This window comes from Mobula birostris, chromosome 4 (genome assembly GCF_030028105.1).
Source record: "Mobula birostris isolate sMobBir1 chromosome 4, sMobBir1.hap1, whole genome shotgun sequence".
Classification (NCBI taxonomy): domain Eukaryota; kingdom Metazoa; phylum Chordata; class Chondrichthyes; order Myliobatiformes; family Myliobatidae; genus Mobula; species Mobula birostris.
The window spans coordinates 140,698,912-140,771,000 of NC_092373.1; positions in this window are offsets into that span (position 1 = coordinate 140,698,912).

The following is a 72,089-nucleotide window of genomic DNA, read 5'->3' on the forward strand; positions in this document are numbered from 1 at the left end:
ATAAACCTCTTTGAGGTATGCAGGGCCTTGGCACCAGTCCACCTCTGATCTTAGCAGGATGTGAGTGGCAGTGTTTCTGTATAGTGCTGGAGTATCACAAGTATGGGGTACCAGCAAGATTCCTATTTCTGCCATTTACTTCAACCTAAATTTTTAGAACACTTCAGTTTCAATAGCTGAACATCAGCAGTTGCAACTAAAGCTGCCAACAAGACCCAGCATGGTCAAGCCATGACTCCCTTAACTATGTCTTTAACAATCACTCCAGCATGCAACAGCAAAATATGATGATTCAAGTCAAATGATAGCGGTACTCACCAGTTTTTGCCATGTTTATTTTAAGAAGCAAGGGAACCTGCATTTGCATAGCATCTTTAAAAAATCACAAGAAACATCCATATGAAGTACAGATTAAAGAATGCATGTATCTCAATATGTCCAGGATAAGCTTCCATAAACAGCAATACTATATTTCAGTAATATTGTTTGATAAATGTTCAGCACCATGCGAGAGATCTCTGCTCCTCTCTGAGAAATACCAGGGAAGTTTTTACCATTATTAACGAGGAAAGACAACTTAAGATCCTGTGTGAAAACCAAAACCCCTAACTTGTGGCCTTGCTTCAGTAAAGAGTCAAAACATCAGCCTAATTTGTGTGTTCAAGTCCCTAGGGTAGCACAATGAACCTGTGACCTTTTGACTCAGAGGAAAGAGTGTTACAACTGAGCCAAAGCTGACACCGTCATTATATTTCAAACTTACATTTATACCATGATGTGCAAACAAGCTCTTTCACTCTGTAGTGTTAGGTGAAGTAAATAGTGTAAAAATTATTTGTGTACAAGTTTTAGTAGTTACCTCAGGCAGATTATCACTAACTGGAACAGATTAAAATAACCAGACTCAAGCAGCTGTTGGGGTTTCTGTGTTCCTATTTTTCTGTGTCAGAATGTGTGTAAAGTTATATAATCTCTCTGCAGCACCTAAAGAATAGCATAGAATCTAAGTGCAATCTTTTGATGTGGTCCCTATAATTCATAATAATTTGTTTCAGCCAGTGCCTAGTCTGCCAACTGTTGGAGCTGGGTCAACTCTCCAGTCTTAACAAGCACTCCATTGTTCCCTATGTTGAAATCAAGAAGGTCTTGCTGTTTTCATTTGTTTTTAAAACTGTTAAAACAACAAACAATTTTTGATTAGTCAAGTATCAGTAGCCTCAGTATTTGAATGGAAAAGTCACGGATGAAAACACGTGAGAAACTTGACTGATGTTGCCAGTTAAATAGACAGACACAGGGAAGATTCAATGCAATGAGGCCATGAATTTGTCCAAAGTGGCTTGGCTTGGCTTGGCTCTGCTACATTCTAATTGGTATATTTGAGATGTTAGCACAGGTTAAGGCAATTTCTTTATTTGGACAGATTGCCATAACATTGAGAAGTACTGCAGAGTTAAAAACACCCATTGTCTTGCACTGTAGGTACCCCATGTATAAAAGGTGCTCACTTTTCATCACTGCAGTCCATCTAAACAGGGAGAAAGTGAATGACACTTCAAAACTGAAAGACATTTTAGGTAACACAGTGGACTCTGGTTTAATTGTATCATTTCTTAATGCATGTATACATTTCTAAATGACAATAAAAGAGGACTGAGTGTTCTCATAGTCTAAATGAGCCATCAGTTATTCAGGACAGCTGCTTATTCGGGACAACTCTTGAAGAACAAAAACCAATCAAGAAAATAGCTGGGATTCCCTTAATTGATTTGGGAGGCTATGCTGCTTAATTGTGGCAGGGGACTGTTGTCAAACAGTTTCTAACTGACGTTAGTCAGGTGTACTTGTGAAGCTGCTAGATACAGCACCATGCTTTGAGCAAAGAGTTTTTAAAAGTGTCAGTTGTGCATGTTTGTGTTTAAAAAAGCAGTGATTTTTGTTGCAACATTCAGACCTATCCCATTCATTCACCATTGATGCAGACACACTGGATGTTGGCATTGAAGCTGTACTCTCCCAGCACTCCGCAGCAGATAATTTACTTGTATCTGTTCTCTTCTTTCCCATCAAGGTGTAACTATGATGTTGGGAATTGAGACCTTCTGGCTGTCAAGGAGGCCCTAGAGGCATAACAAAAATGGCTGGAGGGAGCAGAACAGGCAGTATGCCTGATATTGTAGTGCATGAAGGAAGAGAAGTGGCTGCAGTTACTATTACAAGAGAGAAGATGCTCAAAAAGCTAAAAGACCTAAAGGTATACAAGTCACCTGGACCAGATCAACTGCATCCTAGGGTTCTGAAAGAGGTCACGTTAGAGATTTTGGTAGCATTAGAAATGATCTTTCAAAAATTATTGGACTCTGGTGTGGTACCAGAGGAGTGCAAAATTGCAAATGTCACTCCACTCTAAGAAAGGAGGAAGGCAACAGAAAGGAAATCATAGACCTGCTAGTGGTTGGAAAGATGTTGGGAGTCAATAGTTAAGGATGAGGTGATGGAGTACTTGGTGACACAGGACAAGATAATACAAAGTCAGCATGGCTTCCTTCAGGGAAAATCCTGCCTAATGAACTTGTTGGAATTCTTTGAAGAGATTACAAGTAGGATAGATAAAGGGGATGTAGTGGATGTGTCAGAGCGGTGGCTGAGAACGGACCCAAGTGCAAGACACACTGAAGTACTAGGGACAGGACTAGGATATAGGCTGAGGGCAAGGACACAGACACAAAAACCAGCAACCCGGAAGAGGACTGGACAAGAGAGCGAGGAGCCCGGACTTGGACTCTGAGCCAAAGACTGGACAAGGACCCGGTACCTGGGTCTTACCTCTGGCTCAGACCCCAGAACTAGGCAAGGATGAGGCTTGGCAGGCAGGCAGGACAAGGCTGGAGTCTTCAGGCTTGAGACTAGAGGCTAGAGACTTGAGGCAAGGCTTGGCAGGCTCCTCCTGAGCAGGGCACGGTACGCCTGGGCAGGGCGCAGATCACTACCCAACGGAGGCATGGGACAGGAAGGGACAGAACCAACCGCAGGTAACGGCAAGACTGCCTGGCTTACCCGACAGAGGCAAGGGACAGGAAGGGACAGAACCAACCGCAGGTAACGGCAAGATTGCCTAACTTACCTGGGCGGAGGCAAGGGACAGGAAGGGAGCTAGGTACAGGGTGGCTCCAGGACAAGATTGCAGGTGAGACGAGGCGAGAGTTACCAGCAAGACAAGGCAAGGCTTCAGGCAATGCAAGGTGGGACAAGAACTTCAGGCAAGTCGAGAGTTACCGACAAGGCAAGGTTTCAGATGAGGAAACAGAAAGCTGAGGAAGGGATACAAGGAGTAAGGACAAGAACAATGCAGCAGCCACACCCTGGACTCTGAAGGTATTTATGCAGCCAGCCCCAACGAGAATCAGCTGCCTCAATTAGAGCTCAATAAGAACAGAAACAGGGTAGACAGGAAAACCTGGAGCAAGGGTCGATGGACCAAACCATGAACCGGAATATGGACTTCGCGGACCGGACCATGACAGGATGCTGTATATTTGGACTTTCAGAAGGCCTTTTACAAGGTGCCACACATGAGGCTGCTTACAAGTTAAGAGCCCATGGTATTACAGGAAAGTCACTAAAATAGTTAGAGCATTGGCTGATTGGTAGGAAGCAGTGAATGGGTCGGGGAAAAATTCTGGCTTGTGTCCAAGTGATCTTTCATTGAGAATAGAGAGCTGCAGTTTGGCTCTACTCTACATGGGACCATTCATGGTGAACAAAGCTATCAACAGAGCCTTCCACACACTCTGTTTACATCATCCATGGAGATTCAACCAGTGTTTCAAGTTTCCTTGCTCAAGCCGGTGGACTCCCACGCACCCCCCACGACCCATCGCCACCTTTCTCCAGTCACCTCACTCCTTGTCCTCCCCATGGTGCATGGGTCCCTGATGAGTTCTGTACAGCATCTTCTGGCATCTAGCTGGGTTCAAAACAGTGTCCAGTACCTCATTGTTTGGAAGAGGTATGGTCTAGAGAAACGTTTTTGGGTTCCGGCTCGACAAATCCTGTGCAAGTTTCTCATCCGGGACTTCTAGCAGTCACAGGCCTCTAGTGCTTGAGGAGATATGCCCAGCAAAGGGAGCCCTGTCACAGCTTAGGCCACTGCAGTGGAGTCTGGGTGCTCTTCCAGATGGGCAGCTGAAAGAAGATGACAATCACACTCGTGAGAATGCACACATTCCAGCCAATTTGGGTTTCTTTGTAATTGTATTTAACTCTCTGCCTTTTGTTTCAGTCCTGTCAAATCTTGATTGAAGCACAGCGAAAACAATGCTCCCTGCTTACCTTTAGCCATGTTCTGAGAAGGAAGATTGGTGATTTAGATAGATATCGTTAAAGGAGCGGTATTAACTTAGTCAACACACATCAAAGTTGCTGGTGAACGCAGCAGGCCAGGCAGCATCTCTAGGAAGATGTACAGTCGACGTGTTGGGCTGGGACCCTTCGTCAGGACTAACTGAAAGAAAAGCTAGTAAGAGATTTGACGAAGGGTCTCGGCCCAAAACGTCGACTGTAAGTCCTGACGAAGGGTCTCGGCCTGAAACACCGACTATACCTCTTCCTAGAGATGCTGCCTGGCCTGCTGCGTTCACCAGCAACTTTGATGTGTGTTGCTTGAACTTCCAGCATCTGCAGAATTCCTCGTGTTTGTGATATTAATTTAGGTCAAGGTTACTGCTTTTAAGCCACAGTGACAACAGTAGCTTTTAGTTAATTTGAAAGTTTTTAGTTAACGCCCCTGTTTGTTTAGCATTCATTATTTTCCTTTATTTGGTACAGTCCTTATCAAAACTCGATGAACTGTTCATTCCGTTTCTGTGTTTCTCCCGCTGCGTTTTGGCTATTACTGAACTTCTATCATAAATAATAACTTGGTTTCTCATATTCTCAGTTCTGATTAAGGGTCTTCAACTTGAAACATTAACACTGTTTCTCTTTTCACAGGTGCTGGGTTTCCAGAATTTTATTTCAGATTTTTAGTGTCTCCAGTTTGTGATTAAAGAACTGCTCATGTTTACAGAGAACATATTTATAGTTCTCCAATTGCACAGTAAAGATAGTGGAAATGTAAGCATAAAGTTCTTTCAAAGCAGTGTAGAATCCTTTAATCAAGTGGTCAGAGCACAGAAATCATCCGATGCCGACTGATCAATCAGAACTGTATTTAAATAGAGCATCTCTATTTCAATTATCAATCAATTATCACTCCCCTCGATCCTCGAGTCATTTCCAGAAATTCAATGGTATATACAAGGATTGTAAACCTATTATTGGGCTGAGCAAATTTGAATATTTTGACTAACCCCTCCCATTATAAGTTATGGTAATATCTGAGGCTCGAGTTATTATGCACTACCGAATGCAGTTGACAAATTTCCAACATTAAGCAGTGGGAAATAGCAGGTAAGCCAAGGAGTTATGGAATTAAGGAATTCTGTGAACAGGCATCTGAAGGAGTGCGGTAGGAAATTATCTTTGGACGTTTTAAGAAAGTAATCCCTGTGCTGAAAGAAAAGAATATCAAGCATGCAAGTTTTCCAAGAACTGTTGGAGCATCCACCAACCCCTGGCCTCATTCCCCTAGCAATTCAATGGACTGTGTGTTGGTAAAGGGCTGAAAACTGGGGAGCTTTGAAAAGATGAAAGAGAAGGAAAAGGTTAAGCCTTGCTTGGTGATGGTATCATAATGGTAGTAGGAAAAAAATGATGGAACTTGCACTGTTGTATGTGGAGCCTTATCCGGTAGAAGATGAGACCAAGAGGAACATTATCCTTGCGCTGGCTAGGGGAAGAATGAATGATGGCAGAAGCGTTGGAAATGCATGTCTGAAAGAAATGCATGATGACTAGAAATGTATCCACACTGGGAAAACTGTAGTAGGTGTTCAGAATTTGTTCAGCCAGCAACTTTTTGGTTTAATTGACATCTACAAAAAAGTTTGACACCCTAAGACCATGGCCATACAAACTAGTTTGACCATATGGCAAGAAGAATATTCCATGATGAAAATCATCCATTTCCACAGAGCCTACGGTGATACGTGGGGATTATTTCATTAATCTCAACACAGATTGGTTATATCCCTCAGGCTTCAGCAAAAGAAGGATGAGGGATCATTTGAGAGAGGTCCCTAAAATTATGAAAGATCTTAATGGATTCAAGGGTGGTTCCACTGTGGGAGGAACAGAACAGCTGTCCATCAACAAAATCCATTAGAGAGTAAATGAAGTAAATATTGTAGATACGTTTACAAGGCCCAGTGTATGATAGAAAAGAGGGTTATATTGATGACCCTAGAAGAGGAAATAAGAGTGTATAAGATGATGAGAGGCATTGATCGTGTGGATAGTCAGAGGCTTTTTCCCAGGGCTGAAATGGCTAGCACGAGAGGGCACAGTTTTAAGGTGCTTGGAGGTAGGTAGAGAGGAGAAGTCAGGGGTGAGTTTTTTTACGCAGAGGGTGGTGAGTGCGTGGAATGGGCTGCCGGTAATGGTGGTGGAGGCGGATACGATAGGGTCTTTTAAGAGGCTTTTGGACAGGTACATGGAACTTAGGAAAATAGAGGGCTATAGGTAATCCTAGGTAATTTCTAAGGTAAGGACATGTTTAGCACAGCTTTGTGGGCTGAAGGGCCTGTATTGTGCTGTAGGTTTTCTATGTTTCTATGTTTCTAAGAGAGGAACTTCAGTGGAGTATAAATGCCACCGTTGGCAGATTGGCTGACTCTACTATTTCGGAACTCTTTATTATTTGAAGTTCTACGTATATAGGTAGACAGATACTTCATTGATTCCAAAGGAAATTACAGAGTCACTGTAACATTACAAGTGCACAGATATACAAATATTAGACGAGAAGTAAGAAAGATTAAAAGCTAAGTTACCTCAAAGAGTCTAACAGGAGGGGGTCATCACTTCCCTGGGTATAGTTTGACTCATTATAGGGTCTAATAGCCAAGGGTAAGAATGACTTCATATAGAGCTCTTTGGAGCAGCACGGTTGTCTTAGTCTATTACTAAAAGTGTTCCTCCGTTCAGCCAGGGTGGCATGCAGAGGGTGAAAAACATTGTTCAGAATTGCCATTATTTTCCATATGGTCCTTTGTTCCACCACAGCCTCCAGTGTGCCCAGTTTGACTCCTTTAACAGAGCCAGTCTTTCTCATCAGCTTATTGAGCCTGCTGGCCTCACCTGTGTTGATGCCATTGCCCTAGCATATCACCCCATAGAAGATTTTACTGGCAATAACAGACTGGTAGAACATGTGAAGGAGGGGCCTGCATACTCGAAAGGACTTCGGCCTCCTCAGGAAGTAGAGGCGACTCTGACCTTCTTGTATACAGCCTCTGTGTTGGTGCTCCCTCAAGTCTGTCATCCAGGTGCAGCCCCAGGTGTTACACTTTCTATTCTATGGATTTGCTAATTATGCCTGCAGGGAAATGAATCTCAGGGTTGTATATGGTGACATATATGTACCTTGATAATAAAATTTACTTTAAGCTTTGAACTTTGATCTTTAAAGAGACATTCTACTGTTGCTTTTGGAATTTTGTTATGATTTTTATGATTTGATTCTGTAAAGAATGATTAATGTTTTGGTAGTGGATTGATGGAGATAACAGATTTCAAGAAATAAATTATGCTAATTGCTTGATAATATTTGTTATAGCATTTTCCCATGGAAGAATAGGAATAGCAAGAAGTTTGGTGTTGGTCATTAGATCTTTTTCTTGGAAATGCAAAGCAATGCAAAGCCTTCTTTTTATTAATTTTCAGATATTGTTTACATCTAACCATCGAGTTTATATTCTGAGATTTTGAATTGCAGCTATTTAACTGACTGCAACATTCATAAGTCTGTCCTTAGTTTGAAGTGGAATAAATTGAAGAATCATGGAAAGATTGCAAGGAACTTTGGTTTGGCAGCAGACTTGGTGCTGGTCTACCAGGCTGAATATTATTCATGCACTGGAATTATGTGCTTATATGCAGAATATATGACAACTGATACATTAACATTGCTGTGAAGCAGTGGTCTCCTTCGTTGTTGGACCAACACAGCAGCATCAAATCTCATTCCATCTGGAGGAAATAACAACTTGGAGAAAAATTTAGTCCATTTATGTATGTAGTATGCCAACAGTCAGTGTCTTTTTTTAAAGTTTGGAGTTGGAAGGAACCTTGCTACATTAAAGGTGGAAAAAAATTTCAATTAGAACTTATTGGAGGCAATGCAATCATATGCAACAGATTCTCCTGTCTGCTCTGTGCAGTCACTACAGTGCAACTAGGCACAGAGACGGGAATATTGGTCTCTATATTCACATGAGAAAGAAAGAGAAGAAACAACAGCCAAGACATTGCAATGTGGCATCAATACATTTTGATTTGATTTTAAATTTATGACAGGAAATCCAGCAGGCTGGAAGATGAAAGCCAGAAATTATCCCTCATTCCTAAAAGAAAGGCAAACTCTATTGTTCCAATATGAATCCAGTGCACATCGTCTCTTTATGCATCACTCATATCAGTGCAAGATGCAATAGATACTGCATTTTGCTCCCATATTCGAAAATCCATTCATAGAATATATTGAAATATTAGAAGAAAAATCTGGAAGTCTCCAGCAGCTTGGCAACATCTATGGAGAGAGAAATATTGATAATGCCTCAGGTCAATGACCTATCATCAGAATTGGTATCAGTTAGAAAACAAACATGTTTAAGATGTAATGAAGGGGCAGACATGAAGAGAGGAAAAAAGGAGTGCCTCTGTAGTGTGGAAACCAAAACAGGCTAAAAGAGAAGCTTGTGGCAACCTCAGGTTAGAATGAGCATTGAGAGCTTGTTAATCATAGCAGAACAGTTTGACGAAATATGAAAAAACTGAGATTAATGCAGCAATAAAAACATCTATGCTGCAACTGTGCAATACTGAACACAGCAACTACTTGAAACCTGAAATATCCAGGAAGCCCTCCTGCATGTATTGTGCATTTATAAAAGAGGTACTGTCAATCTGAAATCTTCCCATCATCTCACTTGGCCTGGTTACATTCCATACTAACATGTCCCTTTAAATCTATCGTTCGATCACTTTACTTGATATTATATGATATATATACAACAAGATCACTACCTGTAAATGTGTGTAAGGCTTGCTGGTGGGGAGCTCAAGCACCACTTCCAGGTAATTTAATTGTTAGTAAGGACGTAGCATACCTTGTTCAATCAAAGAGCTCCAGTCAGGTGCGTGGGTTTACTGTGGACTGGAAATGGTTGAGGACTGAGGAGTGGGTCAGCCTAGGGATTGGAAAAGGCTGCTGAAGCTATCAAAAAGTAGAGGGATAAGAATGATGATTGGCAGCCAAGGTATACAAAATTTTGGTGAAAGGGTAAATAACTAGTTGCAAGAGGGAAGTAGTTGGATTTCAAGTGTGGCTGGCAGGAGAGAGGCACGGTTGATACTCAACAAGATGTGATTAGTAATTGTACTAACTACTTTATTAAAGGAAGGCATTCAGCTCATCGGCTCCATGCAAGCTCCAGGGAGTAATCCAATCAATCCTATTGGCCCAATTACCCCTCTGCTGAGTTCCCTTTGACTTTACTACTACTTGCTTTCAGGTGTTCTTGAACTCCCCTTTGATCTTCCTGCCATTTACCAATATTAGGAGTAACTTACAGTGGCCAGTCAGCTGACTGGCATATCTTTAGGGTTTGACCTGTTATAGACATGTTAGCTTGACATCGGTGGTTGGGAAGTTGTTGGAGTCGATTGTCAAGGATGAGGTTACGGAGAACCTGGAGGCATATGACAAGATAGGCAGAACTCAGCATGATTTTCTTAAAGGAAAATGGTGCCTGACAAACCTATTTCAATTTTTTGAGGAAAATGCAAGTAGGCTAGACAAGGGAGATGCAGTGGATGTTGTGTATTTGGATTTTCAGAAGGCCTTTGACAAGGTGCCGCACATGAGGCTGCTAAACAAGATAAGAGCCCATGGAACTACGGGGAAGTTACATCCGTGGATAGAGCGTTGGCTGATTGGCAGGAAACAGAGAGTGGGAATAAAGCGATCCCATTCTGGTTGGCTGCTGGTTACTAGTGGTATTCCACAGGGGTCCGTGTTGGGGCCGCTTCTTTTTACGTTGTACATCAACGATTTGGATTATGGAATAGATGGCTTTGTGGCTAAGTTTGCTGATGATACGAAGCTAGGTGGAGAGGCTGGTAGTGCTGAGGAAACAGAGAGTCTGCAGAGAGACTTGGCTAGATTGGGAGAATGGGCAAAGAAGTGGCAAATGAAATACAATGTTGGAAAGTGTATGGTTATGCACTTTGGCAGAAGAAATAAACGGACAGACTTTTAAATGGGGAGAGAATTCAAAGTTCTGAGATGCAACGGGACTTGGGAGTCCTCGTGCAGGATACCCTGAAGGTTAACCTCCAGGTTGAGTCGGTGGTGAAGAAGGCAAATGCAATGTTGGCATTCATTTGTAGAGGAATAGAGTATAGGAGCAGGGATATGATGTTGAGGCTCTATAAAGCACTGGTAAGACCTCACTTGGAGTATTGTGTGCAGTTTTGGTCTCCTTACTTAAGAAAGGATGTGCTGACGTTGGAGAGGGTACAGAGAAGATTCACTAGAATGATTCCGGGAATGAGAGGGTTAACATATGAGGAACGTTTGTCCGCTCTTGGACTGTACTCCTTGGAAACATTTCGAATGTTGAGAGGCATGAACAGAGTGGATGTGGCAAAGTTGTTTCCCATGATGGGGGAGTCTAGTACGAGAGGGCATGACTTAAGGATTGAAGGGCACCAGCTCAGAACAGAGATGTGAAGAAATTATTTTAGCCAGAGGGTGGTGAATCTGTGGAGTTTGTTTCCACAGGCGGCGGTGCAAGTCAAGTCATTGGGTGTATTTAAGGCAGAGATTGATAGGTATCTGAGTAGCCAGGGCATCAAAGGTTATGGTGAGAAGGAAGGGGAGTGGGACTAAATGGGAGAATGAATCAGCTCATGATAAAATGGCGGAGCAGACTCGAGGGGCCAAATGGCCGACTTCTGCTCCTTTATCTTATGGTCTTATGCAATGAAACCAAAGCTCCCAGCAAAAAAAGTCACAAGGCCAAAAGAGAACATACATATTCCATAAAGGCAGGATCAAGATCAGGCCTCCCGGAGCTCTGAGACAGCAATGTTGACTGCTGTGCCACTGTTTACTGGTGGAAGATGAAACAGTGCTCTGGAGTGCTATAATATTTTGGGAGAAGCTGGGTAAGTGGGCTAAGGAATTTTAAATGGATTTTAATTCAGGTAAGTGTGATTTGTTGCATTTTGCAAAGTCAAAACAAGGTAGGGCATTCACAGTGCCTTGAAGAGTGTTGTAGAACAGAGAGACACTAGGATTCAAGTACATAATTCCCTAAAGATAGGAACACAGTTAGACAGGGTGGTGAAGAAGGCTTTTAGAATGCTGGCTTTCATCAGTCAGGGTACTGAGTATAAAAGTTGTGAGGGTTAGTGTGTTTGTATAGAAACAGGTAAGGTTTAGATTGGACTATTATGTTGATTTTTGGCCATGCTGCATTAAAAAAGATGTTATTAACCTGGAAAGAGTGCATAAAAGATTTACAAATATGTTGCCAGGACTTGAGAGACTGAATTATAGGGAGAGATTGGGTAGGTTAGGACTTCATGCTTCGAACATTGGAGACTGAGAGGTGATCTTATAGACATATTTAAAATCATGAAGGAAATAGATAGGGTGAATGCATTCAATCTGTTTTTTTCAGCACTGGAGAATCAAAAACTAGAGGGCATAGGTTTAAGGCTAGAAGGGATGGATTTAACTGAGACTTGGAAAGCTACTTTTTTGACACAAAGGGTGGTATGTATGTGGAATTAGCTCTGAGTAAGTGGCTAAGGGAAGTATGGTTACAACAGACAGGTACAAGGATAGGAGAGGTTTATAAGGTTATGGGTCAAATGCTGGCAAGTGGGACTAAGTTAGATGAGTGTCTTAGATGAGCTGTACGTCTCTATAATCTGTGACTCTGCTCCTCCCCTGCACAGAGATGGAATCCCTCTATAAGTCTAAAGATTCCTAAGATGAGCAATGGAGACCTAAGTCTTGTGTAGAGCTCAGAAGTCCTGATTTTGCAAGTCCCCCCGGAACCAGCCTCTAAGACTTAAGTTCATTCAAGGCTTTCAACTCACCTGGGACATCAGCTCCACCCGAAATTGACAATATTGTGATTCTCATCGACTATTCAAAGACCTGTAATTCTTCCTGATCCTTGATTGCCCTTCAGATTTCAACTTCCTTTCTATCTGGAGCATAAATTCCTGGGCCATTACACTTGAACTCTATAAACAACGTCATAACTTTTCCCCCAATTGTTACCACTACAGGAATGAGGTCCTAAGCTGAGAGTCTGAATCCTGCCCCTGCACCCCCCACCACCAACCTCCCACCAAATCTGAAGATTTTAAACACAAGGGAAAATTTCCAAATTATCTGTTACTTAGTTTCTTTCAAAGTAGTTATCATGAATATCAGCACAGGGTGGTAATCTCCCAGACAAATCTGAAATCATTGTCATTGCAAATGGCGCTGATCTGCATTCAATTAAAAAAAGAACAAACCCTCTCTTTGCACATAAGAATATGGTGAGTGAGAATTGAATGTATGTTCTGTTGGCTGCCATATGGAAACACAGAAATGCTTATTGCATTTTTTGCTAACCAGTACTCAACAAACAACAGAACTACATATGGAACAAGATGGTCTGCCATTCTGATGCTTATTCTACAGATGTGAAATAACTGATTAATAATAACTTGGGATATATTAACAGAAATATTTTTAGCATAAGGAGCAACCCTTGATCTACAAGTTTCATGGTCACGTGGTGCTGACACCTGGAAGAGTGACTGAAAAGAAAGCAGTCTTCAATGTTTGCCTTATTTTGTGTTGTTAGGCTCAGCTGGTCTCCACTGTATTTAAAATTCAACTGTGGTTTAGTGAATATGTTTGTGGCCCCAGACTCCCTGGTGGTCTGTGGGAGGAATAACCAACGAAGGCATTCATTTCCTTACTGAGGCTATGCATCCGCATCTAACATCTCTTAACTGATTTAAGGAGCTTCTACGCCGTGTAATGTGAATTATACATCTTTTTGTCTTTGCAGTCTGGGAACTGACTTGTGTTAAAATGGCTGGATAAATGAAATCATAGCATTGGCCTTTCAGAAAAAAATCTGGTTTCCATAGACACACATATCTAAAAATGTTCCTGTGGTTTAGCTGCATTGTAGGCAATCTCCAATCTTTTCAGTAAGTGGAACATTACGGCTTACGATTATGCAAACTTGGCACTGGGACAATAGTTTTGGATGCTGATTTGGAATGTTTTAGGTGGGCTGTGAATTCAAATGAATCTACATACTAATCCTTAGTTATATACACCACCATCAATATATTGTGAAGTTAGGCAATAAGGAATACCTTGATCACAAAGATTAAAGAGCCTGATTCATGTATGTTTAACTTAAAAGCATTGACCTGTACATTTTGCCTCAAAACTCTACAATCTAGACATCCACCAAATTCTTTAGCCCAATTATGGGTGAAGGCAATGCACTCAGATACAGTACTTAGTTTCATATTTCATTTCTCAAACACCAATAGTCATTTCTCCTACCAACAAACCTGAGGGGAGTATTCTTTTGCACTTTTCTAAGTCTTGACTTCATCCTTATATCTCAAAATCCCTGCGTCTAAGCAGGTGGGTAGGTCCAATACAATATGCTACTGATATAAGATGTTTATATGAGACTAACAAATATGTGATCACGTGCTGGGCATCTCCAGGTAGCCTGAAAATGATCATTAGGTAGCCTGAGTGTTTAAACTTATGTTTTTGCATTGAAATCAATCATTCCTCATCAGGCTATTAGCGCAGATTAAAAAGATGAATTTGGAATGGGATGGCAACTGTAAAAGAGAGAAAATTGCAAGAGGAAAAGAATAGATGTTGCAACTGGACAGATGAATGAGATGTAGATTAAGATAACAAACAAAAGTGGACAATTAATGTCCTGCAACAGACCACAGCTTTACCACAGAGTTAAGAGACTTCACGGTTAATGACATTTCTCGCAGTGGTCATTGGCTAAGGGCCCACAGTTTCTCTGAGATGTTCTTCAGTGGATTGTGAGTTGACATTCAAGAAGCCTTTATTGTTCACTGGGACAACCAATCAGCTGCCAATCTTTAAATTCTTTAGCAATTATGATGGCAGAATGATTGTGAGTTTGGAAAGCTGCTATAGTTGAGCAAAATGTGCACACATCTTTAAAGACACTGGCTTAGTCTCAAATGAGTATTATATTCAAAATTGATTATAACACTGTGGCTGTATAAGTCTAGAAAGTCTTGAGAGGTTTACTAAACGAATTTGGGAGATAGAGAATGTTGGCAGTATTTAATCAAAAAGTGTGAGTTTTTATCCTTGGAGCAAAGAACTTTGAGAGATTTGATGAGCTATATAAGATCAATATGAGTAGAAGCTGTTCCCATTAGTAGATATTTCAAATACCAGGAAAAACATATTACTGTAGGCAAAGGATGCAGCAGGATTATGAGCAGAAACACTTTTGCATGGAAGGTTTTTGAAATTCAGAATTTCTGCATGTAGAAGTGATGGTAACCAGCCTAGTTAGGCCTTTCAAAAGGGAACTTTAAAAATACATGATTGAAAATAATTTGCCAAATTAAAATGAAAGGCAGGAGGAACAGAGTTGACTGATGTGGTCTAAAAGGAGCTGGCATGGAATCAAAGCATCCAATGGCTTCTTTTGCACCAAAACTATTCTAAGATTCTGCAAAGAAAAAGGATGTGGAACAGCAATAAAAGCTTCATTTTTTAAAATATTGAACCAAAAGATTAGACTTATTGTGAATGACTGCAAAGGCTGGGGCTGCCTGCATAAATGGATATTGAATGGTGAACTAATAGTGGTCATGATGTTAAGAAAGAATAATTTCACTGAAGGGTGTTATTTAGTTCTATCATTTCTATTAAGTCAATATAACCTGTGTAAACAGGTACTTTGATAAAATTGAAGAGGACAATGTTTTTCCTAAACTTTGCATTACTGCACATTGTACCATTGTTTACTCATCAGAGACTTTACCTCTAGTTGGATCCTAAAGGTTAATATGAGCAAAACCAGATAAAGCAGCAGAATTCATCACCAGAACTAGAATAACTCCTGTCCCTTCAGTTACTGCTATAAATCATATTCTATCTTCAGGAATTTTACATTAGAAATCTATTTCCAAACTGAAGACAGCACAAAAAATATTACAAGTATATTCTAAATGGGGATGTTTTCTGTGGCATTCCAGACCCAAAAGTTAAACCATTGTAGGGACTCGTCAAGTGATGACGCAGCATGAGAAGATGTAATTTGCACATTGTGTTGGAATGTGGCAAAACTATCCAATTAATCCCACATCACTGCTTCCTTTCCATCTGTCTTTTTCTTTTAAACATTTATCTGGTTTATTTTTGACCACTACTATTGAATCTAATTCCAGGCAGTCCAGTCCAGACCACAGGAACTTGTCATGTAAGAACATCTTTTTCCTCAGGTACACACAAGAGGTTCTGCAATCACTGGAAATCTTGAGCATTACATGCACGAAGTGCTAAAGGAACTCAACAAATCAGGCAACATCTATGGAGAGGAATAAACAGTCAACATTTCAGACCAAAACCCTTCATTAGGACATGCTCAAAATGCTGACTGTTTATTCCCCTTTCGCAATGTGTATGTGTTTTCCCTCAAGTGTTCAATTAGTCTTTTTCCAAATGTCTCTTCTAGTTTCTCACCCTTCTGCCAATGGATATGATTTCTCATGACTTACATTATCAAAAACATTCATATTTCTAATTGTCACTATGAAAGCCCCTTTTAATTTTCTTGGTTCTAGGAAGAACAAGCATAGGTCTGTCAATGATGTTTATAGTTGGGATCATTTTAGTAAATCTCTCTTCTATCCTTTCTAAGACCTTGACATTTTTAAAAGATGGTATCCAGAATACAACTAAGATATTACCAATAAAGATTAAGACATAACTCTTTGTTTTTATTCTTTACTAACATAACCAAGGGTTAATCTTCTCAAATTGTCCCCCCAGATTCAGAGATTTCTTTGTATATGTAATTGCACTCACTTTAAAATGTACCACATGAGTCATGAAAATAAAAACAAAATGCAGATGCCAAGATTCTGAAATAAAAACAAAATGCTGAAACACACAGCGGGTCAATCAGCAAATGTTTAAATGAAAACACAATTAACTTTAAGGATAAAGATATATCGGAATTGGATAAATGAGAAAACAAATTAGATTAAGTCATATTATTCCTCACCAGCCATCTTGACAAAAGCTAATTATGTGTGCCCCTCAGTTCTAAACTAAATCCATCATATCCATGCCCACTTTAATGGTTTAAACAAGATCTCCTCAAATATACTATACCTTCATCATTATTTCTTAAATTGAAAGTTTCAAATTTTCAGAAAACTTAGAAATTTCATCCATCCTAATAGCAGTGGCCCTATAGAAACACCAGTTTCTATCAGTTAGAAAAGCAGCTGTTCCCTTCCCCTTGTGCATTGCCTAATCTATGTTACCAGTATGCCTTTACTCTGAAGACCCATCATTTCATTAGGAATATAATATTTGGAGTCAAATCAAGAGCTCTGTTCTCTGTAATGTGATTTTTTTTTCTTTTCATTTTAAAACTTTGTTAGATTTTATAACAAGGTTTGAGTAGTAAGGAAGAAACTGAGCTGCAAACATGTGTCATTTTGATAAAGGGTAGCAATTAAGATTTCTGCCAGGACTAATGAATGAATGTTACAGGGAGTGCTATGACGTGCCTCATTCCCTCACTATCAGCCAGATAAAGAACAGTAATTACTGCATGTCTTCATTTTAAGACTGAACGTCAATTCCTGAACTTATCCAAATCTCTTAATCAGATGGATAAGCATAGCGTTGCCATTTTACTCATGATAGAGATGATCCCAGTCATTTACACTCAATCTGATCATGATTGTGCCTACGGCATTTCCACACAATGATAATTTAGGCCAAGTGAAACAAAATATTTAAACCACACCATCTGTAACACGGAAAAAAATAATTGTGGTTTCTTACAAATCTTATCTCAACTAAATAATAAAAAAACATTTTCCATAGCTTTCTTCTACATTGAATTATTTAATGGAATAAATAAATAGGAGTTTCATGATGTGCTGTTTATGGAATTTATTATTTATATCAGTCATTATCACTGCATTGTTTGGAATGAACATATTGAATGTATTTGCAAAATGTACTTCTGAAGATGTAAATTGCCGTAACATTACGCTTTACAGAAGTGGTGTGTGATCCTGACCACATGTATATTTAATACACAAATTACGGGAGAAGCCATAGTGTTTTTTTATTGAAATAACAAAACAGCAACATAGCATTTTATGATAACTGTTCTTTCAGCCTGTTACGCTTTTCAATATCTACAAAAATGAGGTAATAAGAGCTTGAAAATTAAATGTTGAGAGGAAAACATCCTGTCAGAAATGTCTCTGCTTCATAGAGGATTCATTGAGAAATAGGTTTAAGCATCATGGGAATTCAATGTAGAAGCCCTTTTCTTTCTTGAAGCACACCTTCCAGGTTAAGCAGGAATTAGTTGCCTGTACTGTGAACAATTATGCTCCTCTTGCTTAAGCAAAGGTACAGTTTCATTGAATGCAGTTCAGAAAAGGTTCACAAGGATGACTCTAGAAATGGAGGAACTGAATTCAAGTTCAAGTTTATTGTCTTCTGACTGTACATACAACCAAAGAAAATAAAATCCCCCTGGACCACAATATACCCACAAAACATGTATCAGACACAGTACACAAAACTATATATTACCACAATAAAGTATAACTCAAAGTGAATGTGGTGCACAGCACAGGTAAACAGCTCGCTTTCCTTGTGACGAGACCTCAGTGGGGGCAGAGTCTTCGTTAGACCACAGCCTGAGGGAAGAAGCTCTTCCCCAGTCTAGCACACATAGAACTGATGCTCCTGAACCTCCATCCCAATGGTAGTGGGTCGAAGAGATTGTGGGATCCTCAACAATGTTTTGAGTCCTTTGTGTACGATGGTCTCAGTAAATGCCAGTAATAGGGGGGAGGGAGACCCCGATGATCCTCTCAGTAGTTTTTATTAGAAACATAGAAACACAGAAAACGTACAGAACAATGCAGGCCCTTTGACCCACAATGCTGTGCCGAACATGTATTTACTTTAGAAATTACCTAGGGTTACCCATAGCCCTGTATTTTTCTAAGCTCCATGTATCTATCCAGGAGTCTCTTAAAAGACCCTATCATATCCGCCTCCACCACCATTGCCGGCAGTCCATTCCACGGACTCACCACTTTCTGCGTAAAAAGCGTACCCCTGACATTTCCTCTGTGCCCACGTCCAAGCACCTTAAACTGTGCCCTCTCGTGTGAGCCATTTCAGTCCTGGGGAAAAGCCTTTGACTATCCACATGATCAATGCCTCTAATCATCTTATGCACCTCTCTCAGGTTACCTCTCAACCTCGCCCGTTCTAAGGAGAAAAGGGAGAGTTCACTCAACCTATTTTTGTAAGGCATGCTCCCCAATCCAGGCAACATCCTTGTAAATCTCCTCTGCGCCCCTTCTATAGTTTCCACGTGTTTCCTGTAGTGAGGTGACCAGAACTGAGCACAGTACTCCAAGTGGGGTCTGACCAGGATCCTATATAGCTGTAATATTACCCCTCAGCTCTTAAACTCAATCCCACAGTTGATGAAGGGCAATGCATCGTATGCCTTCTTAACCACACAGTCGACCTGTGCAGCAGCTTTGAGTATCCAATGGAGTCGGACCCCAAGATCCCTCTGATCCTCCACACTGCCAAGAGCCTTACCATTAATACTATATTCTGCCATCATATTTGACCTTCTCAGCCCAGTTTTGCATCCTAGCAATGTCCTGCTGTAACCTCTGACAGCCCTCCACACTATCCACAACACCCCAACCCTTGTGTTATCAGCAAATTTACTAACCCATCCCTCCACTTCCTCATCCAGGTCATTTATAAAAATCACGTAGAGGAAGGGTCCTAGAACAGATCCCTGAGGCACAGCACTGGTCACCGAACCCCATGCAGAATATGACCCACCTATAACCACTCTTTGCCTTCTGTGGGCAAGCCAATTCTGTATCCACAAAGCAAGGTCCCCATGGATCCCATGCTTCCTTACTTTCTCAATAAGCCTTGCATGGGATACCTTATCAAATGCTTTGCTGAAATCCATATACACTACATCTACTGATCTACCTTCATCAATATGTTTAGTCACACCCTCAAAAAATTCAATTGTAAGGCACGACCTGCCTTAGAGAAAGCCATGTTGACTATTCCTAATCATATTACGCTTCTCCAAATTTTCATAAATCCTGCCTCTCAAAATCTTTTCCATTAACTTTCCAACCACAGAAGTAAGACTCATTGGCCTATAATTTCCTGGGCTATCTCTACTTCCTTTCTTGAATAATGCAACAACACTGCAACCTTTCAATCATCCGGAACCTTTTCTCCCCATTGATGATGCAAAGATCATTGCCAGAGGCTCAGCAAACTTCTCCCTCGCCTCCCACAGCATCCTGGGGTACATCTCATCTGGTCCCAGAGACTTATCCAACTTGATACTTTTCAAAAGCTCTAGCACATCTTCTTTCTTAATGTCTATATGTTCAAGCTTTTCAATCCGCTGTAAGTCATCCCTACAGTTGCCAATATCCTTTTCCATAGTGAATACTGAAGCAAAATATTCATTAAGTACCTCTGCTGTCTCCTCCGGTTCCATACACACTTTTCCACTGTCACAATTGATTGGTCCTATTCTATCATGTCTTATCCTTTTGCTCTTCACATCCCTGCAGAATGCCTTGGGGTTTTCGCTAAACCTGCTCTCCAAGGCCTTCTCATGGCCCCTTCTGGCTCTCCTAATTTTATTCTTAAGCTCCTTCCTGCTAGCTTTATAATCTTCTAGGTCTCTATCATTACCTAGCTTTTTGAACCTTTCGTAAGCTCCTCTTTTCTTCTTGACTAGATTTTCAACAGCCTTTGTACACCATGGTTCCTGTACCCTACCATCCTTTCTCTGTCTTATTGGAATATACCTGTGCAGAACCCCACGCAAATATCCCCTGAACATTTGCCACATTTCTGCCATACATTTCCCTAGGAATATCTGTTCCCAATTTACGCTTCCAAGTTTCTGCTTGATAGTTTCATATTTCTCCTTACTCCAATTAAACACCTTCCTAACTTCTCTGATCCTATCCCACTCCAATACTATGGTAAAGGAGATAGAATCATGATCACTATCTCCAAAATGCTCTCCCACTGAGAGATCTGACACCTGACCAGGTTCATTTCCCAATACCAGATCAAGTACAGCCTCTCCTCTTGTAGGCTTATCTATATATTGTGTCAGGAAACCTTCCTGAACACACCTAACAGACTCTACCCCATCTAAACCCCTTGCTCAAGGGAGATGCCAATCAATATTTGGGAAATTAAAATCTTCCAACAGGACAACCCTGTTATTATTATACCTTTCCAGAATCTGTCTCCTTCAATGTCCCTGTTACTATTTGGAGGTCTATAAAAAACACCCAGTAGAGTTAGCGATCCCTTCCTGTTTCTAACTTCCATCCACAGAAACTCAGTAGACAATCCCTCCATGACTTCCTCCTTTTCTGCAGCCGTGACACTATCTCTGATCAGCCGTGCCATGCGCCCAGCTCTTTTGCCTCCCTCCCTGTCCTTGCTGGCACTCGATGTAATCATTCCTGCCCCTGAGCCATCCAAGTCTCTGTAATGGCCACAACATCATAGCTCCAAGTACTGATGCACACTCTAAGCTCATCCGCTTTGTTCATAATACTCCTCGCATTAAAATAGACACATCTCAAACCATTGGTCTGAGCATATCCCTCCTCTATCACCTGCCCATCCTCCCCCTCGCACTGTCTTTAAGCTTCCTCTATTTGTAAGCAACCGCCCCCTCCTCCGTCTCTTCAGTTCAGTTCCCGACCCCAGCAATTCTAGTTTAAACTCTCCCCTCTGTAGGGACTTACGTTTCGACCCCTTGCAGATTCAGTACCACACAATGATGCAGCCAGACAGGACATGCTTGTTGGTGCTCCTGTAGAAAGATCTTATGAGGAAAAGTTAGAGTCATTAGAGTATAGAAGAATTGGGGTTACCCTGTTGAATGTACAAGAGCGTATGACGGTATGACAGTTTTAAATAGGTAAGAAGTTTCCCTTCCTGGAATGTGTTACGTACCCCGTAACTGGGTTGCCAAACCAGCAGAAATGGACCACTTAGTTGGAGTCTGGTTTAACAGAAACTAATAAAGTTTTATTAAAGAAATAAGTAACACAGTACTCTAATCATAAGGATATAAATGCAACAGGTTAGCAATGATAAAACACACACGTAAACAGAACTAAGGTAATAGGAATCAATCAAGCTCTATCGCAGTCTAGGGGTAAAATGATCAGTCTCAAGTGACACAGAGTTCAGTTCAGCTTAGTACAGTTCGCAGTAATCGCTGTTGTGCTGTTGGAGAGAGAGAGAGAATGCAAATTTTGATTCAAACAGACCTTTGATGTTCTTCACAGTTAGCATTCGGGCGGACCCTTTTTAATATCTTCTGTGGTCATCGACTGTGACCCCTCCATTCTGGATACGTCCATTCTTCCACGGTGAACCAGGCACCCAGGCAAGGGTGGACACACACACCAGGTTCCCACCGATCGTACCCTTTCACCCTGTGCGTCTATGGTCGGTTCCCGCGATCAAACTCCTACCAACTTGTGGGGGCACACCACTCTTCCAGGGTCTCGTTATTTCGTGATCTCGTGGTGTGTCATGCCTTAGCGAACCTGTTCTTTTTATCCCCCTGCTGGGGTATCGCCTGTCCATCAAACGTCAAACAGCTCAGGTTCAAAGCAACCGGTCTGTCAATATTCTGAAATGTGTTTCTTTCTCGTTAATCTCTCTCTTCTCCCTTATTAGCATTTTGAGTGTTTCTCCATTGTCTCCCTTATCTCTCTCATCAGCATCAATCTTCTGATAACTTGGTTTGTCATCACATCCCTATCCTTCAAAGGATTTTTACCGGGGTAGGAATTATGAGCATGAATACATTATTAGATACTCATTAATATACAGGGTCATCAGCTATTGGGTTAATACAGAGAACTTTAAGTTTTCAACACCTTGACAGACAGTCAGCAATCACATTTTCCATTCCTTTTATATGTGTTATTTTAATATCCTCTAAGACCAGGCTCCAACTTAGCAACCTTTTGTTTTTATCCTTCATAGCGGCAAAAAACACTAATGGGTTGTGATCAGTGTAATTTCTCAGTGGTTTCTGTCCTGGACAAATATAACAAAGGTCGTCCCACACAAACTTAGCATTCTTTGGCAAGAGCTTAGTAAGAGGGAGGGTAATATCGGCAAAGTTTTTGCAAAACTTCCTATCGTACCCCACCATCCCCAAGAACCTTCTCAGGGTTCTCTTGTCTGTCGGGGTGGGGACTTCTGAGATAGCCTGCACCTCAGCCTGCATCGGAGCCAGCTGCCCCTGTCCTACCACAAATCCCAGATAAGTGACCTTCGTGTGGCCGAGCTCACTTTTTGAGAGGTTCACTGTCAGGTTGGCTTCAGACAGCCGTTTAAATAGTTCCTCTACTGCCACAATGTGCTCCTCCCACGTGTCACTCCAGACCACTAAATTGTCATACGCTTCTGTGTTCCTTAATCCTTTTATCATTGAATTAATCATCCTCTGGAAGATCCCTGGGGCATTTTTCATGCCAAAAGGTAAAACATTATACTCATATAACCCGGAGGGAGTGACAAATGCTGAGATTTCTCTAGCCCGGTTGGTTAAAGGAACACACCAGTACCCTTTCCACAAATCGATCTTTTTGATGTACTTAGCTCTCCCCACTTTATCGATGCAATCGTCTACCCTTGGGATGGGGTAAGCATCAGTTTTTGTGATGGCGTTCACTTTTCTGTAATCTGTACAGAATCGGATGCTCCCATCAACTTTCGAGACAACCACACAGGGGGACGTCCATTCCGATTTGGATGGCCTAATAATATCTGTGGCTAGCATGTGCTCAATTTCTTTCTCCACTAGCTTGCCCTTCTCCAAGTTCATCCTATAGGGGTGTTGTTTAATAGGCTGGTCTGAGGTGACAACAACATCATGTACCGTCCCTTTGCATTGCCTCGGGATGTCGGGACATACATCTGCGTGCTGGTTAACTAGCTTTATCAGTGGCTCGCTCTGTTCGGGGATTAGGTGAGAGATCTTATCAGCAAAATTAGCCAAAACAATAGAGTTCTCCAATCGGGTTGGCACCATATTTATCTTTTCAAGATGGGTTTTCCCCGTATCATTTGACACCCCAGTCTCATTAATTTTCGTGATAACACCAACTAGATCTGCTTTCTGATTGTGGTAAGCTTTTAGCATGTTAATGTGTACCAACTGTGTGGGTTTACACCTGTCTGGCGTTTCGATAACATAATTCAAAGGGTCTATCTTTTTAATTACCTTGTACGGACCGTGGAATCTCGCCTGGAGGGGGTTGGTTACCACTGGGAACAGAACTAAGACCCGATCGCCCACTTGGAACACTTGTTCATGAGCACGCCTATCATACCATTGTTTCATGTTAGTTTGGGAGTGTCGCAGATTTTCTTTAGCAAGGTCACAGATCCTTTTAAGCCTCTCACGAAATTTTAAAACGTAATCAATCACATTAACTTGGACTGCCCGACTGGACCATTGCTCTTTCAGTAAGGTTAGGGGTCCTCTGGGCCAATGACCGAAGACGAGCTTGAATGGGCTGAACCCCAATGTCTCCTGAACCATGTCCCTCACGGCAAATAGCAAAAGGGGCAAAGCATCATCCCAGCCCCTAGCGTTCTCTTGACAGTAAATTTTAATCATAGTCTTTAATGTTGCGTGGAATCGTTCCAATGCCCCTTGGGACTCCGGGTGGTACGCGGAGGCCAAAATCTGCTTTGCTCCCATCTCATCCAACATCCGTCGGAATGTGTGAGATGTGAAGACACTCCCTGATCTGACTGAATTTCCCTTGGCAACCCCACCGTAGTGAAAAATTTCACAAGTGCCTTTACCACTGCGGGAGCCTTGACGCTTGCCAGGGGCACAGCCTCCGGAAACCTGGTGTCGGTGCACATCGTAGTCATCACATGCCCTCTCCCACTTGCAGTTCTGGGCAGGGGACCGACAAAATCCACAATTATTCGGGAGAAAGGTTCCCCGAAAGCGGGTATCGGTGGAAGGGTCGCTTTAGGCAGGACCTGATTCGGCTTTCCTACCACCTGACATAAATGACATCGACTACAATATTCAACAATGTCCTTCCTCATGTTTGACCAGTAAAACTCTTTCATGATTCTATCGACTGTTTTCCTCACCCCAAAATGTCCACCGAGGGGTATCTTGTGGGCCAGGTTAAAAATCTCATCCCTATAAATTTTCGGCACTACCCCCATTCCTCATCTGCGGGCACGGTACGTGGTCTCTATTTCCTCATTTGTACTCCCTCTTTCACATAATAGCCCACTGGCTCCCTTTTTAATTCTGCTTCGGAGAGAGCTGTCTCTGCCAGAACCATCAGCTCCTCGTCTCACTCCTGTGCCTGTGTAAGTTCCTCCCGTGCTAATGATAAGTCTAGCTCAACGTCTGTTTCACTTCCTTCCGTTTCACTATGCTGCTTCTCACTTTCTAACCCCTCCTGGTAACAAGGCTGGTAAAAATGTCTTAGCTAAATCTATATTCGCTTCGGCAGCCTTTCTGGACATGCGCCGAGTCACTGCGCAAACGGGATAAACCTGTGAGTCCATGGGCGGGGCCTCAATGCTGGCAGGCTGGCTTGTCACTCTTACTGCTGGGTGCACCTCTCCACCAGCGAGGTCATTACCGAGTAAGACCTCCACGTCTTCCATCGGTAGTTCGGGCCTCACCCCGATCGTGACTGGTCTGGAGACCAAGTCGCTTTTTAGGTGTATCTGGTGCAAAGGTATTGCTTCAGTCCCTTTCCCAATGCCTTTTATCACACTGACCTCCCCAGTCTGGGTTTCTGAACTAAAGTCTAACACACTCTTTAAGATCAATGACTGACAAGCTTCAGTGTCTCGCCAGAACCGTACTGGAACCGGGTTTAACCCCTCCTTCACTGACACCAATCCGGCCGAGATAAACTTCTCGCGCCCTTCCTGAACTTTATCAGACCTCTTCTCCCCTGGCGGTTTGTTTGCCAGCTCAATACAGCCAGTCGGAGTCGTCGTTTTTCCTTTCTCCGTCTCCTTCTTTGGGGCAAAGCACCTGGACGCAAAGTGACCGGCTTTCTCACAATTATAGCATACGACCCCAGGAAACTTCCTACCAAACTGCTCCTGGACTTCCTTATCCTTCTCACTAGTGCCTGGCTTACTTTCTGGCTTTTCCAGTGAACTCTCTCCGCCCTCTCGACTACCCTTGTGGTAGTTTTTACTCGGGGTAAACTTCGCTTTGTGTGTCAACGCGTACTCATCCGCTAACTTAGCAGTTGCGGCTAAGCTTTCTGCCTCTTTCTCATCTAGATAGGGCCTCATACCTTCAGGGACACAACTTTTAAACTGCTCAATCAGTATTAGCTGTAGCAGTCTGTCATAATCCCCATTGACCCCTTTCGAGGTGCACCAACGCTCACAATACATCTGCATCTCACGGGCAAACTCTAAATACGTGCGGCCCCACTGCTTCCTCGCATTCCAGACCCTCTGCCGGTATGCCTCCGGGACCAACTCATAAATCCTGAGTATCACCTCTTTCACCACATCATACCTCTGGGCATCTTCTGCAGACAATGCCAAGTAAGCTTGTTGAGCTTTTCCTTTAAGTACGCTCTGAAGCAAAACAGCCCACTTATCCCTCGGCCATTCCTGACTTGCAGCAACTTTTTCAAAATGTAGAAAGTACCGATCAACATCGGCCTCCTCAAATGGAGGAGCCAGCCTAATCTCCTGGGTCGCCCTGAACCCTCCACCTTGGTTCAGCATGGGACCCTGTGCTAGTGTCATCTTTAACTTTTTCAGCTCAAATTCCCTTTCCCTCTGTTTCTCTCTCTCTTGTCGTTCTGATTGCCTGTCCCTCTCTTCTCAGTCCAGCTGTTTTATTCTCTCTTCTTGCTCTAACTGTTTTATTCTCTCTTCTCGCTCTAACTGCCTGTCCCTCTCTTTTCATTCCAGCTGTTTTACCCGAAACTCATGCTCGAGTCTCAATAGTTCCATCTGCAGCTGTACTGCTTCCCCACCAGGTTTGCCCATAGAAACCACCTCCAGCTCCCCTTGGGGAAACACACCTTTAGATACATAATGCTGTATGATATCTCTGTGCATCTCCGCTCTCCTCATTGTCGACTTCCCCTTAAAAAGATTCAACCGTTTGGCCACAGTTGCCAATTCTGATTTCCTGGTATCCTCTAATGCCTCCAAGGTTGGCACCTTTAGAAATTCCTCAATCTCCATTTCTGCTGTTTGCCCTTTCTTTCTTTTGGGAGTTTTAACCCAATCAATTTACCCAGTCCCAAATTTGGTGTTCAAAATCGTGGAAGAGATCCCCACTTATGTTACGTACCCTGTAACTGGGTTGCCAAACCAGCAGAAATGGACCACTTAGTTGGAGTCCGGTTTAACAGAAACTAATAAAGTTTTATTAAAGAAATAAGTAACACAGTACTCTAATCGTAAGGATATAAATGCAACAGGTTAGCAATGATAAAGCACACATGTAAACAGAACTAGGGCAACAGGAATCAATCAAGCTCTATCGCAGTCTAGGGGTAAAATGATCAGTCTCAAGTGACTTAGAGTTCAGTTCAGCTTAGTACAGTTCGCAGTAATCGCTGTTGTGCCGTTGGAGAGAGAGAGAGAGAGTGCAACTTTTGATTCAAACAGACCTTTGATGTTCTTTGCAGTTAGCTTTCGGGTGGACCCTTTTTAATGTCTTCTGTGGTCACCGACTGTGACTCCTCTGTTCCGGATACGACCGTTCTTCCGTGGTGAACCTGGCACCTAGGCAAGGACGGACACACATACCAGGTTCTCGCCGATCGTATCCTTTCACCCTGTGCGTCTATGGTCGGTTCCCGCGACTAGACCTCCAAACTCCTACCAACTTGTGGGGGAACACCGCTGTTCCAGGGTCTCATTATCTCGTGATCTGGTGGTGTGTCGTGCCTTAGCAAACCTGTTCTTTTTATCCCCCTGCTGGGGTATTGCCTGTCCATCAAACTTCAAACAGTTCAGGTTCAAAGCAACCGGTCTGTCAATATTCTGAAATGTGTTTCTTTCTCGTTAATCTCTCTCTTCTCCCTTATTAGCATTTTGAGTGTTTCTCCATTGTCTCCCTTATCTCTCTCATCAGCATCAATCTTCTGATAACTTGGTTTGTCGTCACAATTGGAACACAGGGCAGATTAATTGAAGGTCCACTTAAGACAGAAAAGAGAAAGATAATTTTCTTCTCCAAAGAATGTGAGCCTTTGGAACTGGTTTGGGGAGACAGAGTTTAAAAGAAGCCAGCAGGGAGAGCAGATAACACATTTGGTGCCACAGTTCCCAAAGAGACATTAGATTGCTTAGAGGGAAAGAGAGTTTAAAAACAAGTGACTGGGGGCAGTTGACACATTTTGTATGTCACAGTTTCCAAGTAGAGTGTGTAGAAATAGAGAGAGCTTAAAAGAAGCAAGCGGAGGCATCTGGCACATTTTAATGCCACAGTTCCGAAGGAGCTCATAATTAGGCACTTGGCAAGCTCTAATAAAAGAACTTAGGTTTAAGTGGATCAGCCATTGTCAGAGCAGCCAATGTGTGAGTGGGCCAGTGTTGGAGCAGGGAGCTAAGGATTTGGCTTCGTGAGGCTTTGGTGAGGAGAGGCACAAGTTCTTCGTTATTTGCTTTTCATTATTTATGCTTTCTTCCTTTCTTAATTTATATTTAGAGAAGTAGTGATGCCAGGCAGGATAGTTGAATGCTCCTCTTGCGAGATGTGGGAAGGCAGGGAGACCTCCAGCACCGCTGACAACTATACCTGCGAGAAGTGATTCCTGCTGTAGCTTCTAACAGATCGTGTTAAAGGCATCCGTTAGTCTTGCAAGACCATGGATCTGCGCCTGGAAAGTCTTCACACTCCAGGGTGCAGGCCTGGGCAAGGTTGTATGAAAGACAGACAGTTGCCCATGCTGCAAGTCTCCCCTCTCCACGCCAGTGATGTTGTCCAAGAGAAGGGCATTAGGACCCATACAGCTTGGCACCAGTGTTATCGCAGAGCAATATGTGATTAAGTGCCTTGCTCAAAGACACAAAACGTTGCCTCAGTTGGGGCTCGAACTCACGACCTTCAGATCGCTAGTCGAACGCCTTAACCACTTGGCCCCATGTTAAAGAGGTGGAACTGGAACTGGATAAACTCTGGATTATTTGGGAGGCTGAAGGGTTGACGTACAGGAGATACAGGGAAGTAGTTACACCCAAGGTGCGGGACACAGGTAAGTGGGTGACCGTCAGGAGAGGAATTGGGGATAGACAGCCTGTGCAGATTACCCCTGTGGCTGTTCCCCTGAACAACAGGTATGCGGCTTTGAAAACATTTGCGGGGGGATGACCTACTAGAGGAAAGCCACAACAGTCAGGTCTCTGACACTGAGTCTGGCTCTGTGTTTCAGAGGGGAAGGGGAAGAAAAAGCAAGCTGCAGTGATAGGGGATTCATTGATTAAGGGAACAGAAAAGAAGTTCTGTGGATGACAAGGAGATTCACAGCTGGAACGTTGCCTCCCTGGTGCCAAGGTCAGAGACATCTTGCATCAAGTTCACAGCATTCTCAGATGGGAAGATGAGCAGCAAGAGGCTGTGGTCCATGCCGCTACCAATGACATGGGTAGGAGGGGTGCAGAGGTCCTGCAAAGTGGTTTCACGGAGTTAGGATCTGTTAAAGGAGGGCCAGATGCTAGTGAGGACAGAAACAGGAAGATCATATAGTTTAACATATGGCTATGGAGTTGTTGCAGGAGGAGACTTGGATCATTGGTCTTTCTTCCAGGGAAAGAGGGACCTGTAGAGAAAGGATAGTTGCCACCTGAACTGGAGAGGGACTAATATCCTAGAAGGAAGCAACAAACATCAAAGTTGCTGGTGAACGCAGCAGGCCAGGCAGCATCTCTAGGAAGAGGTACAGTCGACGTTTCGGGCCGAGACCCTTTGTCAGGACTAACTGAAGGAAGAGCTAGTAAGAGATTTGAAAGTGGGAGGGGGAGGGGGAGATCCAAAATGATAGGAGAAGACAGGAGGGGGAGGGATGGAGCCAAGAGCTGGACAGGTGATTGGCAAAAAGGATATGAGAGGATCATGGGACAGGAGGCCCAGGGAGAAGGAAAAGGGGGAGAGGGGAAAAACCCAGAGGATGGACAAGGGGTATAGTCAGAGGGACAGAGAGAGAAAAAGGAGAGAGAGAGAAAGAATGTGTGTATATAAATAAATAACGGATGGAGTACGAGGAGGAGGTGGGGCATTAGCGGAAGTTAGAGAAGTCAATGTTCATGCCATCAGATTGGAGGCTACCCAGACGGAATATAAGGTGTTGTTCCTCCAACCTGAGTGTGGCTTCATCTTTACAGTAGAGGAGGCCGTGGATAGACATGTCAGAATGGGAATGAGATGTGGAATTAAAATGCGTGGCCACTGGAAGATCCTGCTTTCTCTGGCAGACAGAGTGTAGGTGTTCAGCAAAACGATCTCCCAGTCTGCGTCAGGTCTTGCTAACATATAGAAGGCCACATCGGGAGCACCAGACGCAGTATATCACCCCAGCCGACTCACAGGTGAAGTTTTGCCTCACCTGGAAGGACTGTCTGGGGCCCTGAATGCTGGTAAGGGAGGAAGTGTAAGGGCATGTGTAGCACTTGTTCCACTTACAAGGATAAGTGCCGGGAGGGAGATCAGTGGGGAGGGATGGGGGGGACGAATGGGCAAGGGAGTCGCGTAGGGAGCGATCCCTGCGGAAGGCGCGGGTGGGGAGGGAAAGATGTGCTTGGTGGTGGGATCCCGTTGGAGGTGGCAGAAGTTACAGAGAATAATACGTTGGACCCGGAGGCTGGTGGGGTTGTAGGTGAGGACCAGGGGAACCCTATTCCTAGTGGGGTGGAGGGAGGATGGAGTGAGAGCAGATGTGCGTGAAATGGGGGAGATGTATTTGAGAACAGAGTTGATGGTGGAGGAAGGGAAGCTCCTTTGTTTAAAAAAGGAGGACATCTCCCCCGCCCTGGAATGAAAAGCCTCATCCTGAGAGCAGATGCGGCAGAGACGAAGGAATTGCGAGAAGGGGGTGGCATTTTTGCAAGAGACAGGGTGAGAAGAGGAATAGTCCAGATAGCTGTGAGAGTCAGTAGGCTTATAGTAGACATCAGTAGATAAGCTGTCTCCAGAGACAGAGACAGAAAGATCAAGAAAGGGGAGGGAGGTGTCGGAAATGGACCAGGTAAACTTGAGGGCAGGGTGAAAATTGGAGGCAAAGTTAATGAAGTCAACGAGCTCTGCATGCGTGCAGGAAGCAGCGCCAATGCAGTCATCAATGTAGCGAAGGAAAAGTGGGGGACAGATACCAGAATAAGTTTGGAACATAGATTGTTCCACAAAGCCAACAAAAAGGCAGGCATAGCTAGGACCCATACGGGTGCCCATAGCTACACCCTTAGTGTGGAGGAAGTAGGAAGAGCCAAAAGAGAAATTATTAAGAGTAAGGACTAATTCCGCTAGACGGAGCAGAGTCGTGGTAGAGGGGAACTGATTAGGTCTGGAATCCAAAAAGAAGCGGAGAGCTTTGAGACATTCCTGATGGGGGATGGAAGTATATAGGGACTGGACATCCAGGGTGAAAATAAAGCAGTGGGGGCCAGGGAACTTAAAATCATTGAAAAGTTTAAGAGCGTGAGAAGTGTCACAAAAATGGGTAGGAAGGGATTGAACAAGGGGGTGATAAACCTTCCTAGAAAGAAGGTTTGCTAATGCTGAATGGGGGGAGGGGGTTAAATTAGAGTAGCAGGGGGGTGGGAACCAGAATTCCAGAACAGATAGTGGTGGTTGTGGAGAAAGTTGTTGTTAAGCTTACATACAGAGTCAGGAATTGAAAGCTTGAGCATGATGGGACTAATGTTCTGAGTGGTGTATATTTCGATATAAGGAGTATCATAGGAAAGGCTGATGAGCTTAAGACATGGATCAGCATGTGGATTTATGACAAGGTAGTGACTAGTGAGACTTTGTTGCAGGAAGGATGGGACTGGCAGCTCAGAGCTCTGATGTTCCATTGTTTTAGACATGATAGAGTGGGAGGGATTAAAGGGGCAGTGGTGGTGTTACTAGTCAGGGAAAATGTCACAGCAGTGCTCAATCAGGATAAGCTGGAGAGTTCATCTAGTGAGGCTTCATGGGTAGAAATGAGCAATAAGAAAGGTAAGATCATGTTAATAGGATTTTATTATAAATCACCCAACAGTCTGCAGGATTTAGAAGAGCAAATTTGTAGAGATGATCACAGACTCTTGCAAGAAACATAAGATTGTTGGGTAAGTGACCGGAGGATAGTTAATGTTGCTCTGTTGTTGAAGAAGGTGTAACCCACGTTAATTAAACCCAAAGATGTAATGTGTTAGAAAGCTCCACCTGTGGTGGGATGAAAATGATGTTTACTGAATTTAAAAAAGCTTGGAAAAAAATTAATAATGCCCGAATGAGGCGTGACTGATGCAGGTGTGGACAAGAGACAGAAGCACAGCCAGCTATAGAATTTAGCAAAGGATACAGATTATTAAAAGTGGAATTAGTAGTTAATATCTCTCCCCTACTTATTGGAAATCCTCAGAGTGAAACCCCTGGAGGAGAGATGATATCAATAAAAACACTTTATTGAAGCTATGACTGTAACAAGCACCAGCTATAGTGAGACGATATTGGCAAGAGTCTGGAAGTCCAAGATCTCTACTGTGTGACCGGGAATTAGTTCTGTTAAATCATACCAAGGGTTTGGTTAGGTTTTTTTGTGTAATATATTGTGAATTGACTTTCCATGGATAACCCACCATTTCATCCAACAAACCGAGAAGCAAGATGGTGAGCCACCCAAGACTGAAGGACCAGCACGGGAACAGAATGCTTCAAGACGTGGAGGATTTAATACAGTGGAATGTATAATATTATTTTGCATTCAAAGGACCTGAATTTGATTTTCTGGAAGAACTAATTAGTTTTCCAAAAACTCTGAGTGACTGAGTGAGATTTACTTTGTTCAAAAGTTGTGATGTTGGATAATTTGTCGTGAAAGGAGTTAAGTTGTACGTATACATATATATTTGAGGTTGAATTTAAATCTATAGACATACTGACCTGAAACTGAAATTGTGGTCAACCATAAGACTTAAAAATAGGAATTCAATTAGTTTCCAAACTAATTAAGGATAAATAAAAAGGCAAATGTTAGTCTGTAAACCTTTAAATAGGGAATAACACTAGATCGAATTAGTCAGAGAAACTAGAGCAATAATGGTTATTCTAATAAATCATACTGATTCTAGTTAAAAAAGGAATTTGTTTCTTGTTTGATATCTTAGATTTGGAACCTAAAACAGAATGTTGGAATTTGGAATTGTGCTTACTCATGTAAATATTTTGTATATATTTTTTTATATATAAACAAAACCTGCCTCCAGAAGTGTAGGTTTTCTTTTCATTGCCTCCATTTGATTCCTAGAGCTCCTGATGGTCCACTAGCACCTCATGTATTTCTATATAATTTGATTGTCTCTTAAAGAGTGCGGCGACCTGTTGCACAAGAGAAGACAAGCACTACACAGGTGTTACATAAAACGCAAGCCAGCCAGGAGACAGTTCATTGGATAAACACAAACACACTGATTAGCGTACAAAGCACTAAAAGAATCTTATTGTTCAAACTCACTTTTGTTCAATTAAAACCTGCAGTGAAAGAAAATGGACGTCATTTAGGAAAAGGGTGTCAAAATCGCAAATGCTGTTTTAGTCAGTAGCATAACAGGAACAAAAAAAGATGAGGAAATACTGGACTATCTGAAAGGATATGGTTCAGTTGCCATCCTTTACCAAGAGCAGGATGGCCACCTTAGGTTTATCATCTATGCCAGCAGGGGACTCTCCCAGAGCGAATCACGATATCCTGCCCATAAATTAGAGTTCCTAGGCTGTCAGTGGAAAATTTCATAATTATCTTTATGGTGGTTCACTTACTGTAGTAATAGACAGCCCCCCCCTTGACTTGCATGCTTTCCACTGCTGGACTGGATGCAAACAGTACAGATGGCTAGCTGCGCTGTCAATCTATAATTATAAGCTGCAATATAGGTTTGGGAAGCTTAACGATGATGCTGATGGGTCGTCCCGATGACCACATGGAAGACTATCCGATATCTCACATCCCAGAAAGAGTGGAAACAAATCTCGAAGTTCACTGAAAGTCATCTGGTGAACTCAGGTGATGCGGGTGAAGTTAGCGCTAATGTCGCGCAAGCAGTATATGAGAGTTGTCTTATCCAACAAATAGATTCTGCCACAGGTGATGCCATTGCATTTCTTGGATACTTAACAATGCATTCAAGTGTTATACCTGACAGTTATGGACAAGAAGATCAGTGTGGGGAGTTACCGGTCATTTCTCATTTCTCAGATACTGAGATCACAGACTCCCTGTTAGCTGATCTTTTTATTAGGGAAGTCATCAAGCAGATGGAAAATGGAGAAAAAACCATCCCATTCAGTGAGAAACACAATCCCCAGAATACCCTATCTTCTCAGAGAATGGGATCGTCTAGAGCTAAAAGACGGAATTATCTACAGGAAAAGATTAACCAGAGGTAAAACAATTTACCAGTATGTTTTAGCTGAAAAGTTGCAATCCGATGTACTTAAGAGTCTTCACAATGATTTTGGTCACTTGGTATTGCCCCTGGATTTAGTCAGAAGCTGATTCTACTGACCTAGGATGGCTGCTGATGTGGAACACAAGATTAAAACATATGGTTAATGCATAAGAAGAAAGACCGTACCTGAGCAAACTGCTCTGCTAGTGAATATTTTGACTACTCCACCCTTGCAGCTGGTCTGCATGGACTTTCTTACATTAGAACCCGATCAGAGTAACACAAAGGATGTATTAGTAGTAACTGATCATTTTACTAAATATGCTTTGGCTATTCCTACATCTAACTAAAAACCCAACTGTTGTGAAGTGCCTATGGGAGCATCTCATCTCTCATTATGGTTGTCCCAACTGTCTACACAACGATAGAGAGCTTGACTTTGAATCCCGCTTGATTAAAGAAATGTGTGAGATAGCTGGAATTGAAAAAGTCTGAATTATGTCATATCATCCCAGAGGAAACCCTGTGGAGAGGTTAACAGGACCTTCTTAAATATGCTGGGAACCCTGGAGACAAAAAGTAAAAGTTACTGGTGAAAGTTTGTGAAACCCCTAGTCCATGCTTATGAGACAACTGGCTTCAGTCACATTGATGCTTGCACTACAACCCAGACTCCCAGTTGACTTAGCTTTCGGACTGCCCTTAAAAGACAAATGTGGCACATCACACTCTCAGTATGTACAATATTTTAAATCTCCTTTTGAGGAAAGCTTCAAGATAACAAAGGGGAACTCACAGAAAATGGCAGGCTGAAACAAGACCAGATGTGACAAACATTTGACAGTTTCGGAGTTGAAAGAAGGAGATCAAGTGCTGGTAAGGAATGTGTACCTTCATGTTAATAACAAATTTGCCAGTAAATAGGAAGAAATAGTCTCAGTAGTGGTGAGCCAAGCTGGTGATCTGCCTGTCTACAAGGTACACCCTGAGAACCAGTCTGGGCCCAGATGAACATTACATAGGGATCTATCGCTCCCTTGTGGATTTCTTCCTTCTGAAGTTGACGAACAACTTCCTCCACTCCCTGTTTGCAAGTACAGAACTGGCAGGAGTACTAAGGATGAACAGTCCATTGAAGAGGAAGAAACTCCAACTCTAAAGAGGATAAGGTCTATTACCTCAGACTGAGACTTGGCATTGTAGAGGACCTTTCTAAGAGAAAAGAACCTGTGTACAGTTACACATATGAATTGTGGGCTCCAACCCAAGCCCAAATCAGCCACTTACAGCCACTCTAGTTGCAGACCCAGTGCTGGAACCCCAAAGAAATGAAAGTTACTTACCTCATGTAGAGGAATCCACTGTAGAAAGTAACTTGCCTCTCAGTCTTGAAGAAAACTCCAAGGAAGAAACAAAAAATGAGGAAATGCGTAATTACTGCATCCGACCTGATGAAAGAAATCTGGAAACTTCGTCAATCCTAGATGAGTCCAAGATTAGATGAGAGAAAGAGATATGCGATGAAGTGTTGAGTAGAAAAGACACAACAAATGAGAATTGTCACAAAGAAGAACTTAAACAAAGGAGGTCTTCCAGACACAGAGGAAAAACCTAGAACTCTAATGTATCCTGAGCGAGGAAGTCCTTTGGTGACAATAGTTCAGTCCCTTTTCTAAGGTCTAAGTTCACCTGTTGTAGAGTCTTTTCCAGATTTCACATATGTGGAGCACTCCAAACACGTTACAGTGCAACCTGTCGCCGTTATGCAAAGGGACTTCCATTAGTTCAAAGGGAGAGGGTGTATCCCAGGTTAATTAAACATAAAGATGTAATGTTAGAAAGCTCCACCTGTGGAGGGATTAAAACAAGGTTTGCTAAATTTAAAAACAAAAGAACTTGGAAAAAAAATAGCTAAGCAAAAGCAAGGCATGGCTGATGCAGGTGCAGCAACAGAAATGCAGCAAATTATAGAAACTAGCTAAAGATATAAACTGTTAAAAGTGGAATTAGTTAATATCTCTACCCTACTTATTGGAAATCCTCAGGAGGAAACCTCTGAAGTAGATAAAATATCGATGAAAGATTTATTGCAGCTATGGCTATAATGCGCACCAGCTATAGTGAGATGAATTTGACAGAGACTGGAAGTCCAAGATCTCTACCATGTAATCGGAAATTAGTTTGGTTAAATCATATCAAGGGAATTGGTCAGATTTTTTTTCTGTGTAATATATTGTGAATCGACTTTCTGTGGATGACCCACCATTTCATCCAATGAACCAAGACCCAAGATGCTGAGCCACCCAAGATCGAAAAACCAGTGCGGGAGCAGAATGCTTCAAGACATAGAGGATTTAATACAGTTGAATGAATGATTTTATTTCTCATTTGAAGGATCTGAATTTGATTTGATTTGGAAGAACTGATTATATTTGCAAAGACTTTGAAAAGTGACTGAATGAGCGTGAATGTATATACGTATATATATATACACACACACATTTTTGGGGGTGGGGGGGCGGTTGAGTTTGAATTTTTAGACATACTGACCTGAAGCTGCAACTGAGGTCAACCATAATTCTTAAAAATAGGAATTCAATTAGTTTCTAAACTAAAACACGAGAAAATATGCAGATGCTGGAAATTCAAGCAACACATAAAATGCTGGTGGAACGCAGCAGGCCAGGCGGCATATATAGGAAGAAGTACAGTCGACGTTTCGAGCTGAGACCCTTCGTCAGGACTAATGGAAAAAAGGGATAGTAAGAGATTTGAAAATGGTGGGGGGGAGGGAGAGACCCAAAATGATAGAAGACAGGAGGGGGAGGGATCAAGCTAAGAGCTGGAAGGTTGATTGGCAAAAGGGATACAAGGTTGGAGAATGGGGAGTATCATAGGATAGAAGGCCTTGGAAGAAAGAAAGGGGGAGGGGAGCGCCAGAGGAAGATGGAGAACAGGCAAGGAGTTATTGTGAGAGGGAAAAAGAGATGAAAAAAAATTATGGATGGGGTAAGAAGGGGAGGAGGGGCATTAACGGATGTTAGAGAAATCAGTGTTCATGCTGTCAGGTTGGAGGCTACCAAGACGGAATATAAGGTGTTGTTCCTCCAACCTGAGTGTGGCTTCATCTCGACAGTAGAGGAGGCCATGGATTGACATATTGGAATGGGAACGGGATGTGGAATTAAAACGTGTGGCCACTGCGAGATCCTGCTGGGAAGTTGATTGGCAACAAGGATACAAGGCTGGACCTGTGAGTCTGCTGGTGTAATATACTGTGTCCGGTTCTCCCGGTGTGGCCTTCTATATATTGACGAGACCCCATGCAGACTGGGAGATCGTTTCGCTGAACACCTACGCTCTGTCCCCCAGAGAAAGCAGGATCTACCAGTAGCCACACATATTAATTACACATCCCATTCCCTTTCTGATATGTCTATCCATGGCCTCCTCTACTGTAAAGATGAAGCCACACTCAGGTTGGAGGAACAACACCTTATATTCCGTCTGGGTAGCCTCCAACCTGATGGCATGAACATTGACTTCTCTAACTTCCATCAATGCCCCTCCTCCTCTTTTTACCCCATCCCTATTTTTTTTATCTTCTCTCTGTCCCTCTCACAATAACTCCTTGCCTATTCTCCATCTTCCTCTGGTGCTCCGCTCCCCCTTTCTTGCTTCCAAGGCCTTCTATCCTATGATACTTCCCTTTCTCCAGCCTTGTATCCCTTTTGCCAATTAAATTCCCTGCTCTTGGCTTCATCCCTCCCCCTTCTGTCTTCTCCTATCATTTCGGGTCTCCCCCTTCCCCTCCCACTTTCAAATCTCTTGCTATCCCTTTTCTCCGTTCATTCTGACAAAGGGTCTCGACCTGAAACGTCGACTGTACTTCTTCCTATAGATGCTGCCTGGCCTGCTGCATTCCACCAGCATTTTGTGCAGTTTCTAAACTAACTAGGGATAAATAAAAAGGCAAATGTTAGTCTGTAAGCCTTTAAACAGGGAATGACACTAAGTAGTTAAAGAAATTGGAGCAATAAAGGTTATTCTAATGAATCTCACGGATTCTAACTAAAGAGGAATTTGTGTCTTGTTTGATATCTGAGATTTGGAACCTGAAACAGAATGTTGGAATTCTGAATTGTTCTTACCCATGTAAATATTTTGCATATATTGCTATTTTTAATGAACAAAACTTACTTCCAGATGTATGTGTTTTCTTTTTACTGCCTCCTTTTGATTCCTAGAGTTTCTGATGGCCCACTAGCACCAAATGTAATACTATGTAATTTGATTTTCTCATAAAGGGTGCGGCAACCAGTCACACGAGATAAGAAAGACACTAGGCAGGTGTTACAGAGGGCTCTAAGAACATGACAGGAAATTATAGGCTGGTGAGCCTGACATCCATAGTGAGAAAGTTATTGGAAGTTACTCTAAGGGACCAGATATATGCAGCAAGTATTTGGATAGACAGGAACTGATTAGGGATTGTTAGCATGGCTTTGTGAGTAGCAGTTCATGTCTAACAAATCTTTCAAAGGTTTTTTGAGGAAGTTACTCGGAAAGTTGATGAAAACAAGGCAGCGGATGTTGTCTACGTAGTCCTTAGCGAGGTTTCTGACAAGGTCCTGCATGGGAGATTGGTCAAGAAGGCTCAGTCACTTGGCATTCAAGAAGAAGTAGTAAATTGAATTAGACATTGGCTTCAGAGGAGAAGCCAGAGAGTGGTAGTAGGTGATTGTCTCCCTGACCGGAGGCCCGTAACTAGTAGTGTGCCACAGAGATTGGTGTAGGTCCTGTTGTTGCTTATCATCAATATCAACAATTTGGATGATAATGTGGGAAGCTAGATCAGCAAACTTATGGATGATACCAAGATTGGGTGTGTAGTGGAGAGCGGGTAAGACATATCAAATTTTGCAGTGAGTCTGGTCCATTTGGAAAAATGGGCTGGAAATGGCAGATGGCAAGTGTGAGATGTTGCCCTTTGGAAGGACCAACCAGGGTAGGTCTTACACAGTGAGCAGCAGGGCACGGAGGAGTGCAGTAGAACATAGGGATCCGGGAATTTGGATCCATGACTTCTTGAAAGTGGTGTCACAGATCATAAAGAAAGCTTTTGGCACATTATATTCATAAACCAGTGTATTTAGTACAGGACTTAGGGATGCTTATGTTGTGTTGAAACTAGATAAGATGTTGGTGAGGTCAAATTTGGAGTATTATGTGCAGTTTTGGTCACCTTCTTACAGGAAAGTTACAAATAAGATTGAAAGAGTGCAGAGAAAATTTACAAGGATATTGCTGGGACTTGAGGACTTGAGATATAGGGAAAGGTTAAATAAGTTAGCACTTTATTCCCTAGGAAGATTTGATAGCGGTATACACAATTATGAGGTGTACAAATAGGGTAAATGCAAACAGGCCTTGTCCATTGAGGTTGGGTGAGACTAGAATGAGAGGTCATGGGTCAAAGGTGAAAGATGAAATGTTTAAGGGCCACGTGAGGGGGAGCTTCTTCACTCAGAATGTAGCGAGACTGTGGTGAGAGCTGCTGCCAGCAAGTGGTAGATGTGGGTGCAATTTCAGCATTTAAGAAAAATTTGGATAGGTACATAGATGGAAGGGTAGGGAGGGCTATGGTCTGGGTGCAGGTTGGTGGGACTAGGCATATTAATGATTCAGCACAGACTAGATGGGCTGAAGGGCCTGTTTCTGTGTTGTAGTGTTCTATGACTATGAATCTAATTTCTAGTCCCAGAAAACTATGGAGCCTGAATCCTGAATATTTTCAAAGTGGAATAATGTAGGTAGAATTTTTTCATAATTAGTAATGAAAACAAGGGTTACAAAAAAAGGGCAGGAAAATTGATTTGTTAAAATTTAGATGAGCTGAATTTACTAAATGATGAAGGAGACTTGAGGGAACAGAAGTCTACTAATCCAACTTCGTTTCTTTCATATACTTTCTCAGTTGTGCTTCTTTCACCAACCCATGGCACTAAATCCACATTCTCTAACTTCACAGTCTGCATTCTGTCATAACCCATCATTCCCCCTTTTACCAACATACCTCCCATTCTGATACAGTGCCACCTAGTCCATCAATGACCATTGAGCTCCATCCCTGACTGACAGCAACAGCACCTGGAAAAGCAATTACTGAGGTGCTCCACCGACAACCATCTCAGGAACACTCAAGCTGTAGCTCTCTCAAGATCAAAAATGGCAACAACCCTCCCAACCACCACTGCCAATACTTAGAACCATAGAACCATAGAAACTACAGCACAGAAACAGGCCTTTTGGCCCTTCTTGGCTGTGCCGAACCATTTTCTGCCTAGTCGCACTGACCTGTACACGGACCACATCCCTCCATACACCTCCCATCCATGTATCTGTCCAATTTATTCTTAAATGTTAAAAAAGAACCCGCATTTACCACCTCGTCTGGCAGCTCATTCCATACTCCCACCACCCTCTGTATGAAGAAGCCCCCCCTAATGTTCCCTTTAAACTTTTCCCCCCTCACCCTTAATCCATGTCCTCTGGCTTTTTTCCCCCCTTGCCTCAGTGGAAAAAGCCTGCTTACATTCACTCTATCTATACCCATCATAATTTTATATACCTCTATCAAATCTCCCCTCATTCTTCTACACTCTAGGGAATAAAGTCCTAACCTATTCAACCTTTCTCTGTAACCGAGTTTCTCAAGTCCCGGCAACATCCTTGTAAACCTTCTCTGCACTCTTTCAACCTTACTTATATCCTTCCTGTAATTTGGTGACCAAAACTGAACACAATACTCCAGATTCGGCCTCACCAATGCCTTATACAACCTCATCATAACATTCCAGCTCTTATACTCAATACTTTGATTAATAAAGGCCAATGTACCAAAAGCTCTCTTTACGACCCTATCTACCTGTGATGCCACTTTTAGGGAATTTTGTATCTGTATTCCCAGATCCCACTGTTCTACTGCACTCCTCAGTGCCTTACCATTAACCCTGTATGTTCTACCTTTGTTTGTCCTTCCAACGTGCAATACCTCACACTTGTCTGTATTAAACTCCATCTGCCATTTTTCAGCCCATTTTTCCAGCTGGTCCAAGTCCCTCTGCAGGCTCTGAAAACCTTCCTCACTGTCTACTACACCTCCAATCTTTGTATCATCAGCAAATTTGCTGATCCAATTTACCACATTATCATCCAGATCATTGATATAGATGACAAATAACAATGGACCCAGCACTGATCCCTGTGGCACACCACTAGTCACAGGCCTCCACTCGGAGAAGCAATTCTCTACTACCACTCTTTGGCTTCTTCCATTGAGCCAATGTCTAATCCAATTTACGACCTCTCCATGTATACCTAGTGACTGAATTTTCCGAACTAACCTCTCATGCGGGACCCTGTCAAAGGCCTTACTGAAATCCATGTAGACAATATCCACTACCTTCTGTTCATCCACTTTCCTGGTAACCTCCTCAAAAAACTCCAATAGATTGGTCAAACATGACCTGCCATGCACAAAGCCATGTTGACTCTGCCTAATAAGTCCTGTCTATCCAAATGCTTGTAGATTCTGTCTCTTAGTACTCCCCCCAATAACTTACCTACTACCGACGTTAAACTTATTGGCCTATAATTTCCCGGATTACTTTTCGATCCTTTTTTAAACAATGGAACAACATGAGCCACTCTCCAATCCTCCGGCACCTCACCTGTAGACAGCGACATTTTAAATATTCCTGCCAGGGCTCCTGCAATTTCAACACTAGTCTCCTTCAAGGTCCGAGGGAACACCCTGTCAGGTCCCGGGGATTTATCCACTTTAATTTTCCTCAAGACAGCAAGGACCTCCTCCTTTTCTATCTGTACAGTTTCCATGATCTCACTACTTGTTTCCCTTTATTCCACAGACTTCATGCCAGTTTCCTTAGTAAATACAGATGCAAAAAACCTATTTAAGATGTCCCCCATTTCCTTTGGTTCCGCATATGTCCTAACTTCTTATCTACCTTTCTTTGACTCTTCCCCTTCACTCCAAAATTCCTCCCCATCTTCCCCTCGGATGAGGAGCAGCAAGATCCTGTTGTGATGATAACTGAGTGCTCCCATTCAAAAGGTTAAAGTTGAAGTCAAGACTTTAAGCCCCATCTGGTATAAGTATCTACAAGTCACCTCACTTTAGGGAGATTATACTGCATCAACCTACACTTCAAGGATTAGTTTACTTCATTGCTTTAGTCTCTTCCTGAAGAGGCCTAGCTGACATAATCAGTATCTCAAACAGTGGGAACCCCATCATATTAAGAAATCAGAATCAGGTTTATTATCACTCACATGAAATTTGTTGTTTTTTGACAGCAATATAGTGTAAGACATAAAAAATTACTAGGTTATAATAAAAACAATAAATAAATACTGCAAAAGACGAATAGTGAGGTTCTGTTCAAGAGTTCATGGCCCGTTCAGAAATCTGATGGTTAGAGCTGTTCCTGAAACTTTCAAGTATCTGTCTTCAGGCTCCTTCCTGTACCTCCTCCTTTTTGGTAGTGTAATGGAGGAGATACTTCCAGCTAACAAAGCAGATTAAACACAGTTCCTTTTGAAGTTCCTTTTGAAGCACATTTATTTTTTGACAGAGATTTATAACTAGTTTATAACTTACAAAGTATTTCCATTTTTTACAAACTAGAAAGACCTAGGAAAGATTTGCAGACAAATGAGTCATTGATCATAGAAATTGAGGCTGAGAAATGATTTCTATATCTTCTCTCTGTTAATCCTACCAACCCAATGGCCTTCTGTAATTTATACTGATTTTTTAATTAATTGGCATCAGCAGTGTTTGATGTTTCTTAACTACATTATCAGGCCATGTTAATTGAGTGCTTAATTAGGCTAACATGGACCCTCTGGTTTCCCTTGATCATAATTAGACCAACATGGACCCCTTTGTTTCTCTTAATTAAGTCAAGAGGGTCAGCAAAGAATACTAGTTAGGTTTAACTTATTGAGCAACAAACATCTTGAATCTTGGGCAATTTATGCTGTGGTGATAAGAAGGAATTTAACTTAATGAACGGTAGACTTCTTGACCTTTGACCAGTTTCTGTTGCTGAGCCAAAAAAATACTAAAGTTTGCAATAAGCCCTTTGGGGCCTGGAAATGGTTTATCCATCACACTGTTCAATGATGTATTAATGTTTTATTCCCAAAACAAAATGGAGCATTGGTCTGTAGCTGTTTACTATGTCCTTGCAGGTACCAACAAAACCTTGCATCAAATTCTCACCACAGCAAGGGTCACAGATCATCCTTATGAAGCTCTGTTTCTCCATGGCCGTTCTATCTCTTGATATATCAACATGTTTGTGTGTTTGTACACTTTCTAAAGGATTTGCTGCCTTTGTCCCTACTGCTTTTCACTTAAATTGATAGTTTGGAAGGAAAGGTAACTTAATTTCTTTGCTGATCAGTCCTATAGAAGAATAATCATGGAAAATTATCAGACTGGAAAACTTTTGTTCCTAAATGCTAAAGATCAGCATAAGAAGAAAAAAGTAACTAAAAGTCGCCTATGGAATAATGCCTTGATAAACTGCATCTTTAATGTCCCTAGCTTGATTTAAATGGCACCATCTAAAGTAGTACACAAAAATGATTTAATCAAAGGCATTAGCATAACTTACTGATGCCTGTATTTAGATATATGGAAAACTGGAAATGTTAGGAATGGCAGTTAGCTGTTTTGTCCCTTGAGTTTGTTTTACAAATAAATCAGTTTATGTCTGATCTGCATCTGTACATCATTTGGCCAAACCAACCAGCAAGAATGTGTGATGAGTAATCCAATAAATATAATGCAGTTGATGCTTTCAGTGAAGAATGATGCTCTGCAAAATTGTTTCTTGTCACTCCCAATTCAGGCCCATGAGAAGGATAAAACACCATCAATTCCTACATATTAGCTTAAAATGTAAATCCATTATGTTAAAAAAAATATTATTTTCATTGGTCTCCAAATAGTAACACATAGTGTATTTTAACATAATTTCATGCTTGTTGTAGTGTTTGATAATAGGGTTCTATGCTGAACGTATTTCCCTTTTGACCTCCAGTGGGAGAGTCAAATGTTCCAGGTCAGGTTCTGCAATGCATTCTGAGTTGCCACATCATGTGGTTTGCCTCTGAATTCAGTTGCATTTACTGCTTTCTCGAGTTCCATACATAACTCTTCCATTTCCCTTTCTAATTCCAAGTAGGAAAAGACTGAAGGGTAACTTTGTGGACTTATGTCCAAAGGGAACCATCTCTGTCTGACCTGATGAAAAGTACTTAAAGCTTATTTCATATATGAACTTTTAAGAGTTTTCATAATGCAAAAATGCCCATCTGGTTATGATAAAATTGAATGGTAAAGCCCTATGTGGTGCTTTAACATTGTGCAATGTTCTCAGACAAAGTTGATGGGCCAGAACCAGCTGAAGGAATCTTTGATGGATAGCAAAACTGTACCCTCAGCTATGCAGACTGTCAAATATATAAAGATTTCAAAAATTAATTCCCTGACATACAAAACCTCAATAATTCTGTTTTTAAAATATTAATTCTTAAATTAAAATATATAAAATTACCCTAAATTATATATATAAACAAATTACTTTGAATAATTAAAAACAAAACTATAAACGAAATAACTAAAATATTTCATGGCTTCCATGAAATGGATGGGTGCATATGTCCTATGCCAGTTCTAACCTAGAGAACCCCAGCACATAAAGTATATGGCTTGCCATATGACTGCACATAGAGTCCAGGGGTAAAGCCTACTGACAGATTTCTGGCTTAACTTCATCAGCAAATTTGTAATTTTTTTCTTTGGATGTAGTTGTGTCTAAATCCTGAACTTGCTTTAAATTCCAGAAGATAGATGCAGGTAGTCAACAGACCGTAATCAATGAGGATAGGCAGCAACACCTTCATCATGATTACTCTAAACATTGCTGTCCTATGAGGTAACAGCTTCTGTCCTCTACCCTACTTATTGTACACTTATAACTGAAATTTGGTATATCCCTAATGGGCCTTAGCACGTTTTATTGATGCATCTGTTTGGATGCATAACTGCCTGGTCTGGTAACTGCTCTCAAAGTGACCATGAGAAACTGCAGAGAGTTGTGGATGCATCTCAGCACATCAAGGGACCCAGCTTCCCCTTGATAGACTGACACCAAAATTCAAGCTTAACTCAATTCAGCACTTCACATCAACTTTTACAATCTGTTATTACCTTATATTTGGTTTGGTTTCAAGCAATAGTTCCGCCCACTTGATCGTCTGTATTGGGTATGTTTATTGCATTTAGTGTTCTTTACAGTCTTTTTCCCATGAAGAAAGAAACAGGTTTTTTGTTATTATATCACTTTCTGGATCATTAGACATACATCATCACAACTCATGGTATGTCTTGCAGAACACAATGACAGATTTCAATTGCCATTAAAGCAGGATTCTTGATTCTGCCTATTTATTGTGATAGTAAATAGTATCTCCAATGAAATTCTGTCACCTGATGTTGTACATTGGAGTCAATAGCCACATGTTTCCTGAAGGTATTTAACAGACTACATGTCCAGAAGTGGAGCCAAAGCAGGACATATTCATCATTGAAGTAAAGGTCATGGATGAAATAGTATAGAAATTTAGAGGCTGATCCAAATCTCAATGAAGAAAATGATGGCTGACAACATGTTTGATGTGAATAATGCTGGCTACAAATATGTGCTAAATTGATACTAAAGGAGATCCACATCAGGTTTTCCAGGTGCCATTCATCCAGGAATTTTATGCACATGGATTTTCATGAAGCTATTCCTTTCTCCGTTAGCACAGGTTAAGGTAGTTTGAGGAGCCCTGACATCAGCTGAAACTGACCTCTACTAATCACAATCATGCTTCCAACTCATAAAGAGGAAGTGATGAGTGTATTGAAACCAGAATGATGGTTCCTGGGATAGAGGGTTTGACTTATGAGGAGGGATTTAGTAGACTGAACCTCTAACATTTGGAGTTTAAGAAGAATGGAAGCATGCAAAATTTTTAGAGGGCTTTGCAGGGTAGATGTTATGTGAATGCTTCTTTTAATGGAAGTATTGAGAAGTAAAGCGATAATCTCATGGTAATTTAACAAAAAGATGAGAAGTGTATCTTCTATTATCTTTGAAATTCTGTACCCCAGGAGCACTTGACATTGGGCTATTAATTAGACTCCAAATTGAGATCAGTCTATGGATGACAGGAGAGTCAAGGATTGGGAGCATCAGGCAATGAAGTGGAATTGGACCGTAATCTTACTGAATGGAAAAGAATGCTTGTGTGACATATGTGACATTGTCCTGCTTGTATTTTTCATGTTCTCATTTCACATTCAGCCACTGCAATATGTTACAATGCCGGCTTTAAAACAATGCAGTATAGCCACACCAGCTCAGGCAGGGGAACAGAATTCCCACTTCGTTGGTGTAGACCTGCAAATATTCAAGGTAGACAGGGACAGCAGAGCTTGGTGCTGCAAAGAAGGGGGCCCTGGAAGGTCTTAACAGTGGAAATGATGCACTAGTGGCCAAACCCATTAATACCTGAAGTGATGCCTCAAGAGCCTAAACCCATAGTCTTAACATCTTAACGAGTATAATGAGCTGACACATTTGGCCAAAACCATGCCAACAACAACATGTTCCAGCTGCCAACACATGCATTACTTCACTCAGATGCTTACTCCTATGCTGAAGCCCACACACAAACGTACATATTTTACACACTGCTTTTGCTGAGAGCTATTCAGCCATGGAAAACCACATCATAAGCATAGATTTTGTATTTGTTTATGGATCAGGATATCAGAAGCAATAATTTTCTATTAGCTGAGGCAGTGTTAAGGGTCACATAGAGGTTAGACTGGGTAAGGATAGTAGATTAGACTATGTGAGAACCAACAACACAGGATGAACAAGAAATGAGCTTCTGCTGAGGGGATTTGAACAACAAGGGACTAAATTAAAATGCAGAACCATAAAGGTAATATTCTCTGGATTGTTGCCTAAGCCACATGTATATTGGCACAGGGGTAATAAGATCAGAGATCAAATGCGTGGCTCAAAGATCGGTACGGGAAAAATAGGTTTGAATTTGTGTACACTGACACCAGTATTGGGAAGGAGGAAGCTGTTCAAATGTGATTGGTTCCATCTGAAATATGCTGGGACCTGGGTTCTGGTGAATCACAAAACTAAGGCTGTAGTAAGAGCTGTAAACTAAATAACCGAGGGATAGTCTCTACAGCTTGGAAACGTATGAATAAATTAAAAAGGAAGAAACTTGCAGGAGAGGTCACTGAAATCTCCAGAATCAGACAAAATGTTTAGAAAGAGCTAAGACTTTAAATTCAGGCAACAGAAAGACAAAATTGAGAAGATGGGTGCAGAATATACTGTTGATATGAGGTGTTATATTAGAATGGATGCAGTATATGAAGTATGGTAGTTGACCTTATAGCAGAGTTAGAAATTGGTAGGCATGAATTTCAGATGCTGACAAGAAGGCTTGCGGGAGTAAGACATATCAGCTAGTTGACTGGTGTTACAGCTTCAACCTTGCACTCAATGTCAGTAAGACCAAAGAACTGATTGTGGACTTCAGAATGGGTAAGACAAGGGAACACACATCAGTCCTCACTGAAGGATTGGAAGTGGAAGGAGTGAACAGTTTTAAGTTCCTGGGTGTCAACATCGCCGAGGACCTATCCTGGACCCAACATATCGATGCAGTAACAAAGGAGGCATGACAGAAGCTATATTTCATTAGGAGTTTGAAGATATTTAGTACGTCACCAAAGACACTCGCAAATTTCCACCGATGTACCATGGAGAGCACCTTAACTGTCTGTACCACAGTCTGGTATGGGAGGATGGGGTGTCACTGCATAGGATTGAAAGAAGCTGCAGAAAGTTGTAAACTCAGTCAGCTTCATCATGGGCACTAGCCTTTGCAGCATCCAGGACATTTTCAAGGATTGACGGCTCAAAAATGTGGCATCTATCATTAAGGACCTCCCATCACCCAGGACATGCCCTCTTCTCATTGCTATCATTAGGGAGGAGGTACAGAGTCTGAAGACACACTCAGTAGTTCAGGAGTAGCTTCTTCCCTCTACCATCAGATCATCAGATTTCTGAATGGATATTGAACCCATGAACACTACCTCATTGCTTTTTTTTTGCACTACGTAATGAACAATTATTTTTATCTTTTTTTTTACTTTAATTCACAGTTTTAATTATTATGTATTACAATGCACTGCCATCGCATAAAACAAATTTCACATATGATAGTGATATTAAACCTGATTCTAATTCTGATGTTGTGGGCATCACAGTCATGGCTGAAAGACTATCGTAGTTAGGGGTTAAACATCCAGGGACAGGGATACGCATCCTAATGAAGACAGGCAGGTGGGCAAGTGGTGTAGGATGGGTCTGTTGGTAAAACAAAAAATAAACTCCTTAGAAAGAAGTGGCATGGGATCAGAATAGTTAGAATCCTTGTGGGTAGAGTTAAGAAACCACAGCGATAAAAAGATCCTGATGGGAGATTTGTACAAGCCTTTGAATAGTAGCCAGAATGTGGGGTACAAATGACAATGGGAGATCAAAATACCACGTAAAAAGGGCAGATTAATGATGGTCCTGGGGGTTACAACATGCAGGTAGATTGGGAAAATCAGGTAGTACTAGATTTCAAGCGAAGGAATTTGTTGAATGATTATGAGATTGCTTTTTAGAGCACTTTGTTGTTGGCACATGAGGGAAAAGATAATTCTGGATTTTGCGTTGTGAATAGAATCAAATTTGATTAGGGAGTGTAAAGTAAAGGAACCTTTAGGAGGCAGTTTGAGAAGGAGAGGCTAAAATTGGATGTGTTGGTATCACATATGAGGAAAGGTGACTACAGAGGCATGAGACAAGAGGTGGCAATATTGATTGGAAGGGGACATTAGAATTGATGACAGTAGAGGAGCAATGACTGAACTTTCTGGGTATAATTTGAAACACATAGGGTCAGTTGATCCAAAGAAGAAGAAACATTGGCTGACAAGGGAAATCAACGACAGCATAAAAGCAAAAGAAAGAGCAAACAATGTAGCAAGAATTAGTGGGAAACTAGAGGATTGGGAAGCTTTTAAAAACCAACAGAAGGCAACTAAAAAGCAATAAGGCGAGAAAGAAATGATCCTGGGAATTGAAGAGTTAATCTACAAGGAGTGTCTGATGACTCTGGGCCTGTACTCACCGGAGCTTAGAAGAATGAGGGAGAAGCATACTAAATCCTACTGATATTGAAAGGCATAGATAGAGTTGATATGGAGAGGATGCTAGCCTATAGTGGGAAACTCTACGATCAGAGAGCATAGCCTCAGAATAGAAGGGTGTCCTTGAGATAAGGAGGAACTTCCTTGGCCAGAGAGTGGAAAATCATTGAAATTTTTTGCTGCAGAGAGCTGTGGAGGCCAAGTCATTGGGAATATTTTAGTGGAGGTTGATAGCTTCTTGATTAGTTAGCGTGTCAAAGCTTATGTAGAGCTTTGTAGAAGAATGGGGTTGAGAGGGAAAATATATCAACCATGATTGAATGTTGCTGCAGACTCAATGGGCTGAATGACCAAATAATTGCTTTTACATCTTATGGCCTTCCTTCCTTCTTTGAAAGACAGCAGTTTGCCAGATGGCTCTTTATGACTATCAGCTGGTTTCATGTAGTGGAGAACAATGAGATCCGCCTGTAAGTGTTCTGCAGGATGCTTCTTCAGTGATCCAGAAAAGCGGAATCACTTCCCAAAGCCTCTGGTGGTACACTTTATGAAGCTCTTCATGGCCTTAATTATAACTGCACTTGCCGGCAGAATGAGCGGTGCAATGCAGATTTAGAAACCTGCAATGGAAGAGATAGTGCTTCTCCCCAAGCAGCTATCTGTCAGTCCAGTGCAAAGGTCAATCCAATGCCACAGGATGAATGTGTCATATGAAATTTCTTGGTGACCTTGAGAACTTATTATTCTGTGATTTGAGTCATTGTATTTCATGGAGAGTTCCAAGTGTTCCCTTTCCAAATGTGGGACCTAGAGCTGCTGGTCTGTTTTGAAGGGAAATAAAATGAAACCCCTTCCTCATATGCAGGCAGTACCTATACAGTGGTGATGTTATACCAATTATGCTGCCATAAGTAAGTTTTTCATTACATCTTTGCATACTTCTGTCTCTGCATATGAAAATAAACTTGATTTTGAGTTTAAACTGTGATATTTACTATATGGCATCTGCTGCTAGATAGAAGGATCAACAAACAAAAATGTTCAGGATGACGGTGAATTCAGATCCATGAGCAGAGTTGTCTAAGCATAACTGGAATCCTGCTTGCAGAAGATGACAATCTCTCCACCGTTATGTAAGCCTCTTTATATACTGTGCAACTAGTAAATGAATAGCACTCAGAAGACCTTTACATCAGCCTAGCTGAACTGGAATCTTTCGGCTTTCCATTTTTGACTTCATCCAGCAATTTGGCTTTGACCTTGCACCTTCTCATCCTGCTTTGGTTATGCTGGAAACCCAGAGGGATCACTGCTAAATAACACACCATAGGCAGCAAGTAAAAACTCTGATCTTATTGCACATTCAAACCCCCAAGAAGATTCCTGTTTGCGGTCTTCAGCCTAGTGGAATGCAATGAAATCTACTCCAACTGAATTGCAAGGAAGCCACAAGGTAACTGATGAATTAGTTGCACAGGAGCAATGCTAGGTTGCTATCAGACCTGAACTGAATTCACCTATAGTCACCTATCGTGCTTCATTGTTGGTGAATCATATGGATGGAATTGTCCATTGTAAGTCTTTCAATCCACTTTATAAGGCCACAATTGTTCCTTCAGATTGCTCTTTCACTGGAAATCAATTACATAGCACTTTAAAAACATGTACTATGTGATTACATTTCTAGACCCATGTCTCAGAATATTTTTTCTTGTAAAAATGCCCCAAGAGAAATAGTATGCTATCTCTATTGTGTTCTGTGAGGATAAAGTGCCTTGCCAATAAATAAATCTTTCACACCATGCAACCTGCATCCAATTATACACTCTTATGAGTATTATAAGGCTAGACTACAGCATAGTAGAAAATGCTGTGATTAGGTGTTTCCTTGGGGAAAGGTCTAGTCAACTTACATTGTAAGTGGTGTCTGTAAGCACTTAGTTATAAGGATAGCACATATAAATTTAAACTGTACTTCATGCTCCTGACAGTGAACAGAGTGTTCCCTGGAGCACAAAAGCCAGAGTCTGGATAAACCCATATTTGGGAATTAAGCATGAGATGAAGTAACACTATAGTTATCCAGTCTTTTAATGTGGAAGAAATTCATTGTTTAGACTCACTCCACGTCATTCATGCAGTCTCAAGCAACCTAATGTTGCAGAGGGGTCTTTTCATGCCTGGGACTTCGGTTTGAATCTAGTTCAGATGAGGTAAAAGTATTTTCTGTCTGGCAGCTGTTATTGGCTTCCAGGTGAATAAATTGGGGATAATTTCAGTTCATCTGCCATGGATATGGATTTATGTTCTCCTTCTAGCTTCAATCCTATTGACACTCATCAGTAGTGTACTGGTTAGCGCCACACTATTACAGCTTAGGGGGTCAAAGTTCGGAGTTCAGTTCTGATGCCATCCGTTAGGAGTATGTACGCTCTCCCTGTGATTGTGTGAGTTTCCTTTGGTTGCTCCAGTTTCTTCCCACCGTCCAAAGACATACTGGTTAGTAGCTTAGGTGGACATTGCAACTTGTGTTGTAATTAGGCTAGGATTACATAGGTGTGTTGCTAGGCAGTGCCGAAACGTCCTGTTCCGCGTTGTGTCTCTAAATAAATAAACTCATTTGGCAATCTCAGTCAGAGGGGTCACAATGATAGATAGTACAAGATTCCAAAACATCTTTATTGGTCCAGTGTCATGCTGATTCTAAGTGAAATTCAGAATTATTATTATTATCAAAGCAACATACTGTAAGGAAGTTCATCACTGACATTCGGTCCCATTTGATCAACATAAATTATTAAAGATAAAGTACAAACCTGAAAGCATTTGTCATGTGTACTTCCTAACGTGGCAGCACATGGCAACCATTAACCACGACATTTTTTTGTGAGAAATCTTGTTTAAATGAGTCAATTTGTTTTAAAATAAATTACATGTTGCTGTAGTACAATGAAGAGGACATTTATAAGACATTCATGCTAAACACTACACTTGTAAAATTATTTTTATTAAGGGCAGTGAACAGAAGATATAGTGCCTTATTTTTCCTGTAGGCTATATTAGAAGGGGCCACAATATGTTATAGAATGCCTAGTAATTCTAGTGTGCAGGATGACCATTATAGTAGTGCGCTAATGGTTAGTTTTGCCTCAGGCTCACCTTTACAAATCTGTGGTTGGTTATGATGGTGAGCATGAAGTGATCTCCATTGATGTCCATGTAGAATTTGTACCTTCTCCTCTTAACCACATGGGTTTTTACTGAATGCTCTGATCTCCTCCCAAATCTCAAAGATCTGCTGGTGAGTTAATTAGCTGCTGCAAATTGCCCCTAGTGGCTGTTAAAAGAAACAAATGGCAGGTGTGACTGACATGTTAACAAAATAAAATTAGGGGGAAATAAGTGAGGGTACGGGATTGCTCACTGATATGAAATGTTAAGGCTATTTCTCATTCTACAGGTGCTACTTGACCTGTTTCTTCTTCAGATTTCCACCATCTGTAGTGTCTTGCTTTTGCTTTCAGAGGACAAAATGTACGAGAACACAAAGAGCAATAAAAAAATTAAACAAAGTAAGACATGAATTTTGGCACCTTCGACTTCAAACAATGAAATTGAATAAGTGACTAGCAGCTCACCTGGTGGCGGCATTCGTTAGTCTCGCAAGACCATGGATCTGCGCCCGGAAAGTCTTGCTTCAGTCTGTGTTGGTATAGCAGGACTGCTGCTTTCCGTGTTGTGCCATCACACTGAGGCGACGCTGGAGTGTCCTCTCCAGGGCGCAGGCCTGGGCAAGGTTGTTTGGAAGACCGGCAGTTGCCCGTGCAGCAAGTCTCCCCTCTCCATGTCACTGATGTTGTCCAAGGGAAGGGCAGGGGCTGATACAGCTTGGCACCGGTGTAATTGCAGGAGTTGCCAGAACGAAGTTGAAGACAACGTCGGACTGCCTTAGGGACTCCAGCTCCGGATTTGTCCTCAGGGTTTACTCCTGAAGCCTCTCCCATGAGTAGGTATGGCCGCAAGGCAGCGGAGGTTTGAAATCAGAGTGTTCCCTCTCTTAGGTGGACTGCCTTCCTAGGCTGACAAGCTCCATCTACCCAAAGCACTGATTTTAAGGCACCAGGACCTTCCTTCACCCCTTCTCCTGTCAATAGAAGCAGTTCCTCTGGACTTAGAGGCTAAGCCACATGAGAAGGCCAGGAGTTGGACTTGGTTGTCAGAAACTATTTGAAGCTCATACCATGAGGAGCACTTTTAGGTAGTGGGAGTTTATCCTCACTACCACTCCTCGGCTTGACAACCTTGGAACAGTTCACCTATGCACTGTAAAAAAAAATGTCCTATAATGTGTGGAGACTTTTGGCTTCAATATCCAAATGGGCTTGCTTTAACTGATCACAGTAGGATAGAGGAAAGTGATAAAATTTGCAGTTGAGATTAGGCAGAGAAAATAGCTCATCATCATGCTTTCTAATAACCTGCGTTGGAATAAGTACGTGGATTATGGGACGAATGCATTCACTGTGGTGTCCTCTGTGGGACAACATGTCAGTACTTATTGGCCTCAGATGTGCTCTTAACGAGGAGAGAAAGGGGAAAAAAAACTAAATAGAAAATTTAACAAGGAGAACACAAAGCAAATTGAACTTGAGGTTTTAGAATAAATATACAGGCATACTACACAGAGAAAGAAAGACAAGAGGTAAAAGAACAACCACAATTATCAAATTGTTCCATGACTTCAATTTTAATTGTTACTATTCTTGAGATTAGTCATGCTCAAAGATGCTTGCTACACAAAAAAATTGTACAATTAGAAATGATCCTGTTGATTAATACAGAGGTAAGCTGTGCATTTGTTACTTTTCATTATTTGATATTAGGGATGTCAAAAGTCATTAATGCAATTCATGCACATTCAGAGACTGGTCATTTTTTTTCAACATACAGGTGTGTCTGGACATATAATTGCTACCTATTGCTAAACTCCTGGGAGAGCACTTCTCACACAACTTCTCATGGTCTCAGAATACATTCCATTAAATCAGGAACACTCACTAATGCCTTTACTTTCTGAGGAGGCTGAAGTGAGCTGGACTATGAATTGAATTGAAAAAAACACGTGGACTAAGATGTTAACTGTCCTGTGCTATCACCAGTGGGATCATCAGTTGATCTGCCACCTGTCTTCAGGAGTTTCGGCCCGCTTATGGACAAGACTCCCTCGAGGTTGTGGGCCAGCAGTGCTAAAGCAGCACCTCCCACTGGTGAGCTTAAAAACTTGGCATCTGCCTCTATCATAGTTGTTGGTCGCTTCCATCCAACAGATTGTTTACTCTTCAGGTGTCTATGCAACTACTGAAGGGTTTGCGAAAGATGCATACACTGTCCGGCTATCTGCCCCTCTGGACGTACTTGGTCCACATCCATGCTGATCCTTTCTCTGCTGCCTCAGCTACAGCCCTGCTGGTTGACTTGATCTCTCTTCGAGTGAAGCCAAGGTCACACAGCCACTTCTGGAAAGTGAACGTAATAAAGCCACGGCAACCTACTTCAAATGGATAGCATGAGACCTTCCACCCTCTGTCTCTGTACTCTGATCTTAGTTCTGCATACTTGGTTAACTTGCGCTCATGGGCTTCATCGATGTTGTCTTCCCAGGGGACTGTGAGTTCACCAATAACCACTTCTCTACTGCTGTCAGACCATACGATTATATCTGGACGCAATGTTGTGAAAGCCATTTGCTCCGGGAAACTGCCTTTCCCGTCCAGGTCAGCCTTGACACACCAATCATTGGCTGAAGAAAGTATGCTTGATCTTGGGCCTGCGCTGTACACCCTTGACTTGGAACCTTCTTTCACAAATGATGTGCGATGTTCTGTGCAGCATGGGGCATGAGATAAGTTGTGCTGCAGTACTCTCTGCTCAACCGCTTCTGTTACAACTTTGAGAACATTGTTATGTCTCCAAGTGTACATGCTGCTGGAAAGATTGACCCTGCATGCACTCAAAATATGTTGAAGTGTTCCCTTCTTGCTACAAGCAGAACACCTATCTGTCTTATCTTCAAACCAGGTGCTGAGGTTGGCAGGTGTTGGGAGCAGGTTGTACGCTGCTCTGCATAGAAAAGAAATGCGGAGCGGTTCCATCTGCCACAGAACATTCCAAGATAGATGTCGTTGTTCAACACTTTCCCTCCAGGTCCAAACCCCTTGTTTGGCCAGGCCAGCTGTTTTAGCTAACTTCTTCTCCTCTTCTACCTCTTGGATTTCTTTCGTTACAAGCTCGCGGGCTCCTTACCTGTAAATGATGACCACCACTTGTGGTTGTCCATCCAAATCCCTGGCAGCCTAGATGGATAGCCCCAACTGTCTCCTTGTGCTTCAGTCTAGACTCTGCCTCATCAACTGCTACACGGGCTGACCACTTCCTGCCTGATCTCACATCCAGCTGGGTGTTCTTGATGACAGGGTCTTTTGAGTCTCGAAGCAGCAAGAATGATCTTACCTTGGCTACCTTGACCTGTTCAACAAGGGTTTGCACTGGGATGGTAAGCTTTTTCTGGCATCTGTGGATTGCAACATTGGTGAGGCTGCTCGGTATTCCAAGCCACTTCTTCACATACTTGTTGATCTTCCATTCCATCGCCTCAACATGGGATATTGCCACTTCATAGACAGTTAGTGGCCACATTGTTCATGGCATCAGTCCATACTGCAAGCACCACAACTTCAACTTGCCAGGAAAGCCGCACTTGTGGACAGACATCAGACCTCTGCTGATCTGTTCTCCTGTCTCTTGAACCCTCTTGGTGTCTCTCAGCTCCTCTGTGTACCATCGCCTGAGGATCTTAACTGGTTGGTCCTGAATGAATGGAAATCCTCTCCACAAAGAGTGAAATGAAAGTCAGCCAGCTTTCCTCTCCTAAGAACAAGGCGCCTTGACTTTTTCTTCTTGAACTTCATGCTTCCCCAATCCATTAGCTCCTCGAGTCTAGATAGTACACTTTCCACTGCCTCCATGCTAGGACCCAAAAGGGTGAGATCGTCCATGAACACTCATATTGGTGGTAGCTCCGCCATCAAGTGCGACACCTGGTCCCACTGATTCTGCAGCCCTCACAATGACCTCCATGGCCAACACAGAAAGGATGGGTGAAATCGCACGTCCCATTGGGATTCCAACATCCAAGCCCTGCCACCTAGTTGTAAACTGTTGAGTGGAAAACCTCATCCAGAAATCATTGTAGTACTGCATAAAAATGTTCTTTACCTTAGCAGGAATCCATAGGAATTCCATCGCAAGCTCAATCAGAGCATGGAGAACAGAATCATACGCACTGGCAAGATCAAGCCAAACTACAGCCAGATTTCTTCTCAACCGTTTCGACTCCTGGATGGTATGCCTAGTATGTTCAAGGCATCTTGGAAAGCCTGGTATTCCTGCCTTCTGCACAAATATATTTACCAGTCCATTCTCTATCACAAATGAAGATGTTCTTTCTGCTGGAATGCCAAACATAGTCTTCCCCTCTACATTTAGGAGTGAAATTGGTCGAAACTGACTCAATGTAGTAGAATTCTCTTCCTTTGGGATGTATCCTCCTTCAGCCTCATTCCATGACAAAGGAACAACACCTTGTCTCCACACCACCTTTAACAATCTCCACAAGTATTTCCTCAGCTCTTCACACTTCTTGAACACCTTATCCGGCACTCCATTAGGTCCTGGCACTGAGCCTGACCTTCCCTTTCTGATGAACCGTTTGACTTCTGCCAGTTTGGTTCTGACAGATCGAACTTCACTCCTGGCCTGGTAGGCTTCACAAGCCCTGAAATGTCAAGCAAAGGAGCCTCCCGCTGTTCGTTAGAGTAAGTGCTTGCCAGATGATCCTCAAGTTCTTGTTGAGAGATTTTAAGCTGCCTGCTCTTACTTTGTTCAAACAATTTCTTTGTGAACTGGTGAGGATTCTCAAAGAACGACTTTCTTGCCTTCTCTCTCTTCTTTCTCTTTTTACGTTGTGACTCCGCACAATAGAATGATGTTAACTTTAATCAAAAATGCTCTCGGAGATTAGCAAGCCCTGGCTTGTCACCCTTACTTGCTACCTTCCACCTTTGTCTCAATGATCTAAGCTCTCTCCTCAACCTACTAATCTCCTTCTGGTGCCTGCTTGGTGTCTGTATAGGCTTTGCTTTCTTCAACTCAACCAAACCAACAGGTACTTTCCAGCATCGTAAATCATATCGCCCATCACTTCCAACTTTCTCTTTGATGTTCCCATGAGAGTGTTCTCCAACATCATACTGATATCCTCATCAAATACACGCCAAGCCTTCTCATCTGCCATTGCTGGCCACTTGATCTTCCTCTTCCACCGCCATCATGTGAAGGATCTACCTGGGTACTGTGGTCTGAAACCTGACCTGGGTTATCTCTCTCTGACCTAGAGTATGATGACTCTCTCCAGAGCCAATTGCTGTGGCTTGTGAATCAGTGTTTGAAAAGACCACATCATCTGTGCTTGGTGAAGTAAATCATCTTCATCTGCTGGAATGGATCTATATTCATGTTATTCTACAGATCTGCAGTAGAGAGCATCATAGCATGCTGAATCACTGCAAGGTATGGAAAATGCACTGTGGTGGACAGGGTCAAAACTGTCCAATGCATCACCAGCACCAGCCTACTTGCCATCAAAAGCATATATTCAGAAAGGTGCCATAAATGGGCCAACAACATCCTGAAGGACCCCACCCACACCTTGCTCATGGACTGTTTGTCCCACACCCATCAGGGAGGAGGCTGCATAGCATCCACACCAGGACCAACGGACTCAGAAACAGTTACTTTCCCCATACACTGAGGTTGATCCACACCTCCACCCACTACTTTATCATTTCCTGTCAGTCACCTTATGTGCAGACACTACTATGCCTAATGTCACTTTATAGACATACAATCATTTTATATATCTTATGCATTTATATATATATTTTTTGCTATTTTTTACAATTATGTTCCTGTGTTTTTTTGTGCTGCATCGGATCTGGAGTAAGAATTATTTCATTCTCCTTTACATTTATGTACCGGAAATGACATTACACAATCTTGAATCTTAAACCTGGAGTTAAAGCCGGCAGAAAATCTTGGAACAGACCAAACACACATTTTTATGTTAACTAGGCTGAATATCAAGGAGAAAGAATCTTTGATCTTATAGGAGATATGGATCTCACTGGCAATTTTGGCATTTATGGTCCATCCCTTATTAACCTTGAAGTGATGAGGCAGTTCAGACTAACTTATGTTGAGGCTTGGTTAAAACTGGCAGAGTTCCTTCCATGAGGAGGAGAAAACAATGGAAAAGGAGATGAGAAAATGTACGTATACATATTTCCAATGCGATTTGAGCTAGTGATACAGTTATTGCATGCATCCTAATGACGGCTGGCAGGAGACAGAGCAGGCATCTTCGTGCAAAGCAGGTTGTGTGCTACACTGTTGTTTTCAATGCCAAAGTCAGCCAATTCCAGTCTTTAATTTTGCACAGCTGAATGTGCTTTTAACATGTTGGATTAATGCAGTTTGAGCCAGTAATATACCAATTTTAGGTTAGTTATTGAATTATATCTTTCTGACAACAGGTGCAGTTATTTATGTTTTTATGCGCTTTCTTGCACTGTACTTATCATGAGTTCAATGGCTGATAGAGATTTGCCTGGCTGTGTCTGAAGTACTTAGTAAGGTTTAAAGTGCCAGAATATGCGCTTCTCAGAATGGGTGTCCTGGAAGGCTTTTCTCTTGGAGCTGAGCACGTTGGGATTGAGGCAAAGCACTGAAAGAGAATGGGAGAAGAGATCCCACTAAGAGACTAGATTCTGTAGGAGAAATTGACTATCATGTGCAACAGTAATAGGATAGGAAATGAAAATGCAATGTAAATAGTTACTTTGTCTTTTTACATTGTCTTTCCCTTTCCTAGTCAAAATTGTAATTCATGGCTCATCTGTACCTAAAATACGACATTGTATTATGCCACAGGGCTGCACTATTCATCTTTATCACCGATTCTCACATCATCTTCCAGCTGATAATTTGCTGCTGCTGCAATGCACATCACAGTTAAGAAGTGCAGGCAGCCTTAAGATAGTGCAAGTCAATTGTGATATCAGGCACTAAGAGCAAGATAAAACAGTGCTTAAGATTTTATTCTACCAGTTTGAATGGCCGTTGAATCTATATCTCAAGGTTTGCACCACAGACCTAAGATTCTGTCCAGAGTATGTTATATGATTCAGGGACCTGATCTGTATCCCACTTCTCAAATACTTTCTGTTGTTATCAGTAAAATGAACAGGCAGTGGCTGACAGCCAGTGGACAGATATGTAAAGCTGGAGAATTCAAACTATCAATAACCAAAAGCTCAGCAGTTATCAGGCAAGCCACAGAGACAGAGTTGTTGAGGAGAGAGATTGTGGGGGTGTCTCACAGAATCGAAGGAGTTGAGAAGCAGAGGCTTTAAAAATTCTTGTGCAGCCTAAACGAATTTTATTGTTCCAGCTGGTCCCACAAAATGAAAGCATTTTGCACACCTCAGAAATTCGCTTTGTCCTTCCTGTTGACTCCTAGCTTCTCTTCACCTGGTAGAATATGTATGGTAGTGCCAGTGCTCAGAATTGGGCTAAATGGACATGAAGCTCCAATTACATAATGGAGTCATAATTTAGATTTACTTTGTTTTCATCTAGTCACTGTGCTATTGGGCAGCAGGGTTCCAGGAGGAGAAAGGCTGGATGGCAGCCTGATCAGTTTTAAGGATCCCATATTCCATTCTTGAGAGATTGAATGTGGCCACATCTTTAGCTGACTTTGAACTAGCTTGTCTCCAACTAAATATGTTCCGGTCCAGGAATCTGATGCATTAAACCACAAGGTTTGATTTGAAAGTTTCCAAGACAAGTACACATCAGATTTTTTAGATTGAGCAAGGTTTCTATTAGCCTCCTTTTCCTTTTACCTGATACCAAAGGAGCACATCCTCTGATAAATGAGCAACCACGTATGAAACCTATCCTCAAGAGAGGAAGTATCTGTACAGTCCTCCAGCTTGGTAGCCTATCTGCATCAGTTTTTAGTATTCATTACTGAGTTCACAGGATCATAGAATGGTTACAGCACAGATAAAGACCATTCAGCTTTTCAAGTCCATGCCAACTCTTTGCAAGATTAATCCATGTAATCCCACTTCCCAAATCGATCCTCGTAACCTTACAAATATTTTCCTTTCAAGTACTTGTCCAGGTCCTTGTTAAGTTCCTCGATTGAATCTGCCTCCATTATTTCCCCCGGTAGTACATTCTAGGTTACAATAATAGACTTCAAGTTACCTTTGGTTCTTTTACCTGATATTCGATGGGAACAATTTCTCTTTGTCTGGACTTTTTGTGATTTTAAATCCCATTCTTTGTTCCAAAGACATCATATAACCATATAACCATATAACAACTACAGCATGGAAACAGGCCATCTCAGCCCTTCCAGTCCGTGCCGAACACTTACTCTCACCTAGTCCCACCGACCTGCACTCAGCCCATAACCCTCCATTCCTTTCCTGTCCATATCGCTGTCCAGTTTAACTTTAAATGACAACATCGAACCTCCCTCAAGCACTTCTGCTGGAAGCTCGTTCCACACAGCTACCACTCTCTGAGTAAAGAAGTTCCCCCTCATGTTACCCCTAAACTTTTGTCCTTTAACTCTCAACTCATGTCCTCTTGATTGAATCTTCCCCACTCTCAATGGAAAAAACCTATCCACGTCAACTCTATCTAACCCTCTCATATTTTTAAATACCTCTATCAAGTCCCCCTCAACCTTCTACGCTCCAAAGAATAAAGACCCAACTTGTTCAACCTTTCTCTGTAACTTAGGTGATGAAACCCAGGTAACATTCTAGTAAACCTTCTCCGTACTCTCTCTATCTTGTTGACATCTTTCCTATAATTCGGTGACCAAAACTGTACACAATACTCCAAATTTGGCCTCACCAATGCCTAGTACAATTTCAACATTGCATCCCAACTCCTATACTCAATGCTCTGATTTATAAAGGCCAGCATACCAAAAGCTTTCTTCACTACCCTATCCACATGAGATTCCACCCTCAGGGAACTATGCACCATTATTCCTGGATCCCTCTGTTCTACTGCATTCTTCAATGCCCTACCATTTACCGTGTATGTCCTATTTTGATTAGTCCTACCAAAGTGTAGCACCTCACATTTATCAGCATTAAACTCCATCTGCCATCTTTCAGCCCACTCTTCTAACTGGCCTCAATCTCTGCGAGCTTTGAAAACCTACTTCATTATCCACAACTCCACCTATCTTAGTATCCTCTGCATATTTACTCATCCAATTTACCACCCCATCATCCAGATCATTAATGTATATGACAAATAACATTGGACCCAATACAGATCCCTGAGGCACAACCCAAGTCACTGGCCTCCAATCTGGCGAACAGTTTCCTACCACCACTCTCTGGCATCTCCCATCCAGCCACTGCTGAATCCATTTTACTACTTCAATATTAATACCTAATGATTGAACCTTCCTAACCAACCTTCCATGTGGGATCTTGTCAAAGGCCTTACTGAAGAACATATAGACAACATCCACTGCTTTACCCTCATCAACATTCTTAGTAACCTCTTCAAAAAATTCAATTAGATTTGTCAAACATGACCTTCCACGCACAAATCCATGTTGACTGTTCCTAATCAGACCCTGTCTATCCAGATAATTATATATACTATCTCTAAGAATACTTTCCATCAATTTACCCACCACTGATGTCAAACTCACAGGCCGATAATTGCTAGGTTTACTCTTAGAACGCTTCTTAAACAATGGAACAACATGAACAATACGCCAATCCTCTGGCACAATCCCCGTTTCTAATGACATTTGAAATATTTCTGTCAGAGCCCCTGCTATTTCCACACTGACTTCCCTCAAGGTCCTAGGGAATATCCTGTCAGGACCTGGAGACTTATCCACTTTTATATTCCTTAAAAGTGCCAGTACTTCCTCTTCTTTAATCATTATAGTTTCCATAACTACCCTACTTGTTTCCCTTATCTTACACAATTCAATATCCTTCTCCTTAATGAATACTGAAGAAAAGAAATTGTTAAGAATCTCCCCCATCTCTTTTGGCTCCACAGACAGATAGCCATCCAGCCTGATTCTCTAAGGGACCAATTTTATCCCTCACTGTCCTTTTGCTATTTATATAATGATAGAAACCCTTGGGATTTGTTTTCACCTTCCTTGCCAAAGCAACCTCATATCTTCTTTTAGCTTTTCTAATTTCTTTCTTAAGATTCTTTTTACATTCTTTATATTCCTCGAGCACCTCATTTATTCCAAGCAGCCTATATTTATTGTGATCACTGGACCCGAAATGCTCCCCGACACAAACCTCTGTCACCTGACCTATCTCATTCCCTAACAGGAGATCCAACACTGCCCCTTCTCTCATCGGTACCTCTCTGTATTGCTGCAAAAAACTACCTTGCACACATTTTACAAACTCAACTTGCATCTCTTCAGTCTATCGACATGATCCCAAAATCATGTTAGTAAATGTCCTCTGTGCTCTGCTTAACATCGTTGTGGATCTTTGACCTGCACACAGTACTCAATTTGTGGCCAAATCTATGTTTTACAGATCAAAATCAGAAAATGTTGGGAACACTCAGCAAATGAGTCCTTATGGGTGGAGCTGAGAAACAGGAAAGGTGTGGCCACATTAGTGGGGTTGTATTATAGACCACCCAATAGTCAGTAAGAATTGGAGGAGCAAATCTGCAGAGAGATAGCAGGCAGCTGCAGGAAACATAAAATTGTGGTGGTAGGGGATTTTAATTTTCCACATATTGATTGGGACTTCCATACTGTTAGGGGTCTAGATGGGTTAGAGTTTGTAAAATGTGTTCAGGAAAGTTTTGTAAATCAATATATAGAGGTACCAACTGGAAGGGATGCAATTTTAGATCTCCTATTAGGAAACAAGTTAGGTCAAGTGACGGAAGTGTATGTAGGGGAGCACTTTGGTTCCGGTGATCATAACACCATTAGTTTCAACTTGATCATGGTTGAAGATAGATCTGGTCCTAGGATTGAGGTTCTAAACTGGAAGAAGGCCAAATCTGAAGAAATGACAAAGGATCTAAAAAGCGTGGATTGAGACAGGTTGTTCTCTGGCAAGGATGTGATCAGTAAGTGGGAAGCCTTCAAAGGAGAAATTTTGAGAGCGCAGAGTTTGTATGTTCCTGTCAGGGTTAAAGGCAAAGTGAATAGGAATAAGGAAATTATAGGCCGGTAAATCTGACGTTGGTAGTGGGTAATTTATTGGAGGGAGTACTAAGAGACAGAATCTACAGACATTTGGATAGACAGGGACTTATTAGGGAGAGTCAACATGGCTTTGTGTGTGGTAGGTCATGTTTGACCAATCTATTGGAGATTTTCGAGGAGGTTACCAGGAAAGTGGATGAAGGGAAGGCAGTTGATGTTGTCTACAAGGACTTCAGTAAGGCCTTTGACAAGGTCCCACATGGGAGGTTAGTTAGGAAAATTCATAAGGTGGTAAATTGGATTAGACATTGGCTCAATGGAAGAAGCCAAAGAGTGGTAGTAGAGGATTGCTTCTCCGAGTGGAGGCCTGTGACTAGTGGTGTGCCACAGGGATCAGTGCTGGGTCCATTGTTATTTGTCATCTATATCAATGATCTGGATGATAATGTGGTAAATTGGATCAGCAAATTTGCTGATGATACAAAGATTGGAGGTGTAGTGGACAATGAGGAAGGTTTTCAAAGCTTGCAGAGGGATGTGGACCAGCTGGAAAAATGGGCTGAAAAATGACAGATGGAGTTTAATACAGACAAATGTGAGGTATTGCACGTTGGAAGGACAAACCAAGGTAAGACATACAGGGTAAATGGTAAGGCACTGAGGAGTGCAGTAGAACAGAGGGATCTGGGAATACAGATACAAAATTCCCTAAAAGTGACATCACAGGTAGATAGGGTCGTAAAGAGAGCTTTTGGTACATTGGCCTTTATTCATCAAAGTATTGAGTATAAGAGCTGGAATGTTATGATGAGGTTGTATAAGGCATTGGTGAGGCTGATTCTGGAGTATTGTGTTCAGTTTTGGTCACCAAATTACAGGAAGGATATTAATAAGGTTGAAAGAGTTTAGAGAATGTTTACAAGAATGTTGCCGGGACTTGAGAAACTCAGTCACAGAGAAAGGTTGAATAGGTTAGGACTTTATTCCCTGGAGCGTAAAAGAATGAGGGGAGATTTGATAGAGGTATATAAAATTATGATGGGTATAGATAGAGTGAATGCAAGCAGGTTTTTTCCATTGAGGCAAGCGGAGAAAAAAACCAGGGGACGTGGATTAAGGGTGAAGGGGGAAAATTTTAAAGGGAACATTAGGGGAGGCTTCTCAACACAGAGAGTGGTGGGAGTGTGGAATGAGCTGCCAGACGAGGTGGTAAATGTGGGTTCTTTTTTAACATTTAAGAATAAATTGGACAGATACATGGATGGGAGGTGTATGGAGGGATATGGTCCATGTGCAGGTCAGTGGGATTAGGCAGAAAATGGTTTGGCACAGCCAAGAAGGGCCAAAAGGCCTGTTTCTGTGCTGTAGTTTTTCTATGGTTTCTATGGTTTCTAAGTCAAGTATCAGCATTTTATAGGCACTACCATGGTTTTGTGCTCTTTGCAGTATTTATGTCCTAGCATCTTCCATCTTTATTTAACTGCTTTGTCAATCTGACCAGCCACTTATGATGACTCATGCCTGTAGAATTGCATGTTTATCTGCCTGTCTAAGAGCACCTTAAACATCTCTTTCATTTCGGCCTTCATCACCACCACTGGCAGTGCATTCTGTCAAGCCAGTAGGACTCAAATTGCTTCAACTACATGACAACATGCATGCCCCTAGTTGTAAATGAAGGGTCCAACCTGAGCCCAACTTCAGTGCCGTCTTTCTTACCGTAACGTTGTACCTTACCTCCAACAACTTCCTGCTTGGGTGGAACTAATCTGTAGCACTAATGGTAAATTCTTCACCCTCCATTGTCTCCACCCCAGAATCAGCATCACCTATCTGCAATATAAGGACATTCCTTGTATGTGGACTTATTCAGGGGCTAAATAGGCCCAGGAGACTACAGGAGAACTTGCACCACTCACAGCCCTCTTTACATCAGTGGCACAGCAGTGGAAACTCCGAGTAGTTGCAAACTCCTGGGAGTACATTATCTCACACGATCTCTCATAGTCCCAGAACATATCCTAAACAATCAGGAAAACTCACTAATGGTTCTACTTTATGAAGAAGCTGAAGAGAGCAGGACTATGCACATCTATACTCAGGTCTGTCTATAGATGTGCAGTAGAGAGCATCCTAACATGCTGTATCACTGCGTGGTACGGAAACCGCACTGCAGTAGAAAAGAGGGCTCTACAATGGATAGACACAGCTGGCCGACAATCAATCTATGTATGTAAACTATCTTATGCATTTATAATTTTGTATTTATATCTGGTATTGTTTTGTTTATCCTATTGTGTGTGTTTTGCTGCTCTTTGAATCCCAAGTAACGACTATTTCATTCTCTTTTACACTTATGTACTGGAAATGACTTTAAACAATCTTGAATCTTGAATATACAAGTTGTCCTCACCTCATTCCTTGAACCACATCAGGGAGTAATCTTGACAGAAATGATCCTCATTCAGACCCTGGATAACGTAAACAGCTTCTCATTTCCTGGCAACTACCTCACAATGAAGGCGAACGTCAATGACGGGAAGACCTTTCCTCGCCCTTTTTTTTTCAGTTTGTTCACCACTATTTTCAAGTAATAAAATGTGGTGGTTATAGTTTGGAGAAGCATCGTCTGAAAGGGTAGTAGAGACAAAAGTTCTCATAACATTTAAGAAGTATTTAGATAAACATTTGAATTGCTAAGGTTAACACTAGTAAATGGGATCAGCATAGTTAGGTTGGAATTGATGGGGTGGATGAAGGGCCTAATTCAGAGCTGCATGATTCAATAATTATGGCGTCTGCAGTGTAAAAGTGTAGAGGTGTTTGAATATTGATACCTCACTCTACAAAAGGCTCACAGTTTACTGGAATTCCATTATTCCAAAGTACAGAAGAAATTGCACCAACATCTCTGTTAAATCCTTCAAATCCATTGTCAGGATCAAGCATCCAATGCCAGGATCTCTCCAAGGCAACACTCTATTCAGATGTGCAGGCCATGTCATCTGCATGCTAACACCTTATTGAACAGGCACTCTTCCTTGAATAGTGTTTGACGTAGCAAGTGAGAGAGTAACACCTTGCAGGGCAGGACCATTTTGAAAACTGCAAATCTTGTAGCGAGTGAGTCATTGTTGGAAATAGAGAGTAAGAGAATGACATCTTGCAGGACAGAAGCCTTTTGAAAACTGCAAGCCTTGTCAGGAGTGAGCCTTAATAAAGCTAAGAAGAAAGCAGGTACAGTCGGCCCTCCTTACCCATGGGGGATTGGTTCCAGGACCCCCTGCGGATACCAAAAAATGCAGATGCTCAAGTCCATTATATAAAATGCCGTAATATTTGCATATAACTTACGCACATCCTCCCGTATACTTTAAATCATCTCTAGATTACTTATATTACCTAATACAATGTAAATGCTATGTAAATAGTTGTTATACTGTATTGTTTAGGGAATAATGACAAGAAAAAAATGCTCAAACAACTGGTGCTGGAGAGAGAACTTCCAGGTTTTCCCGATCTGCAGTTGGTTGAATCCGCGCATGCGGAACCTACGGATGAGGAGGGCCAACTGTACAAGGGAAACAGCCATGGTTGGAGTGGGGTAGTACTAGATTGGTCTGGCGCGTGGCCAAGTGGTTAAGGCATTGTACTAGTGATCTGAAGGTCGCGAGTTCAAGCCTCAGCTGAGGCAGCGTGTTGTGTCCTTGAGCAAGGCACTTAACCACACACTGCTCCTGCACGTTTATAGCCCAGTGGCGGCGGTTGGTGTGGTATGGACGACACAGGACAAGACAAGACAAGCTTTGGGCAAGAACAGGCGGCTGTTCTAAATAAGTTTCTAGTAAGTCTGTTTGTTTTCTGTTAGTACATAGCCAGTGCACTGAAAATGGGTCCATAGTGACACATTCCTTGTGTGAGATGTGGGAACTTTGGGAGACCTCCCAGTTCTCTGATAACTACATCTGCACAAAGTGCGCCAAGCTACAGCTCTTTAGAGACTGTGTTAAGGAACTGGAGCTGCAGCTCGATGACCTTCAGATCAAATGGGAGAATGAAGAAATGATAAATAGGAGCTACAGGGTGGTAGTCACCCCAGAGTTGCAGGGGGCAGGTAATTGGGTGACTGTCAGGAGAGGAAGTGGCAATAGGCAGACAGTACAGAGTACTCCTAAGGCTCTTCCCCTCAATAAAAAGTATACTGCTTTGGGTAATGTTGGGGGTGGGGGGGGGGGGGGAATGACCTTTCAGGGAGAAGCCACAGTGAGCAGGTCTCTGGCAATGAGTCTGGCTCTGTGGCTCAGAAGTGAAAGCAGAGCAGTTCAGTAGTAGTAGGGGATTCCATATTTATGGAGGTTATAGGAGATTCTGTCAATGTGGTAAAGACACCCAGAGGGTATTTTGCCTCCCAGGTGTCAGGATCAGAGACATCTTGAATCAGGTCCACAACATTCTAAAGAGGAAGGGTGTACATTCAGAAATCAAGGTGCATATTAGTACCAACAGCACAAGTAGGAAATGGGAGGAGGTCCTGAAGAGGGAATATAGGGATTTAGGTGTAATAGTGAAAAGCAGGACCTCAAGCAGATAGTAATCTCTGAATTGCTGCCTATACCACATAAGAACAAGATATTTTGGCAGGTGAATATGCAGCTGAGGAGTTAGTACAGGGGGCAGGGTTTCAGATTTCTGGATCATTGGGATCTCTTCTGTGGCGGTATGATCCGTACAAAAAGGACTGGTTACGTCTGAATACAAAAGGAACCAATATCTTTGCAGGCAGGTTTGATCAAGCTGTTGGGGAGGGGTTAAAATAATTTGGGAGGTGAATGGGGACTAGAATGATATGGCTGAGGATGGAGCAATTGATATACAACTAGATGCAGTGTGTAGTGAGAGTGTGAGGACAGGCAGATGATAGGGCAAATTTGTAGTCAGTGGGATGAATTGAAGTGTAACATGGGGGCAAAATTGAAAAGAGTGATGAATACAGAACTGAAGGCGTTATATTTAAACGCACGCAATTTGTGGAGTAAGGTAGGTGATCTTGTAGTGTAATTAGACAGTTATGACATTGTGGACATTGCTGAGTCAAGGCTGAAAGAAGATCATAGTTGGGAGCTTAACATCCAAGGATACACAGTTTTTTGAAAGGATGGGCAGGTAGGCAGAGGAGGTGGGGTGGCTCTGTCGGTAAAAAATGAAATCAAATCCTTAGAAAGAGGTGATATAGGATCAGAAGATGTAGAGTCCTTGTAGGCAGATTTAAGAAACTACAAGTGTAGAAAGACCCTGAAGGAGTTGCATACAGGCCTCCAAATAGTAGCCAGGATGTGAGATACAAATTACAAGGGGAGATAGAAAAGGCGTGTAAAAATGGACAATGTTATGATAGCCATGAGGGTTTTCAATATGCAGATAGAATGGGAAAATTAGGTTGGTGCTGGATCATAAGGAAGGGAATTTGTAAAATGCCTATCTGACAGCTCTTTAGAGCAGCTTATGGTTGAGCCCACTAAGGGAAGGCAATTCTGGATTGCGTGCTGTGTTATGAAGACTTGGTTAGGGAGCAAAAAATAGTGTGAAGTTAGAGGATTAGGAAAACCAAAGGAAAGCAACTAAGAAGCCATAAAGAGAGAAAAGATGAAATATGAAGAGCTCATAATATAAAAGAGGATAACCAAAGTTTTTTTTAAATATATAAAGAATAAGAAAGAGGCAAGTGTGGCTTTAGGACTACTGGAAAATGATGCTGGAGAGGTAGTAATGAGGGACAAATCACTGGTGGAAGAATTTAATGAGTACTTTGCATTAGTCTTCAGTATGGACAACCCCAGCAGCATGCCTGAAATTCAAGCGTGTCAGGGCATAGAAGTGAGTGTTGTTTCCATGAGTAAGCATGGCCTGACATTATCCCCCTCCTCTGTAGTTCCGCTTGAGTCTGAAAGCAGTTCAGTTTCCATGTGACACCAGCGAGGAGGCACTACATGAGGCTAGATGTTGGAGAAGCTATGCACTGGCAGGGAGAGACTTACACACTTGACTCTTCTTTTCATGAGACTGCTAGCCAGTGGTAGAAGCTGAAGATGAGATCAACAAGCACTACCCACTACACTACCACCCTGGATGCATCACAACAACCATTTTGACACCAATAGAGCCCATAATGTTACAGGAAAGGCACTAGAATGGATAGAAGATCGACTGATTGGCAAGAGGCACAGAGGGGGAATAAAGGGAGCCTTTTCTAGTTGGCTGCTGGTCAGTCGTAGTGTTCTGCCTGGGTCAGTGCCTGCACCACTTCTTTTAATCTTATACGCCAAAGATTTGGATGATGGAATTGGTGCCTTTGTGGCTAAGATGTGAACAATATGAATACACTTGGAAGAGTAAGTCATGTTGAAGAAGCAGGAAGTCTGCAGAAGGACTTAGGCATATTGGGAGAAAGGATAATGAAGTACAATGATGGACTAAACTATAAGAGCAAGGTGATGCTGAGGCTTTATAGCTTTATAGCACATTGGTTAGACTGCGAGTATTGTGAGCAGTTTTGTGTCATGACATTAGCAGGTGGACAGAGGAGACTATTCAAGGATACAAAGCCTCTTTCGAACATCATATCACTGATGTGATGGGACCTCTGGCCATGACCATTCGAAGTGGAGATGGAGCATTCAGAATCAGGTTTGTTATGACTGATATGTGTATTGGTATTGGTTTCATTATTGTCACATGGATGAACATACAGTGAATGCTTGTCTTGAATATTGTTTATGTAAACAGAATCAGATTTAATATCACTGGCATATTTTGTGAACTGTTGTTTTCCAGCAGCAGTAGATTGCTGTATATAATACTTTTAAAAACAATAAATTACAAAAAAATACATATAAAATTTAATTTAACTAAGTAGTGCAAAAAGAGAGCAAAAAAGTGAGGTAGTATTCATGGGTTCGTTGTCCATTCAAGATCTTATGGTGGAGGGGAGGATGCTGTTGCTGAAAAGTTGAGTGTGTATGTCTTCAGGCTTCTGTATCTCCTTCCTGAGTGTAGAAGTCACAAGAGAGCACATCCTGGGTGATGGAGGCCCTTAATGACTGATGATGGCTTCCTGAGGCATCGCTTTTTGAAGGTGTCCGTGACGGAGGTGGATGAGCTTCCAACTTTCTGCAGCTTTTTCCGACCCTGTGCAGTGGGCCCTCCATACCAGTGACGAAACCAGTTAGAATGCTCCCCTCAGTACACAAGTATAAATTTTTGAGTGTCTTTGGTGGCATATCAATTCTCCTCAAACTCCTAATGAAATGTAGCCGCTATCGTGCCTTCTTTGTAATATGTCGGACCCAGGCTAGATCTTCAGGAATATTGACACCCAGGAGCCTGAAATTACTTACCCTTTCCACTGCATTACAACACACAGTGTATTAAGCTAGAATAAGATCAAACAATAACAATGCAGAATAAAGTGTAAAATACCAGAAATGTGTAGCGCAGGAAATGATAAAGGGCAAGATATAATGAGGTAGGCTGTGAGGTCGAGTCCATCTTATTGTACAAGATTTTGTTTTGCAGCAGTACAAAAACTACTATAAATTGCAAAAATAAGTAAATAACTTGTTAGGAAGAGAAATAGTGAGGTAGTGTTCATCGGCCCATGGACCATTCAAGATGGCAGTAAAAATTCCAAGCCCATTCATCAGGAGTACACATACACTCAACACAAATGGTGGAACACACATCAAAGTTGCTGTTGAACGCAGCAGGCCAGGTAGCATCTCTAGGAAGAGGTACAGTCGACGTTTCAGGCCGAGACCCTTCATCAGGACTAACTGAAAGAAGAGTGAGTAAGAAATTTGAAAGTTGGAGGGGGAGGGGGAGTTCCGAAATGATAGGAGAAGACAGGAGGGGGAGGGATGGAGCCAAGAGCTGGACAGGTGATTGGCAAAGGGGATATGAGAGGATCATGGGACAGGAGGTCCGGGGAGAAAGACAAGGGTGGGGGGAACCCAGAGGATGGGCAAGGGGTATAGTCAGAGGGACAGAGGGAGAAAAAGGAGAGTGAGAGAAAGAATGTGTGTATAAAAATAAATAAGGGATGGGGTACGAGGGGG